This window comes from Xiphophorus hellerii, chromosome 17 (genome assembly GCF_003331165.1).
Source record: "Xiphophorus hellerii strain 12219 chromosome 17, Xiphophorus_hellerii-4.1, whole genome shotgun sequence".
Classification (NCBI taxonomy): Eukaryota; Metazoa; Chordata; class Actinopteri; order Cyprinodontiformes; family Poeciliidae; genus Xiphophorus; species Xiphophorus hellerii.
Window position 1 is genome coordinate 6,612,860 of NC_045688.1, and position 71,908 is coordinate 6,684,767.

A 71,908-nucleotide genomic window follows, 5' to 3' on the forward strand; every position below is an offset into this window, starting at 1 on the left:
AAGTTTATCATCTTGCACTTTTCTTCATTTATGTTGTGGTTTTGTGTCCATCATCCCTCCGTTTTACGAGCCATTAGTAACGTACTGTGTGAGGTTGCATCTGTTGCCGCTCCCAAAACTTAATGATGACATGCACATCCGAACAACACTCATCTACCCGAAATGTCGTTTACGTGCTTCTCTTGGCTAAAGATTTAACCTGGATACAGCCGGCAGCAAGACAGCTGCATTTTGTTGGCGGGACTACTGTTAAATGTATCCTAATAGAAGAGTTTTTCTAGTGATAGAAGTTGCTTAAATATTTACTCCTTGTCAGTACATGTCCTCCCTTTCAACGTTTGCGTAAGCAAAAACAAGGCTGAAAACTTGTGCGTCAATTGTCAGAATATTTCTGCACATTATGCTCACCCAGGGTGATTATAGAAAGATCGACCATACGTGAAAAAATAGTCGACCCCATCTGTTGACTTCGTTTCCACAACAGAAGTAGGGACTAAAAAATATATTTTAAACATTCAAAAAGTGCTTTTATTTAAAAGTGAAACCATATAGTCTATAGATTCATTTCACATAAAGTGTTAGTCAGTTGTTTATCTCAACTAATTTTGGTCATGAAACCCCAAAATTCAGTTTCTCAGAAAATACTAACGTTATAGAAGACCAATAAAAAGATCCTTCTTGCAGTGCTTGGAGGTAGGCAAAAAAAAAAAAGATGTTCTATTTGTCCAGCAAATTTCAAGTGAATTTCAAGCTTTGTCATGGTCATTGAACCCCACGTTGATATATTTAGTAATGTGGGTGGGGTACAGAGTCCAGGTGGGATGAAATCTACATTTTCATGTAACTGATCAGCCAAGGAAAGCATGAAATGACCTTCTGGTAAATTTCTCTACTGACACGTTGATGTAATAACCCACCGTGAACCAAAACCAGCAGATAACACCGTCCTCTTCTTCTTGATTCTGCTTAATATCCAAATCCAAAAGATTTAAGATTACCAAGTAGCAATCCAGTCCTTTTAGTTTTTAACGCATGTAAGGCACTTCTTCCCTTGTCTCTGGTTCAGGAGTGGAACATGTCACTTAATTGAGCTTAGTTTCACTATCAAAACCTTTTTTTTTCCCGTTAAACTTTCCACTAAAATGCTTGAATACGGACTTTTATCAACACACAGCTTTTTACCAACAACCTTTTGGAGCTTTCCCTGCTAGTGGAGGAAAACTCTAACTGTGAAAAACCACAATGTTGGGGAATGTGTTTAGTGTAACCCATAATAATCAAAATTAATTTAAATCCCCATATGGTATGTTGTCTCTTTACCTCATGGAAAGCATTGACTTTTGATGTTGTTTAAACAAACTGGAATAAAGGTGATGTAATAATAAGAGGGCAAATGAAAAACATGGAGAAAAAAACTGTGAACAAAAAAAGAAACAATGCCCCTCAGAAAAGCAGAACCAGGATAAATAAATGCCTTTTACATCAACAAAAAGTTATGAAACATAAAAAAAAGAAGTACAAACGAACGGTGGATGCGTTCACATCTTCTGCTGAAATTCAAATCCTTCCTGTAGGTCACATGGATGCGGGTGGGAGCACCTGCTCTCTTAACACAGCACTTTTTTATGTTAATGACCCGTTCAAGCACTCCCCACCCGTTCAAGCACTCCCCACCCCCCGGGCTTGCTTTCATAGTGCAACACCTTCAGCTGAGCCAGTCTCTGCAGGGACACAGGTCACTGTAACTCTTCCTTCCTCAGAGGGTTCCACTCTCTCTGCTGAAATGATCTGGACCACTGTGCTCCTCGGTGGGCTGTGCGTCCTCCACATTGCCCTCCTTCTCTTAGCCGAGGGGAGCAGCAGCAGCGGCGGTCCCTGGGGAAGGACGGTCACTTTCCGGCAGGACAAACAGGCCCCACGCCTCCAGAGGGACACCAGCAGCTCCACAGACTCTTCGAACCCTTCTCGAGATCCTAATTTCGCCTCCTGCCTGCTTCCCCTCACCCCGACCGAACACAAGATTCTTGATGATAACACACAGGAGGTGAGAGCATGAAGAGAGTCGCCTGTTAATTAGTACTTAAGATTTATTTAAGCCTAGACATGCAGCACAAAAGAGAGGCTGATTAATGATTTTAAAAATATGTTGATGTTTCTTTTTTTTTAATTAAATTTATTCATCAGGCGATGTAGACTTAACAAAAAGAAGCAGAGGAGCATGGAAGAAGTTTGCATCATTATTGATGTAAATGATATTTGAACATTTTTGTCCTCTTTTTCTCCTAGACAGGGTTTAATGGTGATGACGGCTCCCACGTGATTCTCACATGGGTGGGCGATGGTACAGGAGTGAGTGTCCCATTTGGTCTTCTTCAGGCTCATATGCAGCTTTCCATTTTAAAGCATTCTACAAAAGTAGAAGCTTGCTGTTATTAATCAAACAAATATTGAAATAATCCAACTAGATTTGTGTGGTTTGCTCTGTAGTCATGCACCAAAAAAACACAGTAAACAATCAGAAACATTTTTGAACACATACTAAAACATAATCCATAACGAAACAGAGAGATACATACATGTATAAAGATTCATATTTGTAGTATCATCTAATAAATTGCTATTGTAATGTTTTTAACATTACTTGTGAAACATAAACTCAAATATCACACACATAATAGCTAAGTTTTGAACTAATCTGATGGCTTCATTGCCACTGTTTGAAGTGGACCTGTGTGCTGCTTTTTGTCTGAAACAAACTTTTCATTATTATTTGAATAAAGAAATCAATACAACTCATTTTTATTGTGAGAGTTTGAAGAAACACTCTCATGAGTTTAGGGTTAATCTTAAGAATCGCCCCACTCACACAGTGTTTCTCCGTGTACCAGGTGATCCTGGTGCTGTCGACAATCAGCGCTCCGCTTGATTCTTACCTGGCGGGAGGCTCATCTCGACTTTACCGAAGGTGAGTCCAAGTTTAACCTGCACATTCCTTCTACTTATCACAGAGTTACAATAAATGTCCTTCTTATTCTCAACAGCACAGATTATGGCAAGTCCTTTCACGATATCTCCCACCGTATCAACCACACCTTCATCAAAGAGGAGCTTGGAATCAGTGTTGGACCAGGGAGCTCAGTGAGTTAACAGAATAGCCATCAGTTTGTTTGCCAACTTTAAAGACAGTGTTGCTTAACGTGGGGATTTCTGTGTTGAACTAATAACCTCCTCCATCCTTCCGGTTGACACCATTCTAAGGATTGAGACATTGGGAACTCTGGGGAAACGCTGTGAGATTCTAGAAGAAGTCGAACTGAAACAGAGCATTGCATGTGGTTGAGGATGTGCTGCAAAAAGTGTGAAGACACCTCCGTTGTTGTCAAAATCAACTCTACCAATGTCTTCTGTTTCCACACATCCAATCAGCGTGGCTGATTTTTTGTTTATTTTTTAGAGAAGCTGTAAAAAAATTTGATTAAAACCATCAAGTTAAATTTTGGTCTCAACTGACCAGAGTCCTTCGTCCAAATGATTACTTTGCTGATGCTTTGAACAGTGGTTTTCTTCTAACCACTCCTCTCTGGAAACCAGATTTGTGGAGCAAAAAGTTTCTGTACACTACATAATTATGCACAATGTGTTGTTGATTCATTGAACAAAATTCCCCCCAAAATAGTGTAGCATTATGTGTGTAATGTGGAAAAACTGTGAAAAGTTCAAGCTCTGTGAATAGTGTTTCTAGGCATTGTACGCATGATAACTGATACAGCTCATATCTGCTCTCCACCCATTTCCATTGCAGGTGATACTGACTGCAGACACACCCATTGTGGACAACCCTGGAGGGATCATCTTCACTTCTATGGATGCTGGAGCAACTTTCAAATCCACCCAGCTGCCCTTTCACCTGGATCAGTCCATTACTTACCACTTCTTCAACCCCGACTACTTGGTGGCCCTTAGCATAGACGTGAGTCTTTTAAACCTTTCACTTCCCTGCTCATGTTTTTCCGTCTGTGGTTTCATACGCTTTGTTTAATACTCTCAGTCGACACTCTGTCAACATGTCGAGAACACACCTTAAAGAAAAAGCAAACACTGCTCTGTTTCCTGACTTGCAGGACGGTCTTTGGCTCTCGCTGGACTTTGGTGCTAGATGGACAAAAGTTCACGAGGGAGTGCATTCTTTCTCATGGTGAGGATAAACAGGAAACAGGGTTAGTCAGCGCAGATTAGAAGGCTGGGATTAAATATAATTACAAAGCATCTGGCTATTAGAACATATTGCTTTGCAAGATGTCATACTCTACAGAAAAGGAGAACCCTCCAAAAAAAACAAAAAAACATCCCTTACAAGAATCTTGTGACATTCTGTGTAACTTTGGTAACTTCCTGTTTCCATCAGGGGAGCAGGCACAAATTTGTTCTTCAGCTGCAGCCGTGTTGATGCAGGTAAGAAGCAAGAAAGTTTTAAAAGGGAAGTCACAAATCTTTACTTGAAATGCCTTTTGGTAGTTTTATGGAGCAATGTCCACAGATGAGGGTATTTCTAGTTCTGAAAGACGCTCGGAGGCTTTTAGAAAAAAAAACAACAGATTTATCAATGCTCAGCAGAGTCAAATAATCTTTTTTAATGGTTGTTTCATGTCAGCCAGTCACTGTCCACATGAAACCCTGAAAATTAAACTATTTTAACCCAGATCTGTAGCTCAATAACTCCAAACAAATTCACCTGAACAAAGACATTGAACGTCATATTTTGTCAGTTTATTTCTTCCTGGGCACCAAGAGAAAGTTTCCAAGGGAGGCTGACATGAGCTCCACCGGCCTCGGGGGTTTCCATCTAAAACCAAAAGCATAAACACAATTTAAATGATTTTATTATACCTGGGTTATGTATAAGTAGGTGGGAAAGCTGAGCTGGCAGTGTGTCACAAACCCTATCGTTATACTGGTTAGATGTGTAACAAATCACCTTCTCACCAATCACAACAGCAGGGTAAACTACTACAACAACAAATGTAACATATGTTAAAAAAAAAAAATCACAACTTATTAGACATAATCACCTCAATTTAATGTAACTAGTCATTAAACTGTATCAATCGAGTTTTTACATAATGTGAAGGCTGACTAACTTACTAGGAAACAAAATCTAATTTTATTCTTTTATTAGTTGAAGCAGAAGAAAGAGGAGATTTAGTGTTGAAGAGGACGAAGGATTTGGGGAAGACCTTCACCATAATTCACGAGGACGTCTTCAGTTTTGGCTACATTGGAGCCTTTCTCTTCTTCTCTGTGATGGAGGACCCGGTAAGATGAAAGGATTCAACGTTGTCCTGTAGTGCTGTAGTGATTCGGCTGTCCTCCCTTGCTGTATGTCAGATAACACCGTGTTCGTTTCCCCAGAGGTCTCCTCGTGTCATGTATTTTTCATCAGACCAAGGAGAGACCTTCAGTCAGGCGCTTCTGCCTTCTGCGTCAACAGAGCAGGTAAGAAAGGCTTGGATTTGTGGCGTGGGATGTTCAGATCAGGAATTTTAGCTGCTGATCCAAATCTGTTTTCATTCCAGGATAGGTTTTGATCTAGACATACTTGCATAAGCTTGTGCTGTTTTCAAGTGGGAGGCTAACATTAGCATGCTTACTGCATTTTGATAAGAGTTATCAATGATTATCTTTATAACATTTCAATGTGGTTCAAGTTCATTGTGTATAGATAAAACTTACACACTTATTCTTATATTTCCTTGAGATGATCATTGCTGCTGCTGTATAAGTGGATGTATTGGAATAATTTGAATTGGGGTAGTTTTTGTGGATTTGTGTGTGGGGGTGGGAAGGGCGGGTTCATATTAAGCTGTTTAATGCATCTCTTAAATTCTATTTTTTTTATTTTATTTCCTTTTTCACTTGAGTTGAACACTTCCTTGATCACATACATCATAGTTTCAAAAACAAGAATTTTCAACCAGAAATACCACAGAAATCAGTGAAGATTTGAATCGATATCTTTTTTTTTTTCCTAAAGAGATGTAAATTCATCTTTCTGCTTACTTTGGTGAAAATGGTGATTAAAAAAAATTGTCCTTCCAAAACAGCTTCAGATATTTGTCTTGTAAAAATGCGTTCTAAGATTTCCAGATGCTTTGGTTCATTAGACAATTATTTACAGAAGCTGGTTTTAGGTAAAACTGGAAAGACAACCTCTCCCTATTCCAACACTCCCTGAATGCACACCTGCCCCAATGAAACTCTTACCCGCATGTTGTGTTGACACCGCAAACACAGACGTTGGCACACGATGATTAGACTCTGTTTATAAAGAAGATTAAAGTAGTCATCAAAATGAAAAAAAAAGTTGCAGTTCTACATTTTTTCGCCCTCATACTGTCTCTCTCTCTCTCTCAATTTTTGCTCGTGTTTGCAGTTTTACTCCATCCTGGACGGAGATGAGGATATGCTCTTCATGCATGTGGACAACCCAGGAGGTATCACACAAAAACACGGGCCTGCGTTAATCTCTTCCTCTGAGACAGAAAGCATGCCCAGAAAAGCTAAAACGTGCCCGACTCATTCGCATATGAAAATATATCTAAGCCACGTGACAGTTCATATCTTTTTCAGCTGCTTTTGTTTTTTGTGATGGAAAACATTGACAAGAAAGACTGAACTGGTTTCACTGGTTCTGTGATGCTGACAAGACATCCACTTCATTTGATAATTCGCCCAACTCCAGCTTCTAATTATTTCTCTCCTCTCCTTTCCTGTTGCCTTGTTTCCTTCCCTTGCTCTACACTTGTCTCACTAATTAAAGCTTTTGTAATTGTTTTCATATCAAGCCTACATCTGCTCCAGCTGGTGCTCTAAAATCAGCTCAGTGGGACTTTTGAACTGCAGAGATAAATAAGGGAGGCATGTGGGCAGCAGGGGGCCTTATCTCTTGTTGGCTGCAAGGAAGCAGAATTAGGTTGCGCTGCAAAAACTGGTAATCTTGCCTATGGATCAGGGTGTTACACAAGCAAGACAAGTACACACACTTCGTGACATCCCTCACCCCTCTCAACCATCGTTGTCCTTCAAGTTTTTAGCCGACACGTGTATTTAAGATTCACACTTATAACACAGGCTTAATGACTTTCGGCCGCCTGTGGTTATCCTTTGTGTCGGCGTGTTAAAACCTGTACAGGTTTTCTGTACTAAATTTCACGTCTAACGTGTTAACAAAAGATATACATTATCAAACCGTGGCCCCCACTTGACATTCCTGTTACAGCGTCATGTTGTTTGTTTTCATCTCAGACACCTTCTTTGGAACTATGTACACGTCAGATGACCGTGGAATATTGTTCTCCAAGTCGCTGGAACGACATCTGTTTGATGGACACAGGAAGAGCGATTTCACCAACATCACCTCACTGAGGGGAGTTTATCTAACTAATAAACTAGATATCGGTAAGTTTCTCTATCAAGCTCTTCTCTTCTACAGCCTGTTGATGCACATGAATACCCAAAGTCAATTAAAAAAAACATAAGCACACCCTCTTGCAGGCTGAAAGTTTAGGTTAAATAGTTAAAAATATAACTTGGTGCTCATTTGATTCTAAATTTAGATATGGAAGGTATCATTTCCATACATGATACCATAAAGGATCATTTTACTTAAGTTAATAGTGGTTTATAGGCATTTGTTAATGCACAGGCCAGTAAATGTTCTGACAGAGCACTTCAATCATGTAGATTTGAAGACTTTGACTAGATCTGTGATTCTCAAACTTTTCATAGCAAGTACTACAGCCAGGGCTTGATTTAGGAAAATGTAAAGCTCTGGACTAGAGTGACTTTTGGAGCTCCACTCAGACAGGTTTCCTTTATGCATGCAAATTATAATCTGTTTATACGAAGACACACATTAAGGCCAAAAGGCTTTGTCCGGATGAAAATAGTCTTCAATAAACCCAACCCACATGACCAAAAATGTTACAAAGCATATGCCAGGCCCTTATGTGGCAATGTAGCACAGCCACTGAAGCCACAAACAAACATGGCGCAGTAGAGAATGTGCTTGTTATAGTGCATTCTCTTTGCCCACAAGGTTTGAGTTCCCAGTCAGTAATACATCAAGAACGTAGGTATGGAGAACAGACAGTAGATCTTGTCAGCTGCTGAATATTTGTCATACTTCAAAGTCATAGTTGCCTGGATTATCATCAGCAGTCCTTTTTTCAACTTTCACTGAAAATGTTACCCGAAAAACCTGATAGTGTCGAGCCTTTAAGCCTTTGATCACCGAGTAGCTAACTATGCTGTCTGCAGACCCTACCTGCTCTTTATAGACCCTTTATTTTGAACACACAGAGGGGATCAAGGCTTGCTTCATGTCTGCAAGTTGCCATGGTTCTGTGGCCGCAAAACAAGACCAGATCCTAGCCCGTCTGTCACCAGCTGGTTTAAGATCTTTGTGCTGATGTGTAGGCTTTATTGCTTTAACCAAACTCAAACTGTCAAACATCTGAAATTATTTTTTTATTTAAAGGCCCTTTAAATAAGGGCCTTTAGATGCCATGTGGCTTGTTCCAGATGCCATGTGGCTTGCTTAGGGACAGATTTGCAAACTGAAGCCGTTGTGTTTTCATCCCTTTTCTCATAGCAACCTTGCAGGCCATACTGCTTTCTCTTCTTCTAATTGCACCCTAATGAGCGTTAGCAGTTCATAAGTTGTCTGGAGCCGTTTAAAGTAGTCGGGGGGGTTTTAGGAGCTTCCCTGCGTAGTGCACCTGGTAAGGATGCTGGGCATTCACTGCTGGAAAAACCTGGTGGTTGGCAAGACTGTTATCCACTTGTGAATAATCTTTTTGCAAATAACTTGGAAAAACACTTCCAGATTGTTGGACAGCAGCACTTCTGTAAGATCATGTCTAATTCTTCACCAAAATTCTCCACAGAAGACGATTCACAAAACTCCTGATTTTCTGGAGCTTCTCACGCTTCCCAAAGATAATTTAATCAATACAACTGAGCAGAAACATTTGGCTGATAGTGACCCTCACATTACTATGGAGTGCTTTTGTTGTTGTTATCTTATAAACAGTGACATAGTGAGGTAGATTAAGGTCTGAAAATCTATCTAAATGGAATGATATAACTAAAATCCCCTACATTTTAGCTGCTTCTATCAAGTAAAATTAATATTTTTGGTTATTCAAAGTACCCCTGTTATAGATATACATTATTTAAAGGGTTTTTCTTAAGAAATGGAAACAAATACACCAAAGACTCCATGCATCCTAAGCTTTTAGGCATAGAAATACAATCTTAACCCCTAAATGAACAAAACTCCAACTGTGTTTTGCAGTTTTGGACTGGGTAATATTTTTGCTCTTCTGCCACCATATCTTCCTAAATACTCAATTGCATTTTAAAGCGACTTGTCACCTTTTCATTTCTGTGCTCCCGTATTCAAACTATGAGTATTTACCTTGAACTGACATTAGATGATATAAAAACAAACCTGACCTGAGAACTTTGTTCTGTTGCAGATGGTCGAATAAGATCTGTCATTTCCTTCAACAGAGGAGGAACATGGAGGCAACTGAAGAAACCCCAGAATGTGAACTGCGCAGACAATGTTAAGCGTGTATGTGAAGAAACATGTGGAAAAAGGGCTTTATTTCTTAGACTTCAGTTTCTAACTCTGGTTTTGTTGTCTATTTTTAACAGTGTAACCTTCACATTCATGGAGAACACAGTCGTAAAAACCGAATAGTTCCTATGCTTGCTCTGTCTGAGCCAACTGCCATTGGTCTCGTCATTGCTCACGGTAATTTGACACCCTTTGTGTTAAATATGATTAGAATCTAATGTTATCTTAGGTTATATTATCTTTTTCTCCATCAGGCTCTGTGGGTGATTCTCTATCATCATCTCAGCACCCAGATGTGTTTGTTTCCTCGGATGGGGGGTATAACTGGATAGGGACCCTTAAGGGCCCTCACCACTACAGCATACTAGACTCTGGGGGTCTCATAGTGGCTGTGGAGGTTCACCGTGAAGGACAAGTCAAGACCATCAAGTAATTAAATAAATTACCAGCAGCTTAGGTTTTGGTTAAGCTTGAAAAATAATACTAGCCAAAAAATAAATCAGCTGTGATTTTTCAACTGTTTTAGGGTCATTTTGATGAGCTGAATCCAAAAATCGTGTTGGTTTTGCTCAATCAGGTCAACTTTCTTAGCTATGGATGCAACATGAGCATCGAAATGCATTACTTGTTCTCACATATGGATTGGTTTCCTGAGAATCTGGGCTCAATGAGTGATGAGCAGGAGGAGAGACTCCATCAGGACAGAAAAGATGGAGAATTTTGCACAATGAAGACGTAATGTTCAATTTACATGCACTTACCCTTATGAGTGTTTATTATTCAATTTACAGAAAACCAAGTTTGTAACATCTAAGTAATACACTCGGTTAGAAAACAAGTTTTTTTTTCTCCTAAAACCTTTTTTGGAGGAGAAATATTAACGGAAATTAATTGATAAAGTCACAAAAATGCCATCAATTTAGTCAGAAGATCGGATTTCTCTGAATCAAATTAGAATAAAAACCTGACCTGATTGAGAAAAACGGATGTCATTTTTGGATTCAGCAGTGCAAAATAGTCCTAATTCAGTTGAAAAAACACAGACAGCTTCCAAAAAATATCTTTTTGTCGCTCAGTGTATCGAGTGCCTAAACTGTGCCAATGGCATTTCCCATCAGATTCTCCACTGACGAGGGCCAGTGCTGGAAGTCGTATAACTTCACCGAGCAGCCCTTCTTCTTCACAGGCCTGGCCTCTGAGCCAGGCACCAAGGCCATGAATGTCAGCGTGTGGGGCTTCAGGCCAGAGGAAGACGGTCAGCCGATGTGGGTGGCTGTCACTATCGACTTCCAGAGCCTCATTACCAGAGAATGTAAGTCAAGAATGACGAAAAATGGGGAACTCCCCCAGGATCACAGACAGTAAGTTTGCTCTTTCCCAAATCTCATACTGAGTATTTGTAGGACATGCTGCCACATAGTGGTGAGTGTAGCAATTGTTTTATTTTATTTTTTTAACTGTAAAGAGAGTTTTTGAACTCATTACTGTACAAAGATAATTTCAGACAATGTACCAAAAAGTCAATGTTATACAAGAACAATGTCCAGGTTAAGGTTCACAGTTCAGCTACGCTTCAACTGTTTTTAAAATGAGCTTTAAATAAAATTACTAGTGTACTCTTATGATGATCTAACAGAAAAGTCCAGAGCATCACAGATCCTCTATTGTACTAAACATTGAACGCAAGGCTTTTTTCTACAAATTCATCTTTTTTTTTTTAAGCTAAACCCTCTCATAGCAAAGGGTCACTGCAAGTGATAGTTACACAGGTATTGACTTTGATTTGATCTATTAATAGGTAATAAGAAGGACTATGAAGAGTGGCTGGCTCATTCTACAGACAAAAGGAACTCAGAGAGAAATGGTTGTGTCCTTGGTATGAAGGAAACCTACAGGAGGCTGAAGAAGCAGTCTGTGTGCAGAAATGGGCGAAACTTTGTGGTCACCAAGAAGCAAATCCCATGTCCATGCACCAGAGAGGACTACTTATGGTATATCAATTTGTTTGTTATCGCTTAAATTATAGACATTTCATACTCAACAAGTGGTTAAGTGCATAAACTAGCTTCACCAAAAACGACATCTCAGTCCAGGTTTGTATAAGGGAGGGTTGTGTTGTGTTGCTGGCATTTTTGTCAACATCTTATTGTCTTTGAAAACAGTGACTATGGCTACTATCGTCACGTGAACACCTCGGAGTGTGTGAGACAGCCAAATACTCCAAACAAAACCTTTGAGATGTGTCTGAATGGAGAGGAGGATGAGCTTCTGACTGCTGGGTAATAATCAAAGCTATTTAAATGAAAGATTATGTCTTTTCATGCATGACTAGGTCTAACTATAGAAATATTTATACCCTAATCAAGAAATTGTGACTACTCTTGAAAAGTGATGGTAAGCAATGCTCTCAGTCCGATTTTAGGTTATTTTGGGGCATAAGTATCAGTGTCTAGACTTGTAAAGTTGGTCGAGAGACTAAAAACTGAGACAATCTGCAGCAAAGGGTGGTTCTAAATACTAAAAAATATTGGCTCAGTGGGGCGTTTTCAAATGCATGCCACACCATTCATATTTTTGTGAAACGTTTACACAAAAAATATAGCACGGCTCAAAAGCGTGTATTATTTTCTTACAATTTCACAATTAACAGCTTCTTTGTTTTGGTCTATCAGGTAAAATCTTAATAAATGTGACAAAGCAAAGACACCGTCTTCTCACAATGTTTGCAGGTACAGAAAAGTCCCAAGTGACAAGTGTCACGGTGGGTTCACTCCTCAGGGTGTGGTGCAGACAATCATCCGACCATGCGGGGTTAAGCCCAGCCCTGACCCTTCAGCCAAGTCCACATCAGTTGGACACTTTGACACACCAGTAAGAACAGTTTTAATGTTAAAATGTTTGTTTGTACTCTGTTCTTACTGATTAGAGTTCTCTAATATACACTGCTCAAAAAAATAAAGGGAACACTCAAATAACACATCCTAGATCTGAATGAAAGAAATATTCTCATTGAATACTTTGTTCTGTACAAAGTTGAATGTGCTGACAACAAAATCACACAAAAATCATCAATGGAAATCAAATTTATTAACCAATGGAGGCCTGGATTTGGAGCCACACACAAAATTAAAGTGAAATAACACTACACGCTGATCCAACTTTAATGTAATGTCCTTAAAACAAGTCAAAATGAGGCTCAGTATTGTGTGTGGCCTCCACGTGCCTGTATGACCTCCCTACAACGCCTTGGCATGCTCCTGATGAGGTGGCGGATGGTCTCCTGAGGCATCTCCTCCCAGACCTGGACTAAAGCATCCGCCAACTCCTGGACAGTCCGTGGTGCAACGTGACGTTGGTGGATGGAGCGAGACATGATGTCCCAGATGTGCTCAATCGGATTCAGGTCTGGGGAACGGGCTGGCCAGTCCATAGCTTCAATGCCTTCATCTTGCAGGAACTGCTGACACACTCCAGCCACATGAGGTCTAGCATTGTCCTGCATTAGGAGGAACCCAGGGCCAACCGCACCAGCATATGGTCTCACAAGGGGTCTGAGGATCTCATCTCGGTACCTAATGGCAGTCAGGCTACCTCTGGTGAGCACATGGAGGGCTGTGCGGCCCTCCAAAGAAATGCCACCCCACACCATTACTGACCCACTGCCAAACCGGTCATGCTGAAGGATGTTGCAGGCAGCAGTCCGCTCTCCACGGCGTCTCCAGACTCTGTCACGTCTATCACATGTGCTCAGTGTGAACCTGCTTTCATCTGTGAAGAGCACAAGGCGCCAGTGGCGAATTTGCCAATCCTGGTGTTCTCTGGCAAATGCCAAGCGTCCTGCACGGTGTTGGGCTGTGAGCACAACCCCCATCTGTGGACGTCGGGCCCTCATACCATCCTCATGGAGTCGGTTTCTAACCGTTTGTGCAGACACATGCACATTTGTGGCCTGCTGGAGGTCATTTTGCAGGGCTCTGGCAGTGCTCCTCCTGTTCCTTCTTGCACAAAGGCGGAGGTAGCGGTCCTGCTGCTGGGTTGTTGCCCTCCTACGGCCTCCTCCACGTCTCCTGGTGTACTGGCCTGTCTCCTGGTAGCGCCTCCAGCCTCTGGACACTACGCTGACAGACACAGCAAACCTTCTTGCCACAGCTCGCATTGATGTGCCATCCTGGATGAGCTGCACTACCTGAGCCACTTGTGTGGGTTGTGGAGTCCGTCTCATGCTACCACGAGTGTGAAAGCACCACCAACATTCAAAACTGACCAAAACATCAGCCAGACAGCATAGGTACTGAGAAGTGGTCTGTGGTCCCAACTGCAGAACCGCTCCTTTATTGAGTGTGTCTTGCTAATTGCCAATAATTTCCACCTGTTGTCTATTCCATTTGCACAACAGCAGGTGAAATTGATTGTCAATCAGTGTTGCTTCCTAAGTGGACAGTTTGATTTCACAGAAGTTTGATTTACTTGGAGTTATATTGTGTTGTTTAAGTGTTCCCTTTATTTTTTTGAGCAGTGTATATATATATACACTGCTCAAAAAAATAAAGGGAACACTCAAATAACACATCCTAGATCTGAATGAAAGAAATATTCTCATTGAATACTTTGTTCTGTACAAAGTTGAATGTGCTGACAACAAAATCACACAAAAATCATCAATGGAAATCAAATTTATTAACCAATGGAGGCCTGGATTTGGAGCCACACACAAAATTAAAGTGAAATAACGCTACACGCTGATCCAACTTTAATGTAATGTCCTTAAAACAAGTCAAAATGAGGCTCAGTATTGTGTGTGGCCTCCACGTGCCTGTATGACCTCCCTACAACGCCTGGGCATGCTCCTGATGAGGTGGCAGATGGTCTCCTGAGGGATCTCCTCCCAGACCTGGACTAAAGCATCCGCCAACTCCTGGACAGTCTGTGGTGCAACGTGACGTTGGTGGATGGAGCGAGACATGATGTCCCAGATGTGCTCAATCGGATTCAGGTCTGGGGAACGGGTTGGCCAGTCCATAGCTTCAATGCCTTCATCTTGCAGGAACTGCTGACACACTCCAGCCACATGAGGTCTAGCATTGTCCTGCATTAGGAGGAACCCAGGGCCAACCGCACCAGCATATGGTCTCACAAGGGGTCTCGGTACCTAATGGCAGTCAGGCTACCTCTGGTGAGCACATGGAGGGCTGTGCGGCCCTCCAAAGAAATGCCAGCCCACACCATTACTGACCCACTGCCAAACCGGTCATGCTGAAGGATGTTGCAGGCAGCAGACCGCTCTCCACGGCGTCTCCAGACTCTGTCACGTCTGTCACATGTGCTCAGTGTGAACCTGCTTTCATCTGTGAAGAGCACAAGGCGCCAGTGGCGAATTTGCCAATCCTGGTGTTCTCTGGCAAATGCCAAGCGTCCTGCACGGTGTTGGGCTGTGAGCACAACCCCCATCTGTGGACGTCGGGCCCTCATACCATCCTCCTGGAGTCGGTTTCTAACCGTTTGTGCAGACACATGCACATTTGTGGCCTGCTGGAGGTCATTTTGCAGGGCTCTGGCAGTGCTCCTCCTGTTCCTTCTTGCACAAAGGCGGAGGTAGCGGTCCTGCTGCTGGGTTGTTGCCCTCCTACGGCCTCCTCCACGTCTCCTGGTGTACTGGCCTGTCTCCTGGTAGCGCCTCCAGCCTCTGGACACTACGCTGACAGACACAGCAAACCTTCTTGCCACAGCTCGCATTGATGTGCCATCCTGGATGAGCTGCACTACCTGAGCCACTTGTGTGGGTTGTGGAGTCCGTCTCATGCTACCACGAGTGTGAAAGCACCACCAACATTCAAAACTGACCAAAACATCAGCCAGACAGCATAGGTACTGAGAAGTGGTCTGTGGTCCCAACTGCAGAACCACTCCTTTATTGAGTGTGTCTTGCTAATTGCCAATAATTTCCACCTGTTGTCTATTCCATTTGCACAACAGCAGGTGAAATTGATTGTCAATCAGTGTTGCTTCCTAAGTGGACAGTTTGATTTCACAGAAGTTTGATTTACTTGGAGTTATATTGTGTTGTTTAAGTGTTCCCTTTATTTTTTGAGCAGTGTATATATATATATATATATATATATATATATATATATATATATATATTTTTTTTTTTTCTTTCCAGAAAGAAAGGCTTGTCCTGATCCTGGTGTCTGTAGGAGCAGCAGTTATTGTTCTAGTGGCTATCGTCTCTGCAGTTCTTGTTGTCAAGAGAGGTGTTTATAGGACCAGGTGAGTTAGACATACACACTCCCAGCATTCAGCTTTTACCCTTTGAGTGTAAGCAGATGACTGTGGTTTCTGCAGGATGCCAGCGTATCGTTTCTCTAACCTTCGCATGCAGGATGATAATAATGACATCACAGCAGAGCTCGGGAGTGCTGCCAGCAGCAACGGTACGGCTTGCCAGCACGACTCAGATGTGGTAAGAGTACTTCAGGATAGTTTTGGAACTTTTTCTCAAATTTTTAGAGGTTTGTGAATCAAAAATGTCATTTTCACTTATTTACTAATAAGCTTACGCTCTTGTTTTGTCAGGATCTTCTCGAATGACGCATGGCTGAAACTGAAGAAAATGCTAACAATTGAAATTGGTCCCACAGAAGACAAAAAACCCCTGCTCTAACTACGAATGTAAAAATCATCAAAATAATAATTGTTAACTTATTAAGTTAAACTATTTTGTGCCTTGTGTACATTTTCTTTATTTGTACAGTATTTTTCTATTCTATTTTATTGACCGTTTTGCAAATATTTCAGCTTTTAACTGTAAAAACTCTGAAAGAATCTTGACTTTTATTTATGTCTTTACCTTTTTGCTATATTTAATGCTGTGAAATATTGTTGTTCGCATTGGATACCCTCCTTCACAGAAAGAAAACATTCCAAGCAATAACACGTGTCGAATGTACCAAGAAGACCTGCAGGGGGCGTTGCGACATGTTCCGTATTTCTCAAAACAAGCGAGAAAATACAGGAAGTTGGTTAAAACAAAGATTTTGTTCGACAGATGTATCACTCGTATAGGGACGTTTATTTGGATTGATTTTTTTCTCTCAGGGCTTTAGATTTAGGGCCAATAAATAAAACATTTTTAAATAATATACTCAGCAAATTATTTAAACTCATTTCTTTTTTTTTTTAAAAAAAAAGGTTTATTCATTTTGATAACTGCTCTTGCTGAGAACATATATATAGTTTTTAAATTTTTGATACAAAGCATCAACTTTCTTTTTGTGAATATTTTTAAGTCAATGTTTTCAGACAGTTATATAAATAGAGTAAAAGGCTCATACTTGTGAAGCTGCTGCTAAACGGACTTTAATAGAAGATTAATTGAACTTCTTATTTATTCTTCATACATTTTTACCATATTTTATGTCTTTATTGAATATGTTAAATGTTGTGGAAAATAAGTGTTTTTTCTATTCAATTGGGAATTTTTTTTACAACTAGAATTTCTTTTTTGATGGATGTTTTTGCACTAGCTTCACGCATGAAAAAGGAGAAAGGAAATAGGAACAAAAAGCAAATATCTTGTTTTTGGAACTGACTGAAAATACCCTCATGTACAAGACCAGCCAAATAAAAATAATAATAAAATACTTTTACAAACTTTTAAAGTGTCCTTTCTTGTCCATATCCAGACCCATTCAATAAGTTTGTGTAATTGAAAAGATCCGTCTTTATGTATCCATGTTTTTCTGGAGAGAGTGACGCATCTTCACCTGTTTTCTTCGTCTTGGGCAACAGGAAGCTTCGGCGCTATCAGTCTGTCGGTTAACTAGTCTCTTAAAGAAGTTTAAATCCAGCTGAGCTGGAGTCGGTAAGTAAGAAAAGTTGTTAAAGCATTTAGTAATCCTGAGCTGCAATAAGTTTTGCAGATAGAGTCGGAGACACAAAGCCAGTTCAGCGATTAAAGCTGCAGTTTGTGCTAGTTAGCGTTTACAAACAGCTTGCTTGTTGGTAGTCAGCGTCATATCCAATGAGTTGTGTTTTAGTTGCCCTTACTTGGATAATAACGCAGGCCGAAGGTGGTTATTATTAGTTATTAACAGGCCACAACTTGTTAGCCACAGCTAACGTCTTAGAGTGAGCTTCCGTCTTTGTTGCGCAGACGTAAAAACACAAAAGCTGATAAAAAATTGTTCCGCAATTTTAAGGTTGTTGGTTGTGAAGAAAACGTGGCGGGAGGCTCGCTAAGATGTTCAGGGCTAGCGGTATGTACTAAATAAATGCATTCATGATTTTTCCCCCCCTTTTTTTTTTAAATAAAGTTTTTAACGCTCTGTATGTGTTTACCTCGCAGGCATTTTGAAGTCAGCGGCGCTCATCTTAGCGTTCCTCCTTGCTGTCTTTCTGGCTTTTCAGCTGCTGGAGATAAACGTGGAATTCAAACTAGGCAGCATGATGTGTGAGTGACGGATTTTGTCCTTTTTATGTGTTTTTCTGCTGGTTGTTAAGCATCGCTGACCGTAAAATAGATGTGACTGACGTTTTTCTTACTCACTTTTTTCACTTTTCTGTTTTTAGCCAGATCTTTGCCAGAAAGTGAAGCTCGTACGTATTCCCATCTTTAATATTGTTTTTGCATAATCACTGCTGTGAAATGATGCAGAGTCCGATGTTTAAAAGCCTTAAAATAAGATAACTTGTTGTATTATTGTATACTGAAAGTCTTGGAAAAATCCATCCTTTAACTTTAGTAATTCAGCATGACAATTATTAGTGTGGTTGCAATAAAAACACTTTATCTACATTTTTCTGAGGTTGCAGCATACAAAGAACAATTTTCTGAGAGTTTACGATGCCTGCTTTACTTTTAGATTTATTACTTAATGTACTTTAGACGAAAGGTTGGATTTTATTCTTCATTGTGCGTTTATGATTCAAGAAAAAAAAAAAAAAAGTTCAAGCCTCATTGCACATCGTTGCCATAGCTACTGGTGTCTGTATTTATAGATTGATGTGGTATTTGCTGCCTGTGCTCGCAGACACAAAGCCAGCTGTGCATAAATGTGGACTTTCCAAGGCGTGTCCACCTGGACACATGGCCTTCAAGCTGACCAGCGGAGCTGCCAGTGTGGTCGGCCCCAGAATGTGCCTAGAGGACAAACTGTAAGTGGAATTCAGTCGATAAAATAATACTGCAGAAAGCATTATACACACATACACAGTTTGTAGTATCAACATGCTTTTGTTTAACCTTTTGTAACTCGTATGTTGAGTGATGACAACAACAGGTCACGTCAGGGGGTGAAAAAACGATGGGCTTTAATCATGCGATTCTTTGACTTTGTGTTGTAGATTAATGAGCAGTGTAAAGAACAATGTTGGGAGAGGGATCAATATCGCCCTGCTCAATGGTACGACACAGCCTTCCAAACTAAAATTTGTAATTTCACATGTAAATTTCTAGTTTTATTTCTAAATATTTTTTTTTCTCTCCAGGAAAAACAGGAGAACTATTAAAGACAGCTTATTATGACATGTGGGCAGGAGGTCAGTATGTATTTCCGCATTAGGCATATGAAGATATTTGCACTGTGCTAACTGGGTCTGTAATCCTTTATAGACGTGGCTCCATTTATTAAATTTCTCAAAGAAATTGACGATGGGACAATCGTAATGATGGCTTCATTTGATGACTCAGCATCAAAGTAATGGATCCTACAGATTCAACTGATTTGAATTAGATGTCCTGGAGTTGTTCTTGTTTTTTTTCATGTTATTTCTTTGGTTCTATAGACTCAATGATGAAGCCAGGAAGCTGATTGCAGATCTGGGCAGCTCGGCTGTGGGGAACCTGAGTTTCCGGGACAACTGGATCTTTGTAGGAGGGAAAGGCATCAAGACCAAAACCCCATTCGAACAGGTAACGTCACCTCCCCACAACCTTCATGCATCTTCTCCTCTCATTGTTTTCATTTCCAAATGCCAACGGTCAGGAATTTCATTTGGGTTGGTTCCAGTAGAAGTTCACATCCCACTGAGCTCACTACACCCTGAAGAAAAATGAGCCCTGCCTAGCGTAGCTAAATACCTATTCAGGTTTGTTATGAATTTCTTTTGTCTCTCCTCTCTTCAGCACATAAAGAACAGTGCCGACACGAACAAATACGAGGGCTGGCCCGAAGTCTTGGAGATGGAAGGCTGCATACCGCAGAGGCAGACCTGATCCCACTGTTGTAGTTTCACCTGTTCAGCCGGTCTGTCCTGCTGTCTCAGTTCAGATTGGTCAGATGTCTTTCCATTTGGACCTAAAGCAGATTTGGACACCGCTTTTCAGTTTGAAAAAGAGTAATAAACTACAGGGCGGGAGAATAGAAGCCGTCACCGTCTTGCATCTTTGTTATAGATGGATGCTTTAAATTGGACGGACAATAAAAGTACAGTGAAGCAAATTGGTTCCGTTATTCTCATCACACTTATATTTAGAGCCCAAAGACCTGGCGTTGCTAGACTGTTGAGGTTTTGCACTGTTCATTAATTAGTGTCACTGCCCGCTTTTTGTAGTTAGGAACTAAACTTTCTATTGTCTACAACCTGCCTTAATCCATTTCATATGTTTTGTAGCCAACAAGTGTGGTAAAAAATTTTTTTTCTTCTTTCCGGAGTTGTTTGTTTTTTAGAAAATTATCATTTTGATTGTAATCAAGCATACCAAATTCACTGTGCAATGTGTAAATATTTCTATAGACCAAGTGTTGGATTCAAAAGATTTAATTTAAAAATATTACAACATTAATATAAGTTCTTAGAATAAATAAATGATAATGAGACTGTTCTTTGTCCGAGTTTCTTATTTGGTGAATTGCTTGTACTGAAAGGCTAAGTCCCACTCAAGTTAATTAAGGTGACTAGTAATGAAAACTCAGGTGGAAAATATGGCTGCTGTATAATAATCAAGAACTTGTTTTGATTACAAGTTTACAGCTAAGCTGTAGCTCCAGAAGATGAAATGCTACAAACAAGACTCAAAGTTTTATTCTAGTTAATGTTGACTGGCACAGTGAGGAAACCTCCCTGGTGATGATGGAATCTTTTCTTTCATTTGAACAATGGAGCTTCAGCTTGCACAAGAACGTCAAACCTCAGCTGCAGGTGACGATTTGAATAGGCCAGCGCTGCAGTTCGCAATTCCAATCTGACAAAGGAAGAGAATACGCCTGTTGTTTGGATCATTATTTGTATTCTCTTGATCTAAATCTCCATTTAGAAATTCTTTAGAAAAGTTATATGTTTGCGTGCCGTGGTGGCGTAGGGAATAGCGCGACCCATATTTGGAGGCCTTGAGTCCTCGACGCGGCCGGCCCGGGTTCGACTCCCGGACCCGGCGACATTTGCTGCATGTCTTCCCCCCTCGACTTCCCCGTTCCTGTCAGCCTACTTTCGGATAAGGGACACTAGAGGGGTTAAAAAAAAAAAAGAAAAGTTATCTGTCCCACATGTTAATATCCCTCTTTAAGCTATCTTTACGACAAAGATACACTGATAAGATTTTGTTTAGAAATGTATTTGAAAGATAACCGACAAGTCAAACAACTTAATCTAACCTAAAAGTTCAGTTTTGTTTGTTTTTCTGAGCTTAAGATGATGTTAACATTTTTTCCACAATGGCACGTCTTTTTTCACGGCAGCCAGGTTTCTGCCAGATAAAAAAGTTTTAAAAGTTTTAGAACAAAATAAAATCCCTCTCAAACAAGTATTGTAAGCAGTGGTGTCCCCAACAGTTGTGTGGAAGATGTCAATATAATTTGTGCAAATATGTATGATAGTTTTCTGAAGATGAATAGTGGAAAAGATAAGTTTTAACTTGCTGCCACATACGTTTTCATATCCTTATGCCAGCTTTTTAGTAGTATATACTCGGTACATATATTTCTACTTAAAAACATAAACCTCACTAAATCACACATAGCAAAATACTTTATAAAATTCTGTTGCAGCTTTTGGTTTCAATACGTCACCCTGACAGTATTAGTGGCTCTCTATCTGGCCACCAGATGGCCCCTTGTGTTCACAAAATGTTAAACTCAGATTCAAATTATCTTTATTTTGGTAAACTTACAACAACAAAAAAGAAACAAATTGAAACTATTTTACAATTATTTTAAAAAAAAGGAATAGACTGAAGCCCAAGGCTTATTGTTGCCTATAAACTCAGCATTCTACAATCAACTGTTTTAATACTTTTACTTCAGAGTATAATGCTGTGTGCAATTCACATCATTATACAGACTAATCTTATCTGTTAAACAGGTCACATATCTCTTATTTTGTTGCATCACATTCATGTTTTTATGAGCATATATTTTTTCCAGTTTCTTATCTCGTTCCTCTACAAAACAATGACCGACAGGAGGCGCTATTGCACTATATTTTAATCAAACCCTGTCTCATCTGTTTTGTTGCGTCTTCACTGTTTAGATGAGCTACATGTAAACAGCAGGGAAGAGTGTGTTTTTTTTCCTTTGTCTGGTTAAATATATAAATATCAAATCTGACAAATATCTCTGGGACATTTTATCGATGATGCATTGAGCTGTCCCTTATGTCAGTTTAAAAACTGATAATGTTTTCTGACAAAGTGTAAAAACTGCTGATTTTGGTTTAATTTTAGCATCAGACAAGACCAGAAGCCTTATGAAAAGCATAAAATACATACAAATATCAAGAATTTGTGGGGAAATCTCATTAATATGTTAAATTGTTTTTACCACTCTACATGCTGGTACGTAAGAAAGGATTTGATCTGCAGCGTCTCACTCCGTCCTCACCTTTCCGTCCTCCCTGTCATCTGAACAGCATTCACCTATCCTATCATCCTATCAGTGCAGCAGAAGAGGGAAACACTCTGCTGCGCTTCCTCTGATGTCACCCAAACTCCACACGCCATTCCCTACCATTTTCCATTTACCGTCTGTGTTTTTACAGGCCTGTAAAGGAAGGCAGCGGCTATGTTGTTAGCGGTTCCCCCTGTTACTGGGAATGTGGATACAACACACTTATTTCCATTGTAAAGAAAGATATGTGCTGGTGTGCAGGACGTGCGTGTCCTCATTGCTCTCTCTCATGTGGGCAGAATGCCTTCAGAGCTCCTGCAAAACAAAGTGTAGGAGTGAAGCTGTCTTATGTAAAACAAGCTAACTGGTGCATGATGTGTGAATCCAGCCCATCTCCATCTAAGCATCATGTAAGAGCACATAATTATAAATACAGGCGGCCTATAGAATCTGTTTCTTTATTACTTTTGTCTTCATGCTCTCAGTATAAATCGTCCCAGTGAACAAAAGATGGCCGTCTCTGTAGAGCTCAAAGTTCTCTGTGACCCCTTGACTGTTGCCCTTTGACCGCCTGACCAAAAACACTCCTGCTCCTGTTTGTCGGACAGAAAACTTTTGAGGAGTTCTTTCGGTATGCCTATGAAACCTTTGATAAAAATTCTCCGGCATGCCAATGTTCCAAATGGCAGACATAACCGAAACACTAGGCAGGCTGTTTTATAACTGCTTTAACGTACGGCCTGCAGATTCCAAAGCAGAACATATTTTCAGTCAGAATTAGGACTATACTGACTGAAATTATACTGCAGACTATATAGTCCTCTATTTCCAGATTGGTTTAGACAAGTGAAATGAGTTCAGAAACACAATATTTCATATACATTTGAAAATATTTAGCATTGCAGAAGTATTAGTTGCTCAAAACATTTCAGATGTAAGACATTAAATAATAAAGTTTTGAATCTTCATACTTGTCTCAGGGTAAATTTGCAGGCAGTTTTTTTTTTTTTTTTTTACTATTTTTAAACCTTTTGTAATAACTCAGGAACTTAGTGCTGTGGAGATGCTCTACTGTTATTTCTTTATGTGCCAAATGTTTTGGTATTCTGTTGTTTATGTCATCTGAATCTTTAGCTCTCTGCAGCTGTTGTATTGCTTCACAACATACTGATTTATTTGTTTCTTTGTTACTTTTTTGCCTTTTTCTAGGTTTGGTATGCATCAACATATACAGTATATGGTTGTAACTTTTTCAGTGTAAATATTTCAAAACTTTTTTTTATCCACAAAGATTAGCACCCCTCTTGGGCTCCTCTTGATGTTTAGCAGACTACAACAAGCAACTGAACAAACTCAGATCATTATCTGAATGCATACATCGTATGCTCTCTGTCAGCTTTCCTGCTTTCTGATACTGAAGTCCAAACAAAGCCCGGCCTTCTTGTTTACTTTCAGCTGTATGCATTAACCCCCCGCCTATCCCCAAGACCCCCTCAGTGTCATCCACAACTGTTTCTTTCAGGATCTCCGACCCTCCCCTCTCCAACAGCCTCACCACCCCAGCTTTCTACCCCACCTCCAGTCCTATGACTGCCCTCCCAACATACATGAATGCACACACTGATCCAGGCAGCTGTGTTTACACTCTGCGGGTCTGTGGGAACTTCCTGCAGACCTCAGCACAGACACCACGGAGGCCAGCGATGCTCTCACGGATCGATAACTGATTATATGGATCCTTGAAAACTACTCTACATATAGTGGAACTGAACTTCTTTGTTGTCAATGAGAAGGTTGATGTGCTGCGTTTTTTTTTTTTTTTTTTACTTCTGTCTGTTTTTCTGTAAACCAAAGTTTACATAGGAGTAATGTGCTCAGAATGAAAACATCTTAAAGTTTTTTTGCCGTTGGTAATGTCTAACTTGGTCCCTCACTCATGTACATACATGCTCTCTTTGGTCTTGGGTGGAAAACAAAGATTTCATTCATTGCCATCATCTTGATTTTCTGCAGCACAGCTGCAACTCTGGGTCAGGAAGCAGAGGCGGATCGGATCACTGCTGGTGAAGAACTTTAGACCAGTGTAAGCGTGACCTTTAGAAACCACAAACCAGTCTGAGTTTGATATGCTGCTGTTGTGCAACAGCAGCAACCTTGCCTAAGGAAGCGGGTATAATTGCATGAACTTTATGGAAGGTTTGAAAGACATTTATCAGTTTGGGCATGCCATAGGATGTGCAGAAAAAGAAATTTATAAAAACATTTAGCATTTGTACTTGAGTTTAAAAATGAAAAGATCCTTTTTCAATTTTGCAGAAGGATTGGAGCCTTTTCCAGCGAGAGGGATGGCATATTCGCAAAGGAACATAAAGACAAATATACACACATAGAAACCAAAAATAGAGTTGCCAATTAAGCGAAGATGCTTGTTTTGGACTGTGGGAGGAAACCAGAACGCCCAGAGAAAACCCCCACACACACAAACACAACCCAGGGAGGCCCCAGCTGGGAGTTGACCTATAGCCCTCTTGCTGTGAGTAGGAGCAGTGCAAACTTGCAACTATTTAATATTACTGGGTGCCTTGCAGAAATATTCAAATCTCTTTCATTTTTTTCCCCAATTCTCTCATGCTACAGCCAAAAAACTCAATGTATTTTATTCAGATCTTATGAGACAGATAAAAAAAAATAAGCAGTGCAATAACTAAGGTCCGTGGTTTTCAAATTTATTTTGCTAGTAAACCTCTGAATATATTGTGGAAATGCATTCACCCCTTTACTCTGATGCCCCTGAATAAAATCAAGTGCCAAATGCCGCATCCAAAAGTCACGTAATTAGAAAGCAGAGTCCGCCTGTGGGTGATTCATTCCAGGCCGAGGGTAGATTCAGATTTTAATCACTGGTATTTTGTAATAAGTAGAGAATTAGCAAAATACAATATTTTTTTTTCGAGTGTTCATATGTTCATTCGTAGTGTTCAGTGTCAATTAGCGTACCTGCATCAAATCATTCCCCTACATCTGATTTTTATAAGAAAATATAGATAGATAATATTTTTAGTACAGGGAACTAGTTTGCTTTATCTTTTACAGCCGTCTAGAACGATTTTGTTGCATCCAATAAAAAGATAAAGCGTTGGACTTCATGGTTGTTTTCTTGTATTTCATGCAGACTCTGTGGAAGAATATTGTTTACGTGGCTTAAGGACTCCTGACCGCAAAATCTGCCTCATACATTATGCAACAGTCTAGACGAGAGTCCTTTTAACTTTTCCTGATCGCGCTCCTCCGTCCTTAAACTGTGAATTCATTCCAAAGAAACGGATAGTATAACAGCAGCCTGTACTCTTCTTTTTGTGCTGCGTTTGCGTTACTAATATCAGTTTACTGCACCCCTCATAGAAGCTGTGGAAACATAATAAAAAGATTAGGTTTAGGAAAGTTTCCAAAAAATAAAAAAGAAAAGAAAAAAAACTCATTTACAATTGTCATACACAACAAGCAACTGTTAAATCAAAATGATATCTTCCGGAACATTTTATATCTTAAGCTCAACAATGAGTATTTTTCAAACTGAAGAACACCACAGTAACCCAGATAATAATACAGTATGTGTACATGATTTCTGCTGTTCTCAGCTTTTAAAATAACCAGAAACAAAAGCCTCCCCAGCCCCAGTCTGAGTCAAAACCTGCATGCAGGGATGAGCAGTGTTTAACTACGCCATAGTTTCAACATCAGCAGTCTTCATGCAGTCTCAGTCATAATCATGGTGTGCTGCAGCAATGAAGAAAATGTTTAACAAAAAGGAGGTTCCAGACATGGGTGGGCTTCTTTGTTAGGGACCGACCCTGGATTGTGGTTTTACCAAGTCATGCGTAACAGTGACTGTACAGTACACACCTTCTTTAATGTTTTCCCCCCAGTTTGGGGCCTTTCTTAGAATAGTTTTTCCTTATTTAACAAACATTTTTAGAAGATTTTTCTTACAATCTAAATTTAGATAGCGTTTCAAAAGTATTCATACTCCAGGAACAGATTCATATTTTTAATCTTTCTTTCATTTTGTGTGTTGGACCCAAACAAAGTGGAGCGTAGTTTGAAAGAAACATCTTCCTCCTAAATTTGAAGATAAAGAATCATTTCTAAGAAAAGTTGAAAATGTATGACGAGCATTTGTATTCAAACTTCTCCAGATCGAGCTACGATAACAAAATTGCAATGCTCTTTTTGTTGTCGTAGAGCAAACTTCTCCCTGACAGCATCATGCAGGTCATGGTGGATGCAAAGATGGCAGTTGTCAATCAGAGAAATATTTAGATGAAGCTAAAATCATATGACTGCAGTTTGTTTTTCATTCTTGTTGGAGCAGTTGATGTTGGCACCTCCTTCCTGATAACATCACTCAGATGGAAAGCTCGATCTGGACGTTGCAGTTCTGTGCTCCGCCCAGTTAATGTGAGCGAGTCTGTTTTGTCTTCTACAATGGGAAACATTCCAATCTAGATGATTTTTATCTTACGGTTTTGTTTTATTTTTTTTAACATAGCTCTAAAATAAGAATGAAATGTCTGTTTGAAGACAAGTGAAATAAAACTAACCATTTAGAATGCTTCATTTTGACAGCGCAGACAGACAATGCAATGAACATAGATAAGGCGGATCAGTTGGTCTTGAAGGATTTCCTCTTATTGTACAGCTGCTTGTCTTTCTAGAATAACGCAAGATTTTGAGATTGTTTGATTTTGAAAGAAGAAAAAAAAACATCGCATTTTTATATAATAAGGGTCTTTTTTAAATTATTAGATAAACAGATCAGCTTGTACTGATATACAAGAAAAAAAATGTTTTGATATTTATATTCTTTTACTATTTTTGACCAGCGAAAGCAGCAGTCACCTTCTTATTACACATTTAGGCTGGGCTTTTATATGGCCCTCTTACATTACATAAATGTGTTTGTCATGCTGTAAATGTCAATAAAAGTTACTTTTATGGGTTAGTATACGAGTCCGATGATTTAACTCCTTTTGTTTGAGAAGACATTTAGTACGACTACTAAAATAAAATTAAATCAAGACATTGTTACGCAATAAGGTCAGCTCACCATGTTATTTAGACCAGTCATGTATTCTGACCTTTTTTAAACAGGTTTGCATCGCCTTTCGGAAAACTATTTTCCAGGATCGCCGTGCATTCAGAGAAATCAATCTCTGATTGATCAGCTTCTTGGAACATGCTAAACACTCACACAGCAGGATGCTCCTTCCACCAAGTTTCCCTATGCTTGAGGATGATGTGTTTAGGGTCACACCCCACGTTAAGGGTTTTGCAAGTAAACCATAAAGTATATTCTTAAAGTGGCCTCATTCAACAGGTTTGAACACAGCAGATGATATTTATTCAGAGACTCAATTACACGCAGGCAGATTGTATTTGGTAGATAAAGACACATGATGTCCTTCTACTTCATTTATTCTGGTGTTTCAGAAAATTCTAATAGAAAATGTCTGAGGTAGGAATGTGACAAATGTAATCTGAAGACAACAAGAGGGGTAAATATTTCTACAGTGCCAAAATGAGCAATTGATCAAATTACGTTGTACTAAAACCTTTATTGCTATAGATTGACTTTTGGTCCAGAAATGGGTTGTTAGTTGGTTAGTCATGAGTGGTAGCTGCTTCCCACAGATTGCGATCATTATGTTGTTTGTTCCACCAACTGATGTTCTAATTCTTAAAGTGTTTGTTTCATTTTAGGGTACGGTGTTACCCTAAAATGAAATGACACGGATGTTCACCTGGGCGCCAGTCCATAAACTTCTGTGTCATCGTCTGAATACCAAACAGATCAGTGACGTTGGCGTGACGTTCATGACCGGAGAGGCACTGACCCCTCTGGAATCGGACGTACAAATGGATAAAACCTCTGATAATAGCTTGTTTAATTTAAACATTTTGGTTTTTTTTTAAGGCTTTTCATTGTGATTCAATCAATTCCATACTGTTCAAAAAATTTGAGAGAAAAAAAAGAATATTTCATATAAAAGGACAAAATTTAATTTTTAAGGTTTTTTGCCTCTTTTTTGTTACTAAAATTAAAGATTGTGTATGATCTTATCTTTTCTTCCACATAAAGTCCATGCAACTATAATTTGTGGACATGAATAAATAAATACTTTTACATGTATTTAAACAGAGTAAACACATGTAAAAACTTTTACTCTGCTTAAAGTTTTTCACATTCTGTCCCATTACAGCCACAAAATTCAACGAATGTTATTGTTTGCTTACATGATCGACCAAGATAAAATAGTATACAATTCTAAAGTGTAAGAAAAAATGAAGAACTGTGGTTCATTCACCATTAACATTCAGGCAACACTTTGTAGAACAGTTACAGCAGCAATTCGTTTGCAGTAGATCTCTACCGACTTTGCACATTTAAGCTTTTACACTTTTGTGAATTCACAAAGTAGTTTGAGCTAAGTCAAAATTAATAGAGTGTTTGTGAAAAGACATTTTTAAGCTGAACGAGATTTTGGTTTAGACTTTGAACACATCGATATGAGTCGATCATTCTCTTGTGCATCTGGCTTTTTGTTGCCACTTCAGTCTCAAGTCTTTTGTAGCTTTTCTTTCAGGATATATTCAGCTCCCGTCATCTTCCCATCGCCTCTGTCCCTGCTGAGGAAAAGCATACCTGCATGATGCTGCCACCACCATGGTTACACGGAAATGATTTGCTATATGTAATGTGTAATGCCGGTTTTCCACCACATGTACAATGCGAAGAATGAAAAGTTACATTTTTATCCCGTGGTTATGTTTTGCAGAGAAAAATAGTAGATATCTGCTCAGCCTCTTGAACAGCAGAACCAGGTAAAAGTCCAGCAGGATAAATCTGTGAGTGTGACTGTTTTCATGACAGCTTAACACTGTAAAAAGCATGATTATAGCACTGAATAGCTTAAACCGAAACACCATCTGTAGGCCTGGCAAGTAGAGGCACGTTTATTAGCACGGCATTATTCATAAATGGGTCAATGAAAGCACTTTACAGTGAAATGGCTTCGAAACTAAATACATTTAAAGGAATCCATGAATTATGGGGCTGTATTAAAGCTTGTAGCTGTTTTTCTGCAAACATCTCAGAATGGCGAGCAAGCCGAGTCGCTACAATCCGGCTGTCGCTGCTATGTTGCTTTACTAGTTTTGCATGTATGCTTTGAAAAGTTGCCAAGCTAACAGTAAATATTACCGCAGCTCAGAATTCCCCGTCATGTATGAACTTAGCCCTGTCTGCAGGCTGTTTTCGCTTCCATAAAAAGGCTGCAGGTGTGTAGGTTTAACCTCCACCTCCGCCTCATGGCGCGCGTAAATACGCAGACCTTATGGGAACGGCCCAGTTTCACATTTCTATGTGAATCCTGGTACAAAATAACTTCTGGCTGAACCGCGAGGAGCCTGAAGTGTGAACTGTATATCACACCTCACAGCTTCACCTTGTTGTTTGCATAAAAAACACCACTCTCCAAGTTTCCATAAATGTGCTAAAACACTCGAGCAGAAGTCCGTTGGCTTGTTTTTTTTTTTTTTTTTGATGGAGGACAGAACGGAAAGAGGAGCAGCAAGTGCTGAATGTGCAGACTTCATGAAGCAGGACAAGCTGTGCAAAGCATTACCTCAGAATGCAGGTGGGTGTTTATCCACGTAGATTAGTCACTGCAGCTGACTTTATGCAGATTCTTTCAAGTCGACGTTGTTGTTTCACAGAGACAGAGGGAGTGGAGGTCAATGAACCCTCGGGAGGTGTTGCAAGCTGGGCCTGCAGGTAGCCAATGAGGATCCAGAAATACCTGGTGATAGGAGACGAGGGGAGTGGCCATGGTGTTTACTCTGTATGTGTGGAAGAGAAAAAAGGTGGTGGTGTTAAAACAGGACTGATAAGACGACTGAGAAAAACACACTGTTAAGGTGATTGGTTGGACGGCGAGGGCGTCAGCTCAACAAACCGTTTCCAAATGTCAAGTCATAAATGCGAATGTTTATGTCTCCGAACTGCATCTTTAGATCTGCCTGTGAGTTTCACCGTCAGCATGATTGCTTGTGTATACATCCACCACCGCAGAGCCATGTGTGTTTCATTTTAGAGCCGGCGGCATCGAGTTGGATTCTTTCTTCACAACATTTCTGATCTATGCCCCCCCGTCAAAGCGACCGGCCTCCTATGTTACACGAGCCGCATTGAAACACGAAACCAGTCGGCCTGGAGCTCTCTAAATATGGCCCGCAGCCCGTTCAGTCACTCCCATGCTTTAAAGAGAAGCTCATGAAATTGGACTTCAAAATTCCAATTTAACCCACAGCAATTTCATTAGCAGAGCATTAAAGGAAAAAAATACCAGGATACCACTTATTTTTTTCCCCCTCCGTCTACGGTACCTGGGATTCAGCCGAGCACAATTACCAGCAACAAATCTTGTGCCCAGTGACCGCGTTCCCGCCCCCCCAACTCGGTCTTCATCGGCTTGGATGAGAAATTCATTGTGAGCCACAGAATCAGCTCATTTAAGATCCATTTGCCATTATTATACCACCTCAATAACAGGCCTATCATTTTCTGCGCCATTGTTCAGAATCCTCACCGCTCCCACCCGCTGTAATCTGCATCCGTTTGGTGATAATTATAGTTTACTGGAAGAGATGTGGCCGCCTCTCAGTGTGGGGAAAATAAGACGACTTCCCATTTTTCCCCAAGCGCCTCCAGGAGACCGTGAGGGTGACATTGAGGGTCTCGTCTCTTGATGCCCCCCACCCCACCCAGCTATAATTTCAATCCCCATTCTTCTGTCTCCCTCAGATAGTCACATTCATTTACTCCCTCTCACACATATCCACATTAGTGCTATGAAGAAAAAAAAAGAAGAAAAAAACAGAGGAGTGATAATGGCTTCTGGTATGCCTGAGATTGAGGGTCTACCCTCTTGATGCAAACTGATTGCGAGTGTGTGTTCGGTTCCTAGAGCTCTCAGTCATTAGCTCCTGTTACACTAATGGCAGAGGTCTTGCTATTCTTTAATGGCATTTAAAGTTCACCAGGGACGAATGAATGACGCACGGCACAGGAGGACGCCTATAGAGGCATGTAACACTGTCTGAAGCAACAATGAAACACCTCGCAAACTACATGGAGGCTTTTTTAGTCACACGTATAACACGTCTCTCACCTGGCATTTTAAAATGTCCAACCAGCCTTTATTCACTTAATATTTCCCGACCTTCCTCCCCTGTCATTATCAATTTCTCTGTTAATCTCCATTCTATATTTCTTCCCAGACAAAATACGTACGTGTATAGCAGAAGCCAGTACACACTGATTCTTAAATATCCCTATTAATAACTTGTTTTGTTCCCTCCTGGAAAACGAGCGCATTTGTTGATTATTTGTGGAAGACCTAAAGTTTGCTTCTGCCACATGGGAGCTGCTGGGTGGTTTAAGATTAAGGATTATGATTCAAAGATGTTGGCAAGCGTCCCAGTGTGTGCTCCACAGACAGAAGGTGGACTTTGTTTTGTTGTTGTTGTTCTTTTAGAATTATTTTCAGAATCTTATTGAACAAGACACTAAATCATCAGCTGCTTTACAAACATTTGCAGTAAAAAACTGATTCAATTGGTATTGTTTCCTTTTGATCCTCAAATTTGCCCCGTTTTCCAATATGAAGAAAATGAATGCTTTATTCCGGTTCGTAATGAGAGGATCTCGAGCCTCGTCCTATTTTTGTGCGGGTGGGTTACAGCTATCTTTCCCAACTTTGACCTGTGCTCCTAGATAACTGTTGCCCCTCCCCCGGTGATGTTGAAATGTTAACTTATGCCTTATAAGGAAGGGAAAGGCTCCAATATGGCCGTAAAAAAAAAAGCCTAAACTGAGCCATTAAATGTAGGTATTTGGTTCAATCTTTAAAGAGGTGTGTTTATTATGTGTTTTTTAGCTTAAATCAAGCAGAACTGGAAGAGCTGCGTATGCAGAAACGTTAATACGGCGCCGGGCCAGCTTCAGCTTCATACCAAGACAACACCTTCAGGTCTTAAGGAGTCGAGTTTATCAGGCGTCAGTGAGCCAGAACTAAAGAACAGCTCATATAAAATCCCAGGGTGCTCAGCATTCAGTCCTGGCTGATGATATTTCCAGGAACAACTCAGCAAAACAGCAGTTCAAAAACTTTAAAATACCTGCTGGTTTCAGATTGCTTCGTTTACCTTTTTTTTTTTTAAACACCTACATTTATTAATGTTTTAACATACATTGACGGCTATTATTATTGCTTCAATTGTTAAATGATCTGGGGAAATCTACCAAATTCTTCATCCGTTTTAGAAGATGCTGGTCAATTTTCTTATTACTGGCTGAAGAAGATGTAATTTTGTCCCATAATTTTTAGTCTTTTAAATGATGTTCGTGGAGCTGTGTAATAGTGAAGGTGCGTACTCAGAAATCTAAAAAAAAGCAGCGTTAAAAAAAAAAACACATACAGAAGCAGTTATTGTTTTATTTAGTCACCTTTCAGGATGAAATTACTTCTCAACAACAGTAGAACAATAAAAAACATCCAGCTGATATTAGATTTTCACAGTTTTTGCAGAAAATGAGAGGCGATCGTGCCTTCTCTGTTGCAGCCTCAAACTTTCAAATAATAAACTGATCCATGTAGCATCTGTTCTGAATCTCCAGGGTTTTTTTTAAAAGTACTTTCACATCTCCACCTTTATTTTTTGGCCTTTGAATTAAATAGAGCCAATTTCACATTATACTTTTTCCTTTTTTAAACAAATTGGTTTATTCATGTCATCTGTGTGGGTTTTCCCTCTGATTTTTCCTTTTAACTATCAATTGTTTTGCTGTGCAGCACTTGAGGCAACTTCTTTGTAAACTGATATAAAAATAAAGTTTACATGAGCAAAAAGCCCCACAAACTTTGGCTTCGATTCAAAAAAATAAATAATCCAGTGATCTCAAGCTCAGATCAAAGGAGTTCCACTGTTGCAAACACTCTCCTTTAGTTTTCAGCTATGCTGCACAACCAGCAAGCCAGGGCGCAACATGTTCATAATGTATATTTGTCTTCATGTTTATAAAGCTTTAAAAGTTACAAAAAAGTTCTTAAAATTGATAATTATTGTGACAGAACTGCAAAATATCCTAGAATGGTTTAATGTTTATTTCAAACATCCGACAGGTTAAAGCAAATTTCTCATATTAAAAAGATACTTATAGATTTGACAAAACATGGATTTAATTTTTTCCCTGTGAAAGTGGAACATGTTCTCAGTGATTAATGGAGTCAGATGAGCTGAAAACTGAGTAGTGTCTGTTCAGGATGGGCTAAACACTTCAAATGTAATGAAGAGGCACAAAATGAACTTTAAGTGTGACTGAAATAATAAAATGTTTTATTTAAGCGGCTTTTTGCTGAATAAATTCTGTTTTCTGCATTTTTAACATCCCAACATGCTTCTTTTTTTTAAAAGAAAAACCTTCCCTCACTAGTAAAAAAAAAACACTAAGGCGATTGAAAAATGATTGAGAGGAAAAGGACTGCAGTTTTTTTCTCTCTCTCTCTAAAAGGCTAAATTGATCCAGCTACAGGTTCCAAGTAGCAGCCTTGTGCTGCTGAACTAAAACTTGAAAACAAAACAGAAACGTTAATACTAACAGTACTAGACAGACAAGACTTTAGGTATGTGGTGTCGGTAGAGGCTTTTAAGGAGTGGGGCACGAAAAAAAATGCAGATAAATACTGCTGGCAGCAATCAGGTAAATGGAAACAGGTTTGCTTAATGGGAACTAGGATTGCGGTTGATTACATGGCTGCAGAAATGTAACAAATAACCAGGTTTCTGTTGTGTCAAAGAATCACTAAAATATTGTTTATCCCTCTTTTGTTATCTCTGAATTGTGACCATGGAGGAAGGAGTATATAGACACAATATAATGGTGCAAAATATTCTGAATTTCTCAAAATTATCAAAAATTAAACTGAAGCACTTCCAGTGCCCATTAAACAGGATGTCAAAATAGCAAACTGAGATGGAAAACATGATTAGATTTCCATACTTTAATGGAATTTCAAGAATAAATAAATACAATTTCAAAAATCAAATCATGGATATGGATTGGAAAGAGAGGCACAAACACAGGTAAGGAATAAAAAAAAACTACAAACTCAGAAAATCCATAAACTAACCCGAGATCCTGACAGTAGAAAGTTCTCTCTATCCGTCTCTGAATGTTTTCTTTGTGCATTCACTAAATGTTTGCACCTGTATGTGCGCTGTGTACTGTAAAGAAAAGACACATCCACTGACCTATTGAGGTTTTCCTAGAAAGAAGGAAGTGCTGCAGCAGTAAATCGAGAAACACTGAACATGCTAAAACATTTAGTCACGCAAGCAAAGGTGACCCTTCACGGAGCAAAGCTTCGCAAACAGGTGATGCACACACACGGAAAAAAAAAACTGTGGCGGTCGAGCAGCTGTGGCATTCACGTCAGCAGCCATTACCTTTAAGCCACAGTGAGTCTGGATTCTAATTTTGTCTGCCTTGCACTGAAGTGTGGCTGACCAGAAAAGAAAAAAAAAACAAACTCCAGAAGTGTCAGTCTTTCATAATCAAACACATGATGCTTTAAACCTCCCAAACGTCTTTGTTACATCAGTAAGTTTGTCCTTACCGATCCATTCTCTGACCGGTAAGGGCGAACCTCTCTCTCTTTCTACGTTACACCTTCTACAGCAGGTGTTGCTGGTTTCCTGCGATAATGTTGGTAAAGCAAACACTGTATGCAGTCGCTGGCGGTGGGGAAATTGGCTGACCTACTGGAAAGTGGCGTGTTTGTTCTGTGTAAAATTAGGGGGCGGAAGAAAAAAAAAAAAAGAAAACCCAGATGGCTTTCTCTCACGTTGAGTCTACAGATAGATGTGAAAGAAAGGATTTGCTGAAGCTGTCGAGTTTAAATGTGCTTTGTTAACTCTTTATTTGACCGCACAGCTTAGGATCTCATCTGTAAATGACAGCTTTTCATTGGTATTTTCCTCTGCTTCGTTCTGAGTTCATTTGCATCCGGCGCTTGGGCTGTTTTCATCAGTTTTGTCCAAGAAATAAAGAGTAATGTTAACCACAATAAAAAGACATCTTTACAAACAAAGTCAATAAGTGTAGATAATCCTTTCTTTAGCCTCCTGCCACTTTTATGGGATCATCACAAAATCTAACCTTCACAGGTTATTTTTAGTTTTTCTCCTTGTTTAGTTTCACAAAATTGCCACAGACTGAAAACTCACACAGTGGATATTTTTGTCACCACATGGTATCATAAAATATATAACCAACACAATAACATGAAAGACGAAAAACCTAAAGTAAGACAGCTGCAGCAATCAAAAGTTCACTTGAAACAGACAGAAATAAAGGGACAGGATTGTACTTGTATTGCAACATTGCGCTGCTCAACTAAAACTTGAAATGAAGAAAGGCAGCACTGTTAGGCCTCTGGGTGCTTCATCAGCTTTTATGACGTTTGGCGTCGATATTAAACTTGGCAAGAACGAGAAAGACAGCAGCTGCTATTGGCTACAAGTGGTACGTGAGGAGCATCACGCTCCAATAACAAGGCACAACACAGAGACAACAACCAGGCTGCAGCCTAAACACGGATTCCAGAAATAAACGTCTGGATTATAGGATTTTAGTGTAATGGTATTCATATTTTCCAAAGTAACTAGTAAAGCACAAATCCTTATTGTGGGATTTCCATTGTCATTTTTGTTGTAGTTGCACTTATTCAGCTGAGAGTACATGTTTTGTTTTGTTTTTCCCCCATGATCAAATCTCCTAATCTAATTATTGCTGCTTTATGTTTTCTCATTTAATTCCCTAATAACACAAACCTCATCTTCCGAACAACAGACTCAAAATATTACTTTTAAACTGGCCACTAGCTTTAGAAAACAATACAATAAGTTATAAATGGAAATTCTTTTTAAACGGCCAGGTTGTGCAAATTTTTTTTCAATGTTTTGTTCTGTAAAAGTTGGACACAATGGTTTTCATTTTTGAATAAAAACTAGAGATATTGTCTCTGGCATTTAACAGAAAAACAAAAAAATATAAGAAGAGCACCGGAATCCTTTCTGTCACCAATTCAAAAACATTAATAACTCCAACGGGAAATTAAATGGATGATATTATGAATTTTGAAGTAGAATAAATATATTCTCACACATCCAGAATCGTCTTGTGTCCACAACATTGACGTTTACACCCGTCCACATCCCATACAGGCGGCTACGTGACTGTTTTGAATCCAGTGACAGTCAACAATGAGTCCAGTTCACATCATTTTCTTCGCTGTGTAAATCTGACTCCAGGTCAGTTCACCCTTCGCCCACCTGTAGCTGCTTTTGTACCCACATGGTATCATTTCGTCCCTCCATTTTCATATCCATGTGCTTTATTAATGTATATCCGGTAAATAACTAATTGTATTATGTATTAGTACACATTTCTGGGGCTCTCATTTGGAGTGTTCTCATTTCCAAACAGATACTTGTTTATGGCAACATTGCAGATCAGAGTTAGTAGATTTGTTAATACATGTCAAGAAGCAGCAACATGAGCAGAGAGAGGAGGAGGAAAAACAAACCTCTTGTTTCGCAACCAAAACTTAAGGAATGCTGTTTATCACAAGTAAAAGTTCACACCGAAGCTCAACCTCAGACATGTCTGAGCTTTTGCTTTGAATGTGTAGAAAGAGTTTAGAATCCAAAAGCTTAAGGCTTAATCAAATGTGTTTGCTTTCATTTAGTTGGTCTGTTGAAGCCCTGTCATCATATAAAAAGCAAATAGCTGAAAATCATTTATACTTACTGCCAAAGCAAGAATTAGAGCACCAAATTACACACCTAGAAGCTCTGATTTGGACATAAAGTGGTGCACATGCAGACCAGTGATGGGTGTGTAAATTATTAAAACAGAAAGCAGCTGGGTTGCAGAGGGAACAGGTGCTGGTATCTAGATTTGAGCAGTGAGTTGAGGGCAGTTGCAGGAGCCTCCGACAGTAAATGAAAACAATGAGACAAGACAGAGGAGGAGACAAATGTGGATGTGGACCAAATGGTTTTTATTTAGATGTCTTCTTTTTTTACTCAAAAATCAAATTCAGTTGAAACGTTTGTACTCTTGCTTCATCAAGCAAGCTATTTACAAATATCAAGCCAAAGTTTAACATCTGCTAATCCTGTCAAGCATGCATGATCTTTCATAGCAAGATTACAAATCTTTGACTTTCACCCAAAACATGTCCTTGTATGTACTCTATCACCTGCTGTCTGTGTTTTTTCCTGCTGCCAAGCATACCTCATATTACAGCCAGTTGTTGTGTAACAGTCCCCCATATTGTTTACACCTGCTTCCTCATGAGATCATGGAAAAAGTGTCAAAGGATGTGTTATACTGCAATGCCTGCTGATTGGCTCTGTATTTAAAGTGTGTGTTATGGCTGTATTTTCTAAATATTATTGGGTCTCTGAAAGGAATAAGAATAAAGTTTTCTGTAGACCAAGTATAGCCTGTTAGCATCAAGAGATTTACTCAAGATATCCTCATAATATGGATGTGGAAGCATAAGCTGATGGGGTGTCCAAAAACGATGGAGTCAAAGTGGTTCTGTAACATTTGGCAAGAACCACAACCAAGAATAAAAACCTTCAAAATACCATAATTTCACAATATTTACTATCATCATAGCAAAAATACATCACATGATTTCATTGTTTTTAATCAGAAAGGAAAAAGCAAATATTATTAAAGCTGCTGTAACAATGTACCATTAATTAACATTAGTAAAGATGGTAAATATACCATTTATTAATATCAGAGCGGATGTGTGACATAAAAACAGGAATTTGGAAGCTTCATAATGATTTCACCTGCTAAATTCAATAGTTTTTTATTGCTAATTATGCAGAGCATACCCTTTTTGGATTGGGCCACCATCGGTGGTAACAACTGCCGTCAAGAATTTACAGTACCTGGCAATAAGTCTTCTGCTTCCCTGTGGGAGAATTTCAAAGCCCTCTTCTTCGCAGAATTGTTTTATTTGATTTCAAGGAATGATTTTGAGCAGAAACACCTTGTGGTCACAGTACCACAACGTCTACAAATCTGGACTTAGGCCAAACCATCCCATTGTGTTTTGGCTGGTTTTGAATACATTTCTTTTCCCTAAATAAATGAAATAATCATTTGAAAACTGCGTTTTGTTATTATCCACATTATCTCTGTCACGTATTTGTTTGATGATTTGTTTGCCAGAAAGCAAAACCAAAAAAATAATAATATCTGAAAAAGTTAAATGCTTTTTCACGCCAACGTAACAAACCTCAAGTGATTATATCACCAAACTGCGTGTGACACTAATAAAAATCAGGAGCTTCATTTTTATGCTTCTTTGGAAAATATACAGAGAAACTTCGGCAGTATTGCGTACAAACTTGTGGAAGAGAGTGTGTCCAAAAGGTTAAAAAACAGTGGCCTCGACTAGAAAAAGGAAAAGTCCCTGAGCTGCATGCTTGACGGGAATTCACCACTTGCCAGGTAATTCCTCTCAGTGAGAAGCATAAGGATCATCATAAGTAGATATTTCTCTTTTTTTAAGGTCATGAGATAAACAGGATCAGTGCTCTACTAGAAGGCTTCCCTGAAGTCGCACACATTTATATTCTGTCCTTCTAATCCTCTTTGCCTTTGTCGCTCCCTCAGTCTGTACATTAGAACCCCGTCTCTCTTGGGCTTTGTCTAATTAGTGGTCAGACTGATAGAGTGTGTAACAGACGAAGGACCTATTTACCAAATGACTGCCCCAGTACATGTGACTGACTGGGAGGCAGCTATGTGGTTCTGTTGTTCAGAGGTTGTTGAGCCACAGCTATCCGAAGTTCAAAAAGATGCCTGTAAACTTATCGAAGTTTGCACTTTTGTGTTTTTTGCTCTCCCCCTTTTTCAGTAGGACCTTGACCTAGTTGTGATCGTCATGTGAACGAAAGAGGGTTTCTCTGCTCGTGGTAAAAAAAAAAAGGCAGTTTCAGTGCTGCAGCTTCCTCTTTCAGGGAAGACTGGGGGTTTTTATTTTTAAGATTCCCAGCTATAGTTTAGGGCTTAAAAACATATACAAGTAGAAAGAGGGGAGTTTGAGAGAGCAATTACGAGGAAAAAAAAAAGGGGAAACAGACAAAACCAAAAGGGCACTTTGTGTGTAAGTTTAGCAAAAACAATATGAACGCTTAATATGTAAACGAAAAAAGCTTCAGTTCTTCATTTAGTGTAACAGCAATAAATCCATATTACCCAATGATGGTTGTGAACAGCAAACACAAGCAGTAAAGGTTCTTACAGAGCAGCTGCTGCAGTACAAATGTCATTTAGTTAACAGATGAGAAAGAGCTAAATCACTACAGAAAGTCTCACAGTAGAGAAGAAACGTTTGTTCCAGCAGTTTCGACTTAGAGAAATAAAACAAAAACTTGATTTCAACATCCATTGTAAAAACTGATTTTTAAAAATCATATTCAAGCAGCAGCTTAGCTGTAAAGTGAAAGCCTGTTTTGGACAACATGGCCTCCAGCTAAACCATAAGAGAGTCACATGACTTCATTGCAAAAACATAGAAAACTGCAGTAATCAACACTGTTCAGTACGCTGTGAATGATTTCTGGTCTTTTTGCTGTGCAAACTACAAAATTATTTGGTACAAAACACTGCTAAGCCACTTGTGTTCAATAATCGCTTTTGCATTTTAACATTTACCAATTCACATTAGGGAAATGCAAAGCATAAATTTAACTAATTATAGGTGAATGCAGTGTATCTATTTCTTTATGTCAGAAAACAAAAGCCCTTCATGGTCCAGAATGTATTTTTTTGTTGTTGTTTTTCTCAAATTTGACGACTTTGTTTAGTTTTTGAACCCGTGTGCATGGCCTACATCTGAGCAGCCTAAAAAAACCCAAAAAAACTTCATGCATATCAACAGCCTTGACAACTCCCAGGCTTACACTCTCACATATCTCTTTGCACGTTTTGCACGACGAGGCGTATGTTTACATCTAAAGTGCCTGGCCAAAGTATGTAAAGCTGTTCAACTCTTCCACATTCCACCACCTTACAACCGGAAACGTCAATGTGTTTTATTGCAAAAAGGAAGGAATACCCACACATTTTTTGATGGATTAAAAATTTTGTTGTTAAAAGGTTCAAAGCAGGATTTGGTTCGAAAAACAATTTTCCAAGCTCTACAGTACATTCAAAAAATAGACGATAAGAGACACTCCGATCTGACAGAGACTGAACTATTTTGTAAAAGTTAAATGGTAAAAGCTAGAGAGATATGTCAAAAGACTTCAAGTAATAAAAACTGTTTTTGTAAAGCATCGATTTCGTGAAGTTGAATAGAAATAAAAGCCACAATTTCTCCTTATTTGTACAAGGTTGCGAAATTGCTTTCCTTTTTAAGGTACATTTCTGCTCTCCTACGTGTAGACCTAATATTATAATTCATTAAAATATCCAGCAGTAAGATTGGAAAATATACAAAAGTTCAAGAAGTCTGTTTACTTTAGTGAACTGTAAAGTAATTGCATACTCTCCTTCACATACATGTTGAATTAGGACCTAATGGAGACGTTCAACATTTCGTATTCCAGTGGAGAGGACCCACCAGGCTGTAAGGTCTATTGCGTATTCTCTGTCCTCCTCCACAGTCCTGTAATTATAAGCCTCTGAGAACCAATCTACGTGAAGCCTTTCATTACAACACAGGAGCTCGGGCAGGTATGAGTTCATCATGTCCAAGATTTACATTTAATCACTGGCTCCTCGCATTTGCATGTACAAAATGGCCTGTTTGTTGACATGCCATCCGAAAAGGGGAAGTTTGGAGAGCCTCGGGTCTGCTGCAGATAAAATGTTTACACATCACACACGCTTATGCGGGGACTTTGTGAATGTTTAATTTATGTGTTTGTGAGCGTGCGTGCCATATGTGCTGAGATGCAGCCACACAGCGACTAACTTTTTGCTGAAGAAGGCAGAGATGTAATCAGCGTAGGCAAGCGCTACAGTTAGCAAAGTCTGTTTATGCCCATCAGCCGAACACACAAATACACAATCCGCTTTGTGTACACTCATTTATATATACTCTTATCCTGTTTTTTTGTGAGTACACAAACACACAGTTTAGGAGCGCAGGGTTAATCAGACAAAGCTGTTACGGTACACAGAGAGCAGTTTGACAGATAAGAAACCCTTACACACCATCTCCTGCCTTTAGATGGCCTTTGTTGATCTGAAGGAAACTCTTTTGACAGTCACCTGTGTTTTTCCGAACTGGCCTCTGTCCCTTGGCTGTTTTGTTCCACAGCAAGCCCTCAGGACATGCAAAGGCAGCAGATAGCATCCCACCCACGAACTCGTTTGGAGCCTCATGAGACTCAGTGATTTGCATTGTCTAACAGTCAGCCATTATGTTGCACTACTGCATTAGATTACAGCCTTTGCCAAACTGATGTGGTGTTGTTTTTTGCATTTTTGCAGAACATCCAGTGACATGTTCAGTGTTTTCTGGAGCCCTGGAGAGTTTGTGTTGTAGTTGGTTATAATTATCTCTTTACATTTATACCGCAACATTTCTAACTTTCTTACAATTTATCATCCTGGGAAAAGAAACGTGTGCTACTAGAAAAGGAAACCCTTCAAACGTCCACACAACAGATTATTCTGACTGAATGTCTTTTTTCCTAATCCATACAGGCTCAAAATTATTCATGCAGGCTCAAATATGCACAAATTCGGATTAATATTTTGGCAAATGCCCCTTCTTTTGTCATAATTTTAATTTAAGCTGGTTGGTTTTCTTGTACCACTCAGCCTCTAAGCACACTGCACTGAATTTTCAATACACTGGAGTTTGGGGCCTTTCTGTTTGCTAAATGATAGCCTGATTTATCAATGGTTTATCTAAACAGCCAGGTGTTTCCAAGTTGTTTCACTTAGACTGTGCATTTAAAGTGATATTGTAGAACTATTTAAAGAACTTGAAGGAAGTCGTTCTTCTTTATTATTCCATCGACAAACAGGTTTGTTTCTTGCTTGCTTCTCTGTCAATGGGAACGTAAAACAGACTTATCTAAAGGACAGTGAGTCTGGAGTTTCAGCACCTTCCATTTTATGACAGGGTCAACCCTGTCTTGGTGGTCCCTGGGTTGTTTTTGGACATCGTAAGCCATTTCATTTCATTTGAAGGTATTCATCATAATTTAGGTTTGATGGTTGAATAGTTGTCTATACAGGAAAATGATCACAAGAAGACATTAGTTAGGTTTCATGTATATCTTTTGAATATTTATGTACAGTTATGACCCCATATGGATTAGGAAAGTCCACAGTAATATTAGACTTGCGCCCTAAACTCATTGAATTCTTTGAAATTATTCAAATGAATCATTAAATCCACAAACTAAAATGATATCCACAATGTTTCGTAAACATTTGACTGAATCTGTACGTAAAATTCTAATTTTGCCTCTTGTTTCCAAGAAGCGTTGTTCTGTGGCATAAAGCAAAAGTCATGTTCTATAATTTCTTATTCATCCATCAGGTTTGTTTTCCCGCTGCCAGCCTCGCTATTTAAAACTTTTTTTGTTGGATCACGAGACGAGCCACGAACGGCCCATGCTTTTCTCACGTGCCCACGCTGTTCTCTCTTTCTGTGCCAGTCTTGTTTGGTGCTGGCTGACTCTCCCTGGACATATAAAAGAAAACCCTATTCAAGAGACGCGGCCCTGGCAGACAGCTCTGCGGGGGCTGGCACAGATGCCTAATAACAAGCTGGCTATTATGTATTTGTGACAGATGCAGGTTGTGGTGTTGGATGTTTTGCTGGAAAGTGATAGTAGGCCTGTGTCTGCGAGCAAAAGTTGTTGTGAAGACTTATGAAATGGCCTTTGTTGGGAATGTCTGTGATGTAGGTCAATGGAGTTCTCTACCCACCCCCAACCCATTGGACTTTTTGACCTTTTTCCTTGTGAAAGATTTCTCGGAGAGCCACTGGCTTGCAGAGAACGGCAGCCTGGGTTAGTGGTGTGTGTGTGTGTGTGTGGTGGTGTGTGTGGATTGTCTTGCTAAGAGACTGAATGATGTCACCACTCCCTACAGCACAATCAGCCCTGCTGATGTTTCCCGGCAGTGTCCATTGTCTCGCCTAGCTGCAACACTACACTGTTATTGACCTCCATAGTCAGCACCAAGGTTTAAGATACACAGCAAACTGTATTTATCGCTTTATAACTACAGACAATTGGGAGTGAATATTAAAAGAGAGACTATCCCTTAAATGGCACTGAGAGAGTTACTGTCCAGCTGGAATACTCAAGTGTTACCAAGTTTTAACCATCTAACTGTTGATGCGAGGAAAATTTGGAGTTAGTTTTCCTTCATTATTCCATATTTTTGGTAAAATGCACCGAGCCACTGGAATTGAAATCACCCCAGAGCATGACAGTGAAATCCTTATCTTGCACGTTATGGACATTGTAGCCAAACAACTTTATTTCATTTCAGACTTTTGTCCAGAAGGCATTTAATGTGGTTTGTCCTTATGGACACATGCAAATTCCGGCCTAGCTTGTAGGTGTTGATTTTAGAGCAGGAGCTTGTTTTTTGGTTGTAAATCTAATGTAAATGTGGTTTAGCTTTGGACATCAACGCTGGTGTTTGACTGGTTTACGTTATAGTCTGTTGCCACGGTTAAGTAGCTAGCATGCTTAATACAGGCAGATAGCAAATAAAGTATTCATACAAGTGACAGCTTATAGTTTTTACATTTACTTAGTTACACTGATGTTTTGAAATAAATGTCCCTTTTGCTTCTACTTGAGTAGAAATGCATTTTGAAGTAGTTGCTAACCTTACTAAGTGATTGTTAATTAGAGATGTTTAAAAAAAAAACGTGTTTATTCATTAAACATTTTCTATGTCTTGTCCTTAATTTTTCTCAGATACGGTGTTAGTAAATCTCCATAAAATATAGCAGCTGTTTATTATCCCCAGGAGATGAAAGTGCCGAAAAAAACCTAATCTGACATGATTTAAAAATCAAGTGGCTTTTCTCATCTCTCTCATTAGATCCCTGAAGCGTTCATCGAGATGAGAGCAGCCAAGAGAACGCCTGAGGAGGTTTTCTGTCCCAGAATACGCCTGAAGTTTACCATCAAACCGCATTTACCATCAACATGTTTTGCATAATCTGATTTATGAACCCCAACAGAGTGGCCGCTGTTGTGTTCTCAACAGCAGGCATAAATCCGGTTTGCATATACGTGTGCAGTTTCTGCCAAGCCACTCTTCTGTACGTAATTAGTCTTGATGAACTGTGACACATTTTGCATGATACTGTGAAAGCCTTCGTGTCCTAAAGTTACATGACAAACCATGTGACCTCTGTGCATGAAGCATAACATTACACAGTCTCAGAATGCAATAGCATTAATCTGTAGTCGGTCCTTCACAGGAGGTCAGAGTCTATTTTTCTCTGCTCTAGCAGTTTTGATTCCTGAACCAGAACTTCTTGATAAAACTCCCTCTTGATAAAACACTCTGGGCTACGTTGAAGTGTCGCTGGATATTCGATCCCTGTAATCTCTGGGTATTTCAAAACTCCTGCAGTCTTTTACCATTTGCTCTCCCACAAAGTTTCCCCTCTGGTGTACACAGTGGAACTTCTCAAAAGTGAACATGTTTTATGGATGAATGTGGTAGGCCTGTGATGAGAAACTTACCAGAGACACTTTGTACAATAATCGTCTCCTCCCCCGGACAAAAACAAAAAAAAAAAGTACTCAATCTCAACGAATTTGTTTACATTGAGAAACAAAGCAAATCCTTGGACTGATTTGTTTGCAAATGTACAGTTGGGATAAATGTCCAGGCATTGAGTTTTGCTAGCCATCTAAAATCACAGCATTGGGTTTAGTCAATTCTACCTTCTAAGAATAACAACTGTACTAGAGCTCAAGCCTCCATAGAAACAGTAATTTGCCCACTTTAGGATTCATGATATGGGACACACAGTGATAATTAGTATTTTTTAAGACCAGTGCTTCCAGATAAAGAGTAATCATTATCTGTCCTCATATCTGAGAACTACTTTAGAGATCTTTAGAGGTCTCTGTAGGCCTCTAAAGATGAGGTCCATAGAGGCATGTTTTTTTGTAAACTACAGTGAACAATGAACAAGCAACACACAACTGTGAATAAAATTTAGTTGTGATGCAATTAGAAGATTATTGTGATAGACAATTTTCTATTAAAATCAGTTCAATTCAGTTTAGTTATATGGTGCCAATTTGCAACATGTCATCTCAAGACACTTTACGAAAAGAAAAAAAAGTAAATTGTCTTTCATGAAGAAAACACTTTCTTATCAAGACTCCATCCTCAAATGCTAGCATACTTCTAGGGTTGCCTCTGCAGCTATGCAGAGTTGACGTGAAATATGAAATAATATGGCTATGAAATAATACCGGGAACTGGAGAACTGTGCTGGTTCTTTATATGAGGATCTTAGTCTTCAGTACTGGCTTGTGCACTTCATAAAGAAACTGCATCAACCCACAGCAATAATAAAACCTGGCAAATTTTATGCCAAGATTCACTCTGACTAAAACCTTATGTGCACAACGCTTAGCTGTTGTATTTACACAAATAGTTTTATTTTCCGTAAGATGGAGGAAAAAAAAGAAAAAAGAAAAAGACAAGCACCAAAAACAATGAGCTCACGATGATTTTATCCTCCCACAGCTCCCAGGCTGCTGGTCGTCACTCCACCTCCCGCCTGCTTAGAAGCATCTGATGGGTTTATCTCTTATTTATAAGATTCTGAGGTCAACAGTAAAGAGCCACAAACACTCTTAACCCTTGCATAGCCATCAGAAGACAATTGGAGTTATGTCTTTGACATGACTGATATGTCTTTCCATTCTAATTTGCTCACTGTATAGTGATGTCTTAATATGCTCACACAGAAAATTCACAAAAAAACACTTAGGCTGATATATCATGTTTTCTTTCTGGAAATGAGTGTGTGTGAGTGAAGATGGGTGTGTTGGGAGGAGTCTCGATCGTGTTATTTCCCCCATGCTGCTGCTTGGCTTCACCCCAGGGGCTCCTGTGGTCTATGACGCTAATAAATTTTGCAGAAATCACATCAAGGTGGCTCATGGCTTCATCGATTGCGTGAATGACATCATTCTCTTCTTCTTCTTCTTCTCTCAGAGTGCTTTGACCCTCACAATGGAAGCCAAATCACCGGGAGGATTCTTAACAGAGCAAAGAGATCTTCTTTCCTGTATCACGCTTGTTCATGTGTCGTCCATTTTCTCCCTCGTACAACCGCGCTCCTGAGCATCCGCACCAGAAAATTTCCACATTAGTCGACATGATGGAGGATGTATAGTCTTTGGGACAATTAGATTAGATAGCAGCATCCACATAGAAAAGCTTTTCTTTGAAACACCTTAGCTCTGATCCAATTATCGCTGCAAGTCTTTTAGGACGTATCACCAGCTTGAACATTCTAGTTAAATGTTGAACCTCTGTGTCTGTCCCAAATCTGCATAAAATAATTATTTCTGGCTTTGTTTCCGCAATCTTGAAATTCTTTAACAACGGCCTGAGTTGTGGAGGGGACAGTTAATGGTTGTCCTGCTGACAGATTCTCCAACTGGATTTGTGAATCTCTGCAACATCTCCAGAGATATAATTGGCCTCTCTTAATGCATGTCGAATGTTTTGGTGTCGCTCCTGTTTGAAGTGTGGGATGTTCAAAGTTTGAGATGTTTTACAGCCTTACTCGTTTAGTTATGGAAAGGGGCAATTTTGTTGCAATGTTAGGCACGGCTAGCAAATGACATGTCTATTTTCAGCCTTGTAAATGCTATTTGTACATATGGATAGTTGCGTATGTTCCGGGGTATTTGAGAGACAGTTTATAAAATTTTTAGGGATTTTCCTGCTGCCTGGAAAATTCTGTTTTAGTTTCTAATTCTTGAAAACTCTCAAACAAAACATGCACAACAGACTCAAAACAAAAACAAAACAAAAAAAAAACCCACACATTTGTTTGGCCTTGGAAAGACAGATGCACATTTGTAAAAAGCTAAATAAAGTGTGATTGTCTGTGTAATGAAAGCTTTCTGCTTGCGGTTTTACACAAGATTGTCCCAGCATTGCCACATTTCATCTATCCCTGGTGGTTTGAGTGTGGCTGTTCCTGTGTCTGTGCTAATGTGAGCGAGTTCACAGCATTCGGTGACTCATCTGGACCAAGCACACCCTGTTCTCTTCCATGAATCTCTGCTCCATCCTGTCTCCTAGCTCAGGAGAGAACATGAGAGGTTGTTTTTTTTTTTTTGCTAAAACAGACCTGTGTACCAGTGTTCTGCAGATACTAAACGGTTTGACCAGAACACTCTTAAATACGACCTCACATTATTGTTATATAACCTTTTATATGGCCCAACTAGGCAGAGAAGTAATGAAGACTCATGATTAGCTAAAACCTTAGACTCCAACCCTCAACTGATAATTAACATAAAATATGTTCATCTCTGGGACACATAATCCATTTCAGTCTTGTACAATGATGGCTGAACATTTCCACATTCCTTGTATTTCCAAATAATTGTTTGGACAGATAATCATTGTACCTAATGATGTACCAGAAAATTTGCCTTATCTTGGATGATTTATTTAGATTTTCCTATGATGTCACACAAGGAAGTTTTTAAAATGCATCCACAGTAGTCAATGCAAATGTTGTGAATTGGCAGATGGTGGTACAAAAAGATAATGGGAATAAACTAGAACAGGTGTGGAACAGTAAGCAAATGTAGCAAAAATGCTTTTTGAATATCACACAGGAATTGACTTAAGTATATATTAAGGATATAGCAACAAAAAAAAAAAAAGCCAAAAAACTGTAGCATGAGGTGTTCAGTGACCAGGAGGAAATATTGAGCTGTTTCTCAGTTTGTCCTTTTGTGTCCACAGAAACTGACAGCGGTGGCTATAACTGGTCATAGTTGAAACATTGAATATCCTTTAAATCAAGGTTAAAAACTCACTTGTTTGGAGTTGCTTTTACTTAATAACTGAAACCGTGATAAATATATACAACATACATTTGCTTGATGATGGCTTTCAACAAGATGCGATGTTCGTTGCTTGCTTCAGAATTGGGGACTGTGTCATGTTTTGTTATGTAAGGAACTTTGAATTGCCTTTTTGCTGAAAGAAAAAATCTTGACCTGATCCAAAATGCAGGAATAGTCAGAGGGTGTGGGAAAGAGACTTGAATGAGGAAGCATAAAACTTACAGGAAGCCATAAAAGAACTTGAGAGACTCATACCGTAACATAACAATAGCAAAAAAACCACTCGGGTGAGCGGCAGAGTGGAATAGGAGCTCCTCACTCCTATTTAAGTGAGGAGCTTAAATACTTCATCACTTACAATGGACAGGAGTCTGATTGGGAACTAGGGTGCAGCTGTGAGAGAAGGCATGACAGGCAGGCTGAGGGAAGGAGAATAATGAACATAGGAGGAGCTTGTGAAAGAAATAAACAACCAAGAATTAGACTCACACACACACAAAAAAATTAAATGCAAGAATAGACTAAGAAACTAAATACTAAGGAATGAACAGATATATACTAGGTTGAATGAAAATAAACAAGGAAATAATCAAAATAAAAACATAGAAGAACCCCAGGATAGGCTACAACACAAATGGGATTGCTAATGGACTCGATGTGGCCACAGAAATTCATGCTCTTTTTGCTGTGTTTTCATAAGAAAGAAAAAAAAAAGGCGTTACTTGACACTGGCGCCACATGAGTCATGGAAATATTTGATGACAAAAGCGCCATCACTCTGGCAAGTGTCATGAAATGTGAGGAATTCTTTTGTAGTCCTTTTACTTTGATTGAATTTGGCACTAGAACTACATAGTGTAGGTTATGAAAATATTGATTGCGGTCATTCAACTTGAGGAGATGGAAATCAAACCTTCTGGATAAGTGAGAATTTTTTTTTGTCATATCTGTCGAAAGCAAAAAGCCACATGATCCCTCCTCTCAGTCCCAGCTAGCTGTATGCCCTCCACATTGCAACAGTCAATATTTGTTTCTCTGGCCTACATTGCTTCTCATTTATTCACCTCCTGTCTTTTTAAATGTCTGAAATATAATTAGAAATGGATTTTGAATTCTGATTCTGACAGATGGAGATGGAAATCAAAGCCAGGGGACTTCATAGATACTTTAACAAAAGATGAATGAACATTGTTTAAACTGTACCCATAACATCAGCAAATTAAACTGGGAGGATTATCAGTTTCTATTCATGGGACATTCTAAGGAGTTAGACTTCTTCAAAGACTCCTCTGTAGTTGAATTACTTTCTGGACTGAATTTGGTTGAGCAGTCCCCCAACATCTTGCTCATTTTTTTTTCTTTTTCCTTTTCTATTTCCCCCTGTCCTTTGCTAATTCAGATGCTGTATTTAAATTCCCATCCAAAGTAGGTCAGCACCCCCTCGGTTTCGTTGTGTTGCCCCATTCTCACCATTTCCTTCCATCCCACAATTTCACTGCTCCATATGTAATCCCTATCTGCTTCACTTCGTTCAGTAAAGAAATGGCTTCAGATGAAACTCGGTTGCTTTGATTCCTTACAATCCACTTCAAGCTAATTTCTTCTTTCCCTTTTGTGACTTCTATTTCATTTATTTGGATCTCTGCTCTGCTTTCATGATGTGCCGAGAACCAGTCCCCTTGTTTCTCCTGCTGGCTTTCCATCTTTTCTCCTTTTTTACCCGTCTTCTTGGGTTATCCATCACTGTCAGTGCACTCTTTACTGAAATTATAAATCAAAGTTGAGACTACATCTTTAAGGTAGTCCATATACAGCAGTCCAAGTAATCTGGTTAATGGCCTTTTTAATAAGTTCCTCTGTATTACTGAAGGATACCAGCAGGTAAAGGGATTGAAAGTTGGATAATGTCATTAAAATCAAATGGAGCATGCACATGCCTAGCACCACTTTAGCGTTAATGCAATACTGTCATATTTACTGTTAAATTTCATGTAATGGATTGCACTTACATTTACGATAGAGATTGTTCAGAAAAAAAAATTACTGCAAGAACAAGAAGTCCCATTTGTAGTTTTCCACAAACATCTGACAGAAAACGCCTCATCCCCATGATAAAACACGGTGATGGCATTGTCATGCTGTGGGCATGTCTTTCTCCTGCAGTGACAGGAAAACTGTCCACTTATCATGGGAAAATGGGTGGAGCTAAACGTAGAGCATAATAATTTGCTTCCTCACTGTATTCAGATGATTTTTTGAAGTTCAAAACGTCGGCATGAACAAAGTAATATACTGTAGGTTTGTTTAAAACATCAAAAGTAGGAACAAACAAAAAACACATCTGTATTTGTCAAAGGAGAAAAATGATTTACAGTAAAAGTGGGTAGCTCCCTATCTCATTTTTTAAAAAAAAATTAAAATACTTTTTTGGTTACGTAAAGGACTTTGGTGTGAACACAATGATGGGTTGATATTGTTCCGATTTTGTACACTGAGGGTTTAATTCACTGCAGTTTGGAATGTTCAAAGCTGAAGCCTCGTTTACATCTTCTTGGTTGGTACATATTGTATCAAACTGTTTGTATTGTACGTGTATTTAAATCTTATGACTGAAATAACCTGAAGTGAACTGAACTGGAGGCTGGGGGTCGAGGTTCGCCTTCCAGCATTACAATGATGTAAACATACAGCCAGAGCTACAATGGAATGTTTTAGATATTAATGTGTCAGAATGACCCGGTCAAAGTCTAGACCTAAATCCAAGTCAGAATCTGTGACAAGACTTAAAAGCGTATTTTCACAGATCCAATCCGTCCAATTTAACTGAGATTGAGTTATTTGGCCAAGAACATGAAATAATTTCAGTTACTAGATGTGCAAAGTTGACAGAGGCATACCGTAGAGCTATTATACAAAGTTCTAATAAGCCATATCAGAGTTTGTGGTTATAAAATGACAAAATATGAAAAAGCTCAATGAAGTAGTCACTGCATATTGAACAATTATTTTGTTTTACACGATTTTACATTGCAACGATGAAGAATAACCTGCAGGTCTCCTCATAATATAAAAGTTTCTAGGTGTAGCAATGAGAACTAAACTTGCTGACGTACAAGCAGATATCACGAGGACCAGAACAGAGAAGGATAACATGGAAGGTTTTTCCTGGTGGAAAAGATTTATGTTGATCTTGTCCTGTGTTGTTCCTTTAACTGTTTGCCAACTGCACTACAGTGGCTGTAAAACTGCATTTGATATCGTAAAAGATTCAATCCACCAAAAATACTTAGCACATCAACTCAGATTCTTGTGAAGCAGCACAATTTCTAAACGGCTTTTCTCACTTTAAAGGCTAGTTTGTAAGCAGCAGAAGCTTTTTGAGATATATCATCAGGTGTCATGTATAACATTTCAGTAATGACAATATTGCCTAACACAAACGCCATAAAGACATTAACAGACTTACTTCTCCATTACTGAGAACTCATAATAATTTGCTACAGTTAAAAAAAAAAAATCTATACTTGCATGATGTCATCATCTTCCCACAGACGGCAATAAAATGTGATTTAGTTGCAGAGAACCTAGCTAAACAACGAGCATACTGTGACATTTGTGGAGACCATTTGAATGCTTAAAATATTCAAACACATGAGCGTAAACGTACTCTGCCAGTAAATTAGCATGTATTTGCACATCTCGTTCACTCATCTTGTTCCAGTAAAAGTCCCACTGGAAGGGATCAGAACATATAAAAACATAATAATAATAAAAAGTAAAAAAAAAACAAAAAAAAACAATAATCCATTTTAATTACCAAGAACAAACAGAAAATGTAGTCATGTGAAGGCGATGTGCAGACCTGCCGCAGAGTAACCATGGCAGTAGCTTCTTGCTGGCAGACAGACACCCAGTGGGAAACACCAGCTCTTCTATTATGTGTCTCTGTGTTGTTCTGTATAGTGTTTTATATCTCTATGGATGCCATCACAGTCTGTGGTGAAAAGGCGTACACCATGTTCCAAAGTAAATTTAAAAAAAAAAAAAGGGAAAGAAAAAATCACAGATAAAATCTTTTGCGCACTTCAGAGTCAACAGCAAGTATCAATAAAGTAATAAAAATTTATTTACTCCAAAGTGAACGCCGCACTTTTCCTCATGGGTGTCTTCCTGATGGTTGGTGCAAATTGCTGAGTTTCTTTAAGACGGCACACCAACAAAGCTAAGCCTTATCTGTAACAAACACATGCTGTCGTTAAGTTCCTCCGTCTAATGTACCATATGGCAGGACTTCTTCAGCTGTCCATAATTTAAAGCTTTTAGCTAATGAAGGGTTCCAAGTTGTGTGTGGTGATGTATGTATGAGTATCATCTTGCTCCTCTTGTTATATGATCCAAAAACAGCCTCGTATCATTTTGGACTTTAGCACGTTAGACCATCATATCAGAGTTATATACAATAATCGGAGAGACTGTACTTGTTTATTTCACTAAAACTAAATGAGTTTAAAATATCTGCTGTGATCTTATCTAAATTACAATTACAGCCAGACAGCAGGTTAATGATTGGGTTTTGGATTTTTTTTCAGCATATTTCAAAGTTGAACTCTGACCACTTACTGCTGTAAATGTTTAATGAATAACTGATACAAATCTTGTGCTTGGGAATGAGTTAAATTTGGTATGCACACTGTTGTAGCAGCAGCTTTTCTTGTTTTTTTTAAATATAAAAACAAGCAAAAGATTTTTATATGTAGTTTGTAGAATATGCTACTGCTTTCTCATCATTTTTATCACATTTTGGAACCATTTGAAGCTATTTTCTTATTTATTCTTCTGTTTTAGTAGGGGATTACAAAGTAAAATCAAAATGGAATGCTTAGCAAAAATGTTCAGTCACATTTAATCCGTTTTCTGCCATCAAAGAGCTCCTTGGCCAATTACAATCACCTGACTCAGGATGTCAACTTTATTTCCCAGAGAGACGTGCTGAGCAGTGCACTCAAACATGCACAAGAACTGTTCTTTGCAAAATGTGCAGTTTTGCCTCATGTCACACAGAATCCAATCCAAGTCCAACCGAGAACAGTATGCTAATCTTCAAAGGACAGCTTTGTCTTGAACAAAGACGGGTATTTTACACTTCAGTAACTTGTTCCTGCTTTTGCTTCGCGCTGGATGGAAGGAAATACCCTCGTAAAGTCAGAGAACTGAGATTCTGGCTGGACGGGGGAACAAGTGACCCTGTTCCTGTAAGGTGATGACAGATTTAGTCTAGACTTCGGCTTAGTCTGGAAGGTGCATTTACCAGTTACTGTGAAAAAAGTGTCCACAGTTTTTAAACCTTTTCACATTGTTATAGTTTATTACACTGCTTTGCTTTTCAATATCACATAAAATTACATTATTCTAACGAAATTGATGCATTCCTTTATTTATTTTGTTTGTTTTAAAGCTGAAAAAGCCCACTGGGTCACTGGATCCACCTTCCTCTATAATTAAACATCATCTAGATTTATTGGAAATTATCTGTGAACATCAGTTCTCATATTTTACAAAAGATTCCCATTTATTTTTTTTTTCTTGCTGTTGCCTTTGAGTGGAACTATTTCATTGTAGCTCTGGTTCAGGCAGCTGGAAGGTGAACCTCTGCCCTAGCCTCAAGTGTTTTTCAGCCTTACAGGTTTTCTTCCAGGATCGCTGTGTGTTAGGCTCCATCCATCTTCCTGTAAACTCTAACCAGATTGCTTGCGCCTTCTTCCAGATGTTTGCTATCCAAACATCCAAACATCCTTGTGTTGCCTGCAAAAATTATACTTGTCCTGTCAGAGTATCTCAGATCTTTAACTAGTTCCCCCCAACCCCTACAGCAGAGACTTTTTCCAAATTCCATCTGTAACAAGTACAAACACAAAAGCCAGCAAACCAAACGTAAGTACTGCTGAGCTTGATCACATGTACAAAATGACTGTTGTTATTGAGAATCTTTGACCTTTATTTTGCAATGGAGTTTGATGCATTGCATCATGTGGGTTAAAAAGATAAATGTGAACAAAAGAGATTGGTTAAACATTTAGATTCAAGGTAGCAAAACAGTTTAGGATTTTAAAGCTGAACAAAGTTGTATAAATGCTTGTTTCCAACAAACTACTAGAATAAACAACCTTTCTCTTCATCCCCCGTTGGACAAAAACACTTTATAAACATCCAGTGGTGTTCAGAGATGTTCTGGTAATGCAATATCCAATAACTGAAAGACATAAAAAAAAAGCAGAGTCTTGTCTCTTTTTGCTTTTACCTTGAGATGCCCTCAGTTCTTATTCATGAGCTGACAGGTAAACATGTACCTTATTTAGCCTAACTTCACCTTTGCCCTTTGCTGCTCTGTTAGTTGGCTATTCTCCTGTGCATGTCACATTTCATCCTGATTTTACTTTGTGGCTATGCATGTGCTGTTTGGAGTTTGTCACCTTCACCTTTTTTCCATTAACTGATTTGAACACCAGTCCTTTTTATAAGACATATCTGATTATAATAGAATCCATTAAATGAACATGCTATGCTGATGGTCTTGGACGGTTCATCTGACAGGAGAACACGAGAGCATTAGCAGGGATGACTTAATGAGATACCAATCGGCAGAACCTCACAAGGCTCGAATTAGTCCTGCCTTCCAGGCCTTGTAGCTTGCCAACACTTGATCAACCATTTTGCTGCTGCAAGTAGAGAAGTCAATTAGTGTCCTCTGTCTCCTTCCAGCTAATGGGGACAATCACTGAAGGTTGAACGCACCGCAGCCAAGAATCTAATCTCGCATGGACAAGCCTGGGGCTTTCAAGAGCAGCAAAACAACAATCTGAAGAAGAAATATGATGACTTGCAGTTGCTTCTTAAAATTTGGCGTGCGCATCAAAGTCATGGGACGCAAAGTTGGGTGGGTACAGTGAAATTAAAAGTGGTGAAGACATACGTTATAAACCACAAGATTCCACAAATACAAACAACTGAACGAAATTCCCTCATTTTGCTTGAAAAATTGTTTTTTTTTTGTATCTACTAAGATTGTCATTGTCTTACAACAAAAAATTGCTTGATAATCTGAAACATTTAAAAGTGACAATTGAGCAAAAAGAAATCTTTAAGGGGGATACATTTTCACAGCACTGTTTTCTTGGAGATATACTGAATAACATTTCCATCCTCATTGACCACTGAATCTATTTAACCTCTATGCCCTCCAACACGGTATCACTTGCAGAAATACAGTGACTTGACGACGACACCTCCGCTCTTTCCCTTTAACTAAACCTGGAGTATAACAGAACAAATTGGAGCATAGAAACACAACGGCCAACCTTTTTGTCCTTCCAGTAATATTCAAGTGAGAAGACATGACGGTCACACCCCGCCAAGAAGAATCCTCGCTTGTTTCCTCCTTAATCCTGATAGACATTTCACTTGGATTGTCTCGGGAACTTGTTTGTCACCCAGATTTATTTTTATCCCACATTTGCAACATGTTCTATTCCACAATCATCTTTCTCTTTTTCTCTCTCTCTGCTCTGACCACCTGTACCTGCTCTCCCAGAAACAGTGACAGCAGAAACAAACGCAGAGCAGGGCCAATTTCCTGAGTGCTGCTCATTTAATTACTGCAGCGACAGAGAGGCAGAGCCTGTCAGAGCTTTAGCCCAGATCAGCATGCTCCCTCATAACAATTTGCTGCCTTTGGGGTGTACGTGCGTGTCTGTGTAGGTTGGAGCCACTGCATAGGCTTTCAGTCCTGAAAGCCTTTGTGGCCATATGTTCAGAACACAGTATATATGACGGCAGTGCTAAAAGGTCAGATTATCAGAAAGACTGAGTCTTTCAAGGACAAACTGTCATCTCGTCTGCAGATAATGTGGGTAACAACCATCTCATTGTGCCTCACTGCAAATTATCTTCCTGCTTGGTTGCAGTAACCTATGTAGAGTCTCTTCAAAGCATCAAAACATCCAACATGAACGCATCTACTTTTCTTTTGTAGCATTGTAAAAGAAGAGTCATATTTTCTAAGGTCTTTTGAGGATCGATCTGAACACTGAGGAGTCTTCAGATTGATCAAGTGAAGTGTTCTGATCGGATCACTTCAAGATTGTTCCAGAAGTCTTTAAGACCTCCTCTGCAGCTGTTAGCTGTCATTCACTCCAACAGAAACAAACACCCGCACCTTAGTGATCCTGTCCCAGATATAGCCAGACATGTCCTGACAACTCCTTGACATAACATCAGTAAACCGCATCTGTTAAAGTTCAGCAGTGGTGCCTCTCATATAAGCTACACCCTGCTCAACATTTTATGCAACCTGTGGTGTTATAGGACACCTCTAAAAGGACTCCAGACATATCATATTCTGTTCTTCTCTTCTATTAGATGTGAAAAATGCATTACTAATGTTGAGGTAAAGTGAAATTTAAGCTCTCGGGTTTCTGTCTCTTTCGCCACGCTCTTCAAATCCAGCCTTCATCAGCTGGGTAGGTCTTGAACATGTCCTGGCATGAACCCCGTCGCTGTTTAGCCAGATTAATTTTACATGTTGTTAGGCAGAGGATAATATGAAGTGACTGTAGCCAAAATAAAGCAGCAAGTACAGAATTTAGACAGTGTGGGTGGATGATGATTATTAATGTTATTTCCTAAATAATGAAGCCATAAGCTTCTTCTACAATTAATATTAAAAAAAAGTCTTAGTTTTGACATTTACATAGGTTTGCCAGTTATTAAAATGCCTGACACTAAGCTAGAAAAGCTTTGATCAAATTAAACAGGGATTTAAAAATACATATATTTATTGGGTTTATTTCAAGTAACGGAATTCTTTTGAGTTTTCCTTTCCCCAGTCTTGCACATTTCTATAGACTCAAAGGTACCTCAACTATTATTTAATTTGTTTGTAAAGGTGGTCATATATTTGAGATGACCTAGAATTTTCCAGCTCATGTTCTTACATAGGAGATCTTGTGTATATATTTATGAATAGAACCTTTTTGTCTGTGTTCATATTTACCGACTACTTAAGCTGAAAAGCAGAAGACTCATACTGGTTGATACTTGCTGTCTTTTGTTCAGAGGGAAAGTCTTGGACAGCTTAATCCTCCCCACCCCATTTATTCAACGTGCTTACTTCGCAGCTGCAACTTTAACATTGCGTTATTATGCTTGCAGCCTGATATTTGCCCACGTGAATATCAAAAGGTAATGTTTGCTTCACTGACTGTTTGGAGTGATAGCATGATTGACGACTGAAGATGTTTTCGTATTTTAATCATTAAAAATGTTCCTTGACAGGTTGTGACTTAAAGCAACAGGGTGTGAGCTGCTTGGTGGTAACATCCAGTTCAAACATGTGCAGTAACAAATTTGCTCTTGGTAAGCAAATTCTCAGCTTTTGCATACTATTTGAGTTCACTTTACTGGGTTAAATGTAATAATGATCTGACATAGAACGAGGTCAGTCTTTTTCTGCATGAAACTGATCGACTAAAAGGCCGTGGAGTCAGTCTTTGCTCCTGCAGTTACAGTATTTTGCACTTTTGCAGATCCAGAGCCGAGATCTTCACACTTTGCGTTTAACTGCTCCAAATATTTTGCAGTGCTCTGCGAAATTACAGTTTGCGTCACAAACAGCGGCCCACAGAAATGTGATAGCCTGCCTGTGCCCAGACTGGATCTGATCTTCAGCTGTCTGAGGACTTTTAAAGACTGACTCATGCAGAGGTGCTCAAGGTACGACTGCCGCTGACTCGCTCTCACACACGTATATTCTTGGCGTCGTTCATTTGCTGCTTCGAGTGGGGGAGGCAACAGGGTAACAGTCTTACTTTGAAGCCGCGACTCGGCAGGCTGACAGGAGTCGATGATAAAGCTCTGTTTGCAGCTGTCTCTTCCTTTTCATCTACCTGCATGATAATATTATCACACTGTCTGCTGACTTTTGAAGTCTACACCATGAAATATATGGTTGGTGACAGACATACAGGCTTTCTGTGTTGTATTTTCAAGTCACTCACAAGCTAATGGGCACTTCATAAACTGTGTTTTCAGTTTCTTGCATTAAGACACAGTTGACCTGAGGAATGCTTTGTAAGTTGGATCTAGACACATCAATCATTTGAAACACAAAAGCTCAAAGTTTATTTTGCGCCTACAGTCAACAGTAAGTCAATTTAGCATAAAAATATTCAATTTTTCAGTGTTCTTTTATTCTCTTCAGCTTGTCCCACAGGTTTTCTGTACAATTAGTGTCATGAAACGATGGTGTGAGGTGGTGAGGCAGATGCTTGAGACCCAGGTAGAAATGAAAATGATGATTTTAATGGTGAGAATGGCAAACAAAAATCCAACAGTCCAAAACCCCGGCAGCACTGCTGAGCCAGAAACAGGGGCTCAACACAGGTAGCAACAGAGCAAACGAGTGGACTGACACAACTGACTGAGGACATAGACGCCAAATGAGACGAGGACCCGACAGAGATGCTGGGACACAGGTGACATTAAATACACGGGAGGGTAATCACAGAAACGAGACACACCTGGGAAACAATCAAGGGGAAGACAGGACAACACGAAGACTCGGGGACACAGAAAACTCTAATTAAATACACAGAAAACACAGAACATGACAATTAGGTCTTGGAGCCTAAGAAGAAGGTGGATTTCGGTCAGGTGAACCATTACTTTGTTGATTTAAATTGGTTCAATATGGCCAATTTAAAGGTTTATCACAGAGTTTATTTTTGCTATGCACCCTAATATGGGTCCAGTTAATTAAAGAAATTGCCTGAAAGCTCAATCTTATTCTCATCTAACCAAAGCTTAAAGTCCTTTGGTAAAAACTTACACATTTACATCCAATACAAAGTCATGTATTACTTATTAAACATTCTGAAGCAACATTGTTAAAAAAAGAAATGTGTAAATTGCAAATGTTTTCATTGCATTTATTGATGGCATTGAAAAGATGATATGCCTCGCAGCATTGTACATCCTCAGTCCAATTTAACAGTTACAATAAGGTCATTTCCCTTGTATTTGTCCTTTTTTTAGGCTGGAAACAGCTGAATTGTAATGCATTTTACATATATCTACCACAGTCTAGGTCGTGTTAGATATTTGCAACGGCCACACAGTGTGTGTTCTCTGGCCCTCTCTGTGTTATGACTCAATAACGGGACGGTGAAACCTGGCCTCTCCACCAGAGAAAACAGAATCCAGGAATGCGAAGCACAAAACATAGGTCATGTGTATGTACTAACCACTCAGTATATCTGATCTAATCCAAGATGCTCTTGCAAAAAATATACATCCTGAAAGGCAATCCTTTGTGTTCATGAGCCAACGTAACTGGGCAGGATTCCCAAATACCACATGCTGAGAGGAATGTACGTAAAATCTTAAAGACATGCTTCTTCATTGTCTTTCCTTCTTTGTGAATAACTCATCACTTGTGCAGTTAGATGGGTTCTGGGTTTCATTCTATTCATGATCAAATTAATTGCAGTTAATTTCCAACAAATATACATTTTTACTGTCTTCAACAATAATACTTACTGTAAGTTGTTTGCTTATTATTAGTATTACTATAAAAAATATTTTTAGTTTAATGGCAGAAATGCAACAACCTTTCAGAAGAATTTTGCTTTTGCAAAATAGGTGATAAAGGTGAAGTAACTTGATGTTCTTAGACAACAAGATAGCATTCAAAGCTGGACTTTACAGGCCTTTCAAGCCTCCAATAGCTTGACGTACCAATACTACAAATAAACACACACAAGCATGCATGTGGGGAGATATGCACCTCTTAGTAAATTCTTGATTTTTCATGTTATATTATTATTTGAATAAGTAAGCATGATTTCTGTTTTCGAAGCTGCCTCAGATCTGAGTCACCCTGCATCAGGAGATCCTTGAGTGAGCAGAAGAGAGTCATGTAAATACAGCGACACACAAGGTCTCTCATCTGTGCATATTTTTCATTCTAAGCTCAGAGCATAAATAACTTAGGATGTTCGGCCAAGCTTTGCGCATGAGTTAAATAATAGAATACAGCTACATTAAGAGGCAGGTACTGTCCTCAGAAACTTCGAAACCATCTGGTTCGAAGTCCAAATGAATAAAGTACATCCGGGCACATTAAAGCCAAATCATGTGGAGGAAAAAAATAATAATTTCAAATGATAGGAATGCATATAAAAAAGGATGAGACATTCTGTGAGCGCTGTGCTTCATGTTTGTGGGTGAGCCAAGGCTGAGCCAGAACCGACAGAGCCACAGTCCAGAGGAAAAAGACGAGGCCAAGACAAGTTCCTGTGTGGGTTCACATGAGCAGGGAGGGAGGCGGCATCATGGAAAGTTTGTGGTTTTTCTCTGACAAGTCTCTTCCTGGTAGCAGAGTGGGATGGGCAACGAGTTTCACTGACTTGTTTTTGTGCAAGGTGATCGCTCTGGCTGAGCCACACCTTAGACACTCAGGGTGACATCAGTTTGTTTAGCAGCTACACCCACATTTAAAGAACTCCTTTTCTACACAGGTAGTCTGCTGGCTGTTCTGCAGAAGTGATTATTTTTGTTGACTTTAATTGTGTGTACAAGTAAAAAAATATATATATGATGCTCCAGTCAGATAATTAATGTTCTGAATTGGGCGTATTCAAACACACAGTATGCCACAGGAAGCAATACCGAGATGTAAAAACATGTTTGGCTTATTTAAGGTAAACGCTTATTGTCATGTATAGGTTTTTGTATATGTGCATGAAGGTGAAGAGAAAGAGAACATTTAAAATACAAGAAACAGGATAAAACAAAAACAACTAAAGTTGAACAAGTTTAGAAAATAGCAGAGTGCTGCGACAATTTAGAACCCATCCTGTTTTGTTGACCCTGTTACATATTTAATGCCTGTTATATCATTTCAGCTCATTACACAGATGAAATGAGGTTAACCAAATAAGATGAGGTTAACTCCCTGGTTCAATTTATAACAGTGAACTTCAAAGCCACCACTAGGTAATTTTAGGAGAAAAATTCTAAAAACCCCCCCCAAAAAACTAGAGAGGATTATTTGTTAATCTAGAGAAACATAGTTTACTATAAAACCCATTGAAAAAGCTTCAACATTATTAGTCGAAAGGAGAAAAGACCTTCAGCAGGCTCCTCTTTGGCCAAATAGCCACACTAACAGGCATAGCTCTGTTGAGGGGTGATGGTGGTGGCATTCTTTACTAATTGAATCATTTCCATCAGAATTTATATTCATGGCATAGTTTGAACATGGTGATCACAATGATTCCTTTCAGATCTCACACTACACCTGGACAGGCAAAAGATCTCACCTTGGTTAGAGGAGAATGGTTCCTGCCCACTGTCTCCCTGTCCTTGCTGTCGATGAGTGATTACTGCAAAAACAGGGAACCAATGCAGCTGATTGAATTCCTTCGGTATCTAGCATAAAATTTGGTTCTGTTGGATTACAATTTTGAAAGAAATGATTTTGCAATTTGATTTGAATAGATCAGACTGATTTCAGTGATTCTTCTAAACAGTCAGATATGAATTGGAGCCATTTGTTTTTCTAGGCACTGAGAGAAAAACAAGTAGAAAACTAATTTACCTCTGATTTTTCAATAATCTTCAGCTCTTTGCACAGAGAGCACAAATCTACTCGGTCATGCAAGTACATTTTTTTTTATTCCAAGTTCAGAGTTGCATTCTTTGGTGACACATTAATTTTACAGGAATGATAAACTGGAACCTCCCCAAAGAGTCAAACTGTTATCTGTATTCAGGAAATGTTCACATCACTGCTTGTACGTTTGGGGGGAAAAGCTGCAGACATTGTTTTGTCTTGTGTCTTGATGAATGAAGCCAATGTTGGTTTGACTTATTTTTGACCCATGCGTGTTGTGTTTCCTGGTCTTTGTGCGTTTCTTTGTACCCGGGGTCGGTGGACATGCAGTGTGTGTTCAGCCTCTCTCCACAGTGGAACAGGAATGTTTTTAGGAAAATTCTGCCCACGCAAACCAGCAGTCCAGATCTCTGTGTTCATTCCCAACCTGACATTCTTTCCTCCACTGGAGTTCACAAGTGGTTGCGAGATAAAAGCCTCCATTCATTATGCTAGCTGAGAACCCGGCGTAATGACAGGATACCCCACCCCTGTCTGGCAGCAGCCAGGGCCATATTTTACCCAGCTCTGGAGGCCCACACATTAAAAACAGCCTATGCTACAGCACATTGTTTTCTTTTTCAGGTGCTCTGTGTCCACATCACTTTCTGTCAATCAGAAATAGCAGGAAAATTCAGGGGTTTCCAAGTTTAATTATTTCTTACGATTATGGCCTTTACCTTCTTTCTCTTTCACTTTTATGGTGTTTGACTTTTATCTCGCTTGCCGAGCTGCCAGCATTCAGCTATGCACACCCACAATCCCTGTCGGTAATGAGGCAGCTGCCTGTTCACAGATGTCTGTGTGATACACATGTAGACCATTATGTTTGCTTGCAAAAACCTCTTCCTTTTTTCCGCTGCTACTGCTGCGTAAAAGCAAACCATCTTACTACATTGCTCTTTTCAGTTTTATAATGTGCCTGTTGCCACCGTGCTGGTGTTTGGCTTGTCTCCTTAATGTGTTACAGTTAACTTTAAAACTGGTAAATGTGCAGCGACATTTTATCCTAGCTCAATTGTTATTTCTCCATTATCTTCAGTTCATGTTGGGTTGAAATGTGACCTAATTTTATGTTAGAAAACTCCAGGACATTTGTCATGCACTTCTGGTGTAGAATTTTGCAGCAAGGTTTTAAAGGTATTAACAACTTCACTATTCAGTATTTGTCTTGAGCTGAGTTAAAAACAAACTAAACACTAATTATTAAATATACCTAAGGGATTAATAAAGTACTGTTGAAAAGAGTTGAACTAAACTAGCTAGTGTGACTATCAGGGACCAGAACTATCATCCTAACTGCACTGGCTGTCCTAATAAATACACACACCATGTTGTTTTGACAGTGAATATGTGCAAAATGAGCCTTGAGGTGCTCAAGAGGGGCTTGTACACAATCTGCAAAAATAAGTAAATGGTTGCATTTTTTAGGTCTGGATAAGTGTGGAAAAACATTTGTGTTTCCAGACTTTGTTCCTTCTCATACTGTCTAAACATTATATCCATCTCTAGAGTCATCTGCCCATCTATCCAGATACTAGTGGATCCATCATCCATCCTTTTTGTCAATTTTCCAACTCGCACCGAATGGATGGATGGAAATACAAACATTTTTCACATCCTCATCCAGACATGGAAAACACTAATCAATATCTGCCAGATTGCTTAGAATTTAAACTACACATAGTTTTTAGAAAATGTCCGTACTTTGGCCGAAACAAAGGCAGGAATGTGGGCGTAATCTGAAAACAATGAACTTCAGATACCATGTAAAAAGTAAAACAGATATGATATGTGATGGATTTCCCTGCAGTGTTGGCATGAGGTATCCAAAACAAAGTGGGATCTGTGTGTTCGAATATGCACAGCAGAAACTCGCAGAATATCCATGACACACTGAAAAGCCTCTGTTTCTTAAAAGAGCAAATGTGGCTGAAACTATTACTAAATGTGTTTTTGTTGATGAGGCTGGGGGGTTCCCACATGTATGAACTCGTACAGGGTCTGAGGATTTCCCTGAGAGCTGTGGCCGTTAGCTCGGCCAAGAGCAAGGGAAGTTTTGCAACAGTGGTTATCGAGAAGTCATTGCAGAGGAATGCTTTGACTGAACATGCATAGATTGTTTGAGAGAACAATTCCTGTTTGCAGAGTTTATTGAACCAAACAACTTCTGGGACAGTATCTTTAAGTCAGAGGAGACCAAATGTAGAAATGTTTGCCCATAATGCACCGTGCCATGAATAGAGAAAACAGAATGCAACATGTCAGCACAAACTTCTACAACCACAAGCTAAGACAATTGTCTAGCTCAATGGCAGACAACTGATGACGTAAACCAATTTTATAGCCACAAGGCCTGGTCACCTTATAGTAGTGTACATAGTTAGATGTATAAGAACATGTACATTTAAGAGCACAAGAAGCAAATAAAACCCAACTCAAAGTTCATGGGGTCAAATATTTGAGGTAAAATTAATTAATGACAATAATTCAGCCTTAGGAGAGTCAAAAAGGGACAAATTTCTACAACCAGAAGGAAAGTTAAGTAAAGTTTTTCACAGTGACGTAAGAAAAAACATCATCCAGAAAACAACTACTTCAAGTTATTTTTGCCAAAGGCTGTTCTACAACATGCTCAGTCAGATTGTGCACTTCGATTTTTTTTTCCATCACTGTGTTTACTGTATTTTTGAAGTATGTGGGTGTTTTCTGTGCAAACCTAGCCAAACACATTTGAGTGTAGCGTGTGTCTCTGCGTGCCTTTGGGTCAGTTCAGTGTGCTTTTCCTCTGTTTGATTGCATCATGATTGAAGAGCTCAGCAGGTCATCATGACTGCATCTGCAACAAGCAACCAGCAGCAGTCTGTATTTTTCCACTGATTTTAATGACCATGTGAACATTGGACCCCCGAGAAGAAAATCAATACAAAGTTACCTCCTGGCTGTTAAACAAGGTCACACAAGGTGTGTTTTTTCATCTGATCGAGACTCCTCCTGTTCTGTATTTGACCAGACATGCTTGACTGATGGTGCTAACTGCTATATAATGAACTATGGTAAAGTAAACAGCTGTGCTCACCTTTCTGTCTTCATCTTTCTCATACACAACCACCTGTTTTCCAGCTCAGCTTTCATTATCTGACCTCATAAAACAAAGAACCGACTCCAAACACGGAGCGCTAGAAAACAACCACTAAGCCCAAGTTACAGTTTACTAATTTTACATCGAATTAAAGTTTTAGCATTTTTGCTTTTCATTATTCTCAGGGAAAAAATGATCTCTTCCCCCCAAAAAAATATACATTTATTGGATAAATGCTTACTATAGTTGATGTTTGCTCCCAACATTGTGACTAAAGTATGTTAATGGCATTTAATCCGACATACCATTTGAAATTTGATTTAAAAAGAAAAAAAAACCTTGAAATGTGATAAACTAAGTGATCTTTGGGATAGTAACATTTTAAATGCTGAAATGTGCTTTTCTCACTAGTTCTTCAAAAATGGAAAACAATGCAATGCAGGTAGGATACTGACTGCTTTTATGCACTCTGAACAGACCCAGTCTGCCTCACACTTCAGCATGCATTTATACCAAACATATTTTTTTACCCCACTCTAAATCCTTGTTTATGGGAAAGACCGGTGATGCTGATGTCAGCACTACCACCTCACTGTCACCAGTTGTATGCTTCGGGTTTTGGCTGCGCCGGCCCTTCTGCTTGGAGTTTGCATGAGTTTTCCTTTCCATAACCCAAAGTGTGCAATTTAGGTTAATTGGGGATTCTAAAATGACTGCAGGAGCATCTGAGTGCATTGTTTCTCTGTTCTGACCTCCTGACAGATTATAGCTGTGATCTGTTCAAACTCCACATCTGGAAACAGTGGGAAGGAGGACAGGGAGGAAAATCAGTATAGGGAATATTGATGAACCTGTGAAGATGGCGTGATTTGTCTTTTGTGTTGGTATTATTATTATTATTGATTGTGAAACCTGCATTCTAACTGTATCTACTGATTCCCTCTCTGGTTTATCGCCTCGGTGTTATCTCTGTTTTGTCATTAGTTGTATTTGCAACTAAACTTACTAAACTAAAATATGTTTCTGATCACCACTCTTTTTTTCTGTGTGTATTTCCTATTTAGTATCTGTTCATGAATCAAGCTCTAAAATCTGTGGCCTTCATTTGAGCTCAGAGGCCTTTACTCTGATATTTATGAATAAACGTTGGTACAGCACATTATCTTTACAAATCAAGTCGTATTAACTCGTATTATTAACTTGTATTTAGTTAATAAAGTGCGGGAGGAAACTAACATTGAACATGACCTTGAGCACAACAGGTCTACAGTGAGACTCAGTGGGGATGCTTTTCACCTGGAAGGACAGGAAGGATGGTCAGTCTTTATGGAAAAATAATGCATTTCTCTCCATTTTATTTATTCAAAAAACTACCGGAACACGTAATACAGGATGTACAGCACTACATGTTCCACTGTGTTTAATGCAACACAAATAATCAGATTAGTAATAAATAGCTTATATTTGTGTCTTATTCTATGCGGTTTGTCTTTGCACTCAATATTGAACTTCTTGTCCAATACTTAAACTATGCTCTGTTTCCTGACGGCCAATAGTATAAAATTCTAATAAAATTTGACAAAATGTGGGGCAAGTTATTTTTTTCTGCAATGTACTAAGAGCATGTTAGTGCTCTTAGTACTAACATGTACTAACATTTAGTGCTCTCCAAAGGGTTGTGAATACAGCCCAAAAAAATCATTGGCTGCCCTCTCCCCTCACTGGAGGACCTGCACAGCGACCGCTGTCTAAGAAAAGCACAACACATCACAAAGGACACTTCTCACCCCGGACATTTTCTGTTCACACTGCTGCCTTCAGGCAGAAGATACAGAGCAACCAGAACAAGAACCAACTATCTCAGAGACAGTTTCTACCCGATAGCAATAACAAAACTAAATGCAATCAAAAACAACCATTAATCATCATAAATGATGTATGTGAAAATGTGGCTGTTCTTATTTATTAGGTTTTTTGTTTTTGTTTTTTGTATGTTTTTTTTTTTTACCAGTTATTTGTTATTTCTTACATTGTGTGTGAATTGTGAGACAGTTATTTTTTTTGTTTTTAAGCATATGCACTGACTGATGGCACTTTTAAAATTTCGTTGTTCTTGTGACAATGACAATAAAGATTTATCTATCTATGTTATGTAGACATTTATTTATTGTTTAGTTAGGCTACATTTCAAATGAAGTTAAAAGTCTACAATAAACTAGCAAAATGATATTGTCTTAGTGTTGCCGTAGAATCCATATTGTAAGAATTTCACCGTCCGGATTTGTTTTTCTACTCGACCAGTCGTCGCTTCCTCTTTTTTTCTCTTCTGCTAGCCACCCGTATTTCCGACAGTACGGGAACGCAGCACCATTTCACGCCAGGCGCCTCTGTTTATTTTCAGCACGGTGACGTCAACGCTTCCCTCCTCCTTGAATGCGCTTCGTCAGTGCGCGGCCAAAGCCTCTGATTGGTCGGCTTTGGTTGCCGTAGCGCTTAGTGACGGAGATGTGGGGGAGGAGGAGCAGCGCCTTATAAAAGCCCTGCTCTCCTCTATGAAACCCCCACTCTGGAGGAGAAAAGCAGACAAGAAGGGTTGGTTCGGGTTTTCTAGCGGGACCTCCCCCAACCTCCCTCTCTCTCTGTATTTACCAATAAGAGGCACTCGTATCTCCAACACGGAGCATCTGAGAAAACCTCATTTTACCTCGACTAATAAATGCCAAGAAAAGCACCAACGAATCAGGATCGCTGCGCCGCAACGAGAGGAAAGACGAACTGTCGGAAAAACACGTAAAAAAAACAACAACAACAAAAACAGCAAGAAAAAAACCGCACGGATCGTCGCCGTGGCCTTTCTCAATGCATCCCCTTTGTGCCCGTGGAACGATGAAACCAGAAATAAACGCCGCCGTCGGGTTTCTGTCGAGATTTCTGAGAGTAAAAGGACACGTAAACGACCGACAGGTCCAAACGTTCAGCCAAAGCTTACAGGACATTCTGTCAGGTAAGAGAACCAGAAAATGATCCAGATGCGCACATAGTTCACCTCCGTGCACACAAACATTTTGTTTTGCACTCTGAATTCATTCAGAAGTGTAAAAACTCGTCTTTTAACATTTGAGTCGAAGCCTTTCTTTGTTCTCTGAAGTCTCACTATCAGCGCCGCTGCTGTTTGCGCACATCGGAGAGGAGCGAAAACAAGAAAACCGTGAGCGCCATGGGTGATCGGTCGATGATTCTATTCGAGCGCCTTGGTTATTATGTTATATTTTATATAAAACACAGTAAACTAAAAGTGGAAAATCGCGTATTTGGTCGGTGTGGGGGTGGGGGATAAAGAGACGTTCAAACAAGGAAGTGCGCCTCGCTCGACAAAGCTCAGGGAGAACAGAGCCAAACAAGCTACAGTGAGGCCGTTCAATTACGTAATGCACCAGAAAGAATGGGTTTATGTTTAGACATGTACAACCAGGCGTTTAGACTTATTAAATATTGTTATTCAGAAAATATCTAAACTGTAACTGATAATAAAGCTGTTACTAATGCGTAATTTATGCGTTTTTAGTACATTATACTTTTTTTTTGTATACAAGTGATTTGACGGAAACGATTACACCCGATCCTTTCCTATCTGTGTGAGTAGCCTTATACGATTTGCTGCTTAGACTATTTACAGAATGTGAAGGGACATCGTAGGTTTTTGAGTTGAGTTCACAGTGTGTGGAAATGTCCGCCTTTACCCTTTCACGCACCGCCTCTGTTTGGATGCAGTGTTTTTCCACAGAACAGAGCGCCGTGTGTCTGATTTCCTGCCCTGAACATGTTCCGGGCTCGAAACTCTTAAGCTGCCATACATCTGCCTCATACCAGTTAACGCGCAGCAGCGGCTGACCTAAATTTTCTGAGTCCAAGAGCGCCTTAACAGATGAGTTCCAGGACAAAAAATAAGTAAATCATGTACACATAATCAACTGGAGCAAATGTAGGGGCAACAACAAAGTGAACAGTTTAACTAAACTGTTTTATTATCTTATTTCTTCATTGTTTTCTAATGACTGGATTCTGTAGCAGGTTTGCCCAGGTTAAATGCAAATGTTTCTTTATAGATTCGTTTTTTTTTTTCTTTAGATGTTTTTGTGGGTCAAATTTTCCTTTTGATTCACCTTATTTAGTGATACTTTGTATTTAATCAATGTTTAGCAAAATCTGGAACTCAAGAACCATGAGATAAAAACGAGCTACGTTCTGGGCCCTTAAACTAGGCCAGAAAATCTTTTGTGCTCGAAACCAACACAGTCGCAGGGTGTTGTGTCTGCAGGCTGAAAAGCCGAGGGCCTTTGAAAGAGTTGGGGCAGTGAGTTTGAGACCTTGACGGCTGCAGAACTGTTGGCTTTGTTTAAAGACTCAATTCAATGCCCTTCTGCAGAGCCACATTAAATGGAAAATACCCAGTGACCTGCTAACTGGGGCCTTGACGTGCCCACATAATGCATCTTTGGCATTTAAGGTCAGCTACAAAACACATAAACAACCTGCTTTGGTTAAACTCTTAAGGTTAAGCGCACAGTCGATTGCTTACTCCCCCCCTCCCACCCCCAGTGTGCCCTGGTTTTTAAGAATAGGCCCTGCTGAGCTGATCATTTCCCAGCTGCTCCGGGGTTTGTCGGCAGCTGCCTTTGTCGCTCAAGCTGAGGCCACTCTTTCACGAGTGCCAGGGCCTCCATTAGATTGGCTGTATACAGCCGTCTGTGATAAGGCATGGGGGGGGGGTTAGTGGGGTATTATTCTCTGGATGCATACAGGTGGCCTGTGGGCCTCAGTCTGAACACAATTTTTATAAAAAAAATTTCTGGTTACATTAGTGTTCCCATCACTGGAAATTCGATCTGAACTGCAGAGCGATGGTTCATTAATATACTGTGACTATTGCATGAAAAGATCAATGAAAAGAACAAATGGGGTCTCAAACTGCTCCAATGTGTTATTTCTAAACCACATTGCTAAAACACTTTTAGCACCATTTCCTACTGCTCATCGTTCATCACACTAAAACTAAACAGTGGGAGAAAATTATGCGTCACTAGTTTCACTGGGCATCTGAAACTTCCACAAGGAAAAGGAGATGAAGGGGGAAGGAGGGAAGAGGGGCACAGCCTCTCCCCTTTTAGAGGTGGAGCTTTGTATCCCAGATGGCTGTCTGGGGCACTTTTGGTGTTTTTGTTCAGCCATTCACAGGAGGCTTTTTCTCTTTTTTTTCTGCTGAAGGCCAGAGGAGGAATTGTGCAATTCAGTGGCAGTCCCTTTGTCACGTAGGCTGAGCCTGCCCCTGGCTGGTTGTTTATGGTAGCTTATCATGCCTGCAGCAGGTGGTGGTGTTTTTCTTTCTTCCTTTTTTTTTGTTTTGTTTTGCAGCTCATAACTTTGTCGACGCTCCTTGTTTGCTCTAATTTGCTAGTTCAAATTATTGAATTAATAAAATAGATAAAACAGTTCCATTCATTTCCCAATTTTAGATTCTCACTGGAGTGGAACAGAATTTTAGAAAAACAAAATATTTGCTTGCTATTAAATAATCTTATTACTCAGTAAGTGCTAAATAGAATAGCATAGCACCTTTAATTTTGCTATGAGTTTGTTTTTGTGTGCTTTCAATGATCATAAGCAGACCTCTGTAGCTAAACTCTTTCCATCTTCTCTCCCTTTGTTTCCCCTGCAGAGCAATATAAGCACCACTGGTTCCCAGACAAGCCCTGCAAGGGCTCGGGTTACCGCTGCATCCGCATCAATCACAAGATGGATCCACTGGTCGGGCAGGCGGGCCAGCGCATCGGCCTTACCATCCAGCAACTCTACCTGCTGCTGCCCAGCGAGCTCACCCTTTGGGTGGACCCCTTCGAGGTGTCCTACCGCATCGGCGAGGACGGCTCCATCTGCGTCCTGTACGAGTCACAGCCTGGGCCCGTTGGCATGCCCCTGTCCGCCAGCTCTGCCTTAGGACACGGGTCTGTTGGCCCCATGGTGGACAGTCACCTCAGCTGTAAGGAGGAAATGAGGGTGCTGGGCAGGACCAGTCCCTCCAAAGCCTACAATAACATGATGACTGTGTCCAGTTAAAGTGGTGCGCGGTCAGTCCCAGCCTACTATTGTTCAGGGTTACACAGTGGCTGGTCAGATCATGGTGAGCCTTTTTAAAGCTAAAAATATTAAATGAAATAGTGAAAGAAGAAAAAAAAACAGGATGTGGCCTATCATCCAGGTGATGGAAACCTTGTAGGTTCAATATTTTTCCTTTCTCTCCCGGTTATCTGTTGTGTTGTCATTGGATCAGCTGGGCACTCCGTTTTCTTTAAGGAGAGGCTTTGTGAAAATGGAACTGTTGGGGC

At 39.5% G+C, this 71,908-nt stretch overlaps 3 protein-coding genes and 1 long non-coding RNA gene across 6 annotated transcripts in view; 3 read left to right on the forward strand and 1 right to left on the reverse strand.

Annotated features, from left to right (window-relative positions):
• The first annotated feature begins 1,228 nt into the window (after positions 1–1,228).
• LOC116736891 (sortilin) lies at positions 1,229–16,893 on the forward strand. 2 transcript variants are annotated; one of them, XM_032589759.1, is made up of 21 exons: positions 1,229–2,044; positions 2,287–2,349; positions 2,889–2,965; positions 3,042–3,138; positions 3,803–3,970; positions 4,122–4,195; positions 4,406–4,452; positions 5,177–5,313; positions 5,410–5,493; positions 6,431–6,491; positions 7,303–7,455; positions 9,540–9,637; positions 9,721–9,820; positions 9,898–10,072; positions 10,762–10,955; positions 11,442–11,634; positions 11,806–11,922; positions 12,373–12,514; positions 15,804–15,910; positions 15,986–16,074; positions 16,217–16,893. In XM_032589759.1, exons 1-21 carry the CDS (start codon positions 1,394–1,396, stop codon positions 16,240–16,242), a joined length of 2,853 nt encoding a protein of 950 aa, XP_032445650.1. In that variant the 5' UTR covers positions 1,229–1,393; the 3' UTR covers positions 16,243–16,893. The 2 variants fall into 2 exon arrangements, with proteins under 2 accessions (XP_032445650.1, XP_032445649.1); XM_032589758.1 differs by having other exon boundaries at positions 1,230–2,044; positions 15,986–16,103; positions 16,217–16,813.
• A 496-nt stretch (positions 16,894–17,389) lies between these two features.
• Positions 17,390–20,274, forward strand: fam3c (FAM3 metabolism regulating signaling molecule C). Its single transcript, XM_032589760.1, has 10 exons — positions 17,390–17,504; positions 17,842–17,898; positions 17,988–18,092; positions 18,212–18,238; positions 18,673–18,796; positions 18,986–19,044; positions 19,130–19,180; positions 19,254–19,338; positions 19,427–19,553; positions 19,767–20,274. The coding sequence occupies exons 2-10, from the start codon at positions 17,883–17,885 to the stop codon at positions 19,854–19,856; spliced, it is 684 nt and encodes a 227-aa protein (XP_032445651.1). The 5' UTR covers positions 17,390–17,504; positions 17,842–17,882; the 3' UTR covers positions 19,857–20,274.
• Positions 20,275–27,894: 7,620 nt separating this feature from the next.
• LOC116736489 (uncharacterized) lies at positions 27,895–35,578 on the reverse strand. 2 transcript variants are annotated; one of them, XR_004342576.1, is made up of 3 exons: positions 34,837–35,578; positions 30,150–30,363; positions 27,895–29,151 (listed from the first exon to the last, which is right to left on the reverse strand). It is a non-coding gene; the product is annotated as an uncharacterized LOC116736489 (long non-coding RNA). The 2 variants fall into 2 exon arrangements; XR_004342575.1 differs by having other exon boundaries at positions 27,895–30,363.
• A 32,492-nt stretch (positions 35,579–68,070) lies between these two features.
• The window catches only part of btg1 (B-cell translocation gene 1, anti-proliferative), a 7,357-nt gene continuing 3,519 nt past the window's right edge, over positions 68,071–71,908 (forward strand). Inside the window, exons 1-2 of the mRNA XM_032590214.1 lie at positions 68,071–68,529; positions 71,242–71,908. The exon at positions 71,242–71,908 is cut by the window's right edge and continues 3,519 nt beyond it. Coding sequence (XP_032446105.1) covers positions 68,385–68,529; positions 71,242–71,639 — 543 coding nt within the window. The 5' untranslated portion in view covers positions 68,071–68,384 and the 3' untranslated portion in view covers positions 71,640–71,908. The remainder of the gene's footprint in view (positions 68,530–71,241) is intronic.

Bases quoted from the DNA above. Each gene is read 5' to 3' on its own strand.
- LOC116736891 (XM_032589758.1), top strand. From the start codon at position 1,394: ATGAAAAACATGGAGAAAAAAACTGTGAACAAAAAAAGAAACAATGCC. The intron at 3,971-4,121 runs GTGAGTCTTTTA...CCTGACTTGCAG, and splicing joins TGGTGGCCCTTAGCATAGAC to GACGGTCTTTGGCTCTCGCT. The intron at 6,492-7,302 runs GTATCACACAAA...TTTTCATCTCAG, and splicing joins GCATGTGGACAACCCAGGAG to ACACCTTCTTTGGAACTATG.
- fam3c (XM_032589760.1), top strand. The intron at 18,797-18,985 runs GTAAGTGGAATT...TTTGTGTTGTAG, and splicing joins ATGTGCCTAGAGGACAAACT to ATTAATGAGCAGTGTAAAGA. The intron at 19,181-19,253 runs GTCAGTATGTAT...AATCCTTTATAG, and splicing joins TTATGACATGTGGGCAGGAG to ACGTGGCTCCATTTATTAAA.